Genomic DNA, 68,729 nt, shown 5'->3' with positions numbered 1-68,729 from the left:
GAATGCAATCCTTCTTTCTTAAATAACTTGAAACACGAGTTTGGGATAGATTAATACCTCTTCTTTGATGCTATGATCAGCTCCCACGTTGCACCAGGAATTTCTCAAGATTTGAGGATAAAAATCCTCACTTTGCTGCTTGGTAAGGGAGGAATTGGGGCTCTCTTGCTGTTGCTGCCGAGAAGGAGGATAGACCTCCTCTTTAGGCTCGGAAAAGGGGCAGGAAGCTCCTTTTCTTAGTAGGGATGATGGTGGATGAATTTGGGTGAAGATGGATGGCAATGGAGGGTGAATGATAGGTTGGATTTTTGGAGTAAACCCTAAACTCGGGATAAAGAGGTGATCCCAACCTATTTAGACTAGGTTATTCTAAAATCTCAAAGCTTACCTATTTCATTCATACCTATCCCTTAAATAGGGAGTTTTAGGGTTAGGGTTACAATAATTCCCCATAATGCCCTTACATAAAAAGTAATTAGAAATAACTCCTACTTAAAACAATATAAGAAATAAATCCTACTTAAAACAATATTAGAAATAAATCCTACTCAAAGAAATATAAGAATTAAATCCTATTGAGTGAGTTGTTGTTGTCTTCTTCGTTGTGTGACTCGGTGTGCTATTGAGTCCACAACAGTCAGGCATTCCTAAAATTGCTTCTGATACAACTCAATGGTCCCAGTCTGTTTTACATTGACCAGATCCCTCAAAGGGTTGCTACGTGCAGGAGGCCCAAACCTTAACATGAAATAATCTTTAAATAGATCCCAATCGTGAATATGATGCTCCGAATTAAACTTATGATACCATAGGAGCGCTTCATCAAGCATGCTTTCTTTGATTATAAAAGAACTGATCACAGTGGTGTAACCATATCAAAGGATTCGTAGGCCTGTCATAGGTAGGGAAATCTAACTTGGTATACTTGGGCATCATGTTGTGGCCTGGTGCACTAGTTCCCATGGCCGCTGGATGTGGTTAGCATAGATGTGGTGGAGGTGGGGGCGGTTGGGGAGGGTGGTGCTCAGCAAGGAGTGAAGAACTGCTAGGCGGCGTAGCAACCCCAGCAAAACCTTCATCTACTCACTAGAGTAATTGTTGAAGAGTATCATTGATGACGGAAATAGCAAATTGAAGGCCATCAATTCGATTTTGATTTTCTTCAACGAGATGACGCACATCGTCAGGGGAAGAGGAATCGCCAAGGGTGGTCCTGTTTGATACCACGATGTTAGGTTATGCCCTTGCCATGGATCTCGTCACCCTTCATTCTAATCTTTCCTCCAGGTTTGCTTTTGACGAAGAGAGGAATTTCCTATGCTTCAAACGCCTAATTGCTTGGGATGGACGAGCCTTGAAGGAGGTTCAACCTTGGACCTCAAAGAGGGAGAATCCGACCGTCTACACTAACTGGATTCAATGCTTAATTTTCATTCTAGCTCGTTCTCCTTCATAAAAAGGATTAGGGACGCAAACAAGCAAGCCCAAACCGAGGGGCACAAGTAATAAGAAAATTACAAATAACCCATCCTAACACATAAAAGGAATTACATAAATTAAATCATTCGCCTACTTATTACTCTGAATGTTATGGAGTCCATAATAGAAACCAAGGAAAAGATATGTGAATAATTCAAGACAAAATATCTTGGACTACCTAAATACTTTCTGGGTATTGAAGTACTATAGTCCACACATGGGATTATACTATCTCAAAGGAAGTATGTCTTTGATCTACTAGAGGAGACAAAAACCCCTATGGATTCCAACACAAAATTATCTATAGGCACTAGAGAAGATGTGGATATCGAAAAGTATCAAATACTTGTGGGGAAACTCATTTAACTCTATGTAACAAGGCCGGATATATCATATGCAGTAAGTGTGGTGAGTCAATACTTGCACAAACCACTACTTACTCACTAGAAAGCACTAGAAAAAATATTGTGATATTTGAAAGGAACTCCACGAAGAGGGCTTCTCTATAAGAACCATGATCACTTCAACATAGAAGGGTTCTTAGATGTAGACTGGGCCGGATCACCAGATGACAAAAAATCTACTTTGGGATATTGTACAATGGTTGGAGGGAACTTGGTTACATGGATAAGCAAGAAGCAGAATATAGTTACAAGGTCTACTGTAGATGCAAAATATAGGGCCATGGCACACACAATTAGTAAGCTTCAATGGATCAAATCCCTTCTCACTGAAAAAGGATTCTATAAATAAACCCATATGGATCTACATTGTGATAATCCGGCAACAATACATATCACCTCAAAACAGGTCTTCCATGAGAGAACAAAGCACATTGAGGTAGACTGCAATTTCATACAAGAGAAATTCCAAGCCAACATATTATCTATCAAACATATCTCCTCACATGGGCAGGTTGCGAGCATTCTCACCAAACTAGTCACTCATAAGATCTTGTCCACCATTTGCAACAAGTTGGGCATTTACGATAATTTTTCACCCCCAGGTTGAGGGGGAGTGTTACAAGGTGCAACCCACCATGATCACATGAGTTGGTGGGATCCACCATGATCACGTGAGGTGGCATAATGAGTCATCACATGAGTTGGAAGATTTATCAATCTTCCTTGATTAATGTAATCGATTTATCTTCCCTTGATTTATGTAGATTTGGATAATCATGATTGATATAATTAGAGATATTAGGGTCTTGGTTGAAGGGTTCAATCGTGCTCTCTACTTTTCCACTCATGAAGAATCTCTTTCTAGCCTAAACTCTTTTTCTCTCTTTTCTCTTCTCTCCTCTCTACTCAAGCTCTCTCTCTCTCTCTGCTCATTTTCTTCTCCCTCTCTCATCTTGCTCGAGGTTTCAATCATGGGGTCCTAAATTCAACACTCCCACATTGAGATTAATCCATCATCAATAGCTCCTCTACAACAGCAACAACTTCTCGTTCCTCAGAGAGAAGTCCAACTGATGTTGCACACAACTTCATTTTCTCAATCGTAACAGTCTTCATTAACATATCAGTCGAATACTGAGTCCCTTGAATCTTCTCAAGTGCTAAGACTCCATCCTCCATAGCCAATCTAATGAAGTGAGAATGCACCTGTATGTGCTTTGTTCTAGCATGATAAACAAAGTTCTTTGCTAAATGAATAGCACTCTGACTGTCACAATACAACACATTCTTCCCATGTTTGAGACCAAATTCTTCCAATAAGTGCGAGGAATTAGATACCCTAATTCCAAACTAACAAGAGCAATAATCATAATCGCTGAAGAAAAAAAAAGCAAGAAGGGAAATAGTTTACAAGAGAAATCGCACATACTCACAGGTGTTTTATCTCTAACCTCTCTTGGGCCGCAACTCAAGATGCTTCTCTGATGATAACCCCTAATAGTGGCGCTCCAAATATAAAGAGAAAACTAAGGCAAAAACAATAGAAAAATAAAATCCCCAAACTACCCTTAATGAAACAACAATCAATATATTTACCTTTTCAACTTATCTATTTCATTTTTTTAATCACCTGCTATCAATATGTCATCAACACATAGCAGTAGAATGATGTAGGAGTCATTAAGGTTCTTCACATAACAACAATGATCCGCCTGGCACCTCAAAAAACCAATACTACTCATGAAGATGTAAAACTTTTTATACCACCGTCTTTGCATTAAAAGGAAGAGGTATTTTATTCCATATGTTGTGGATAATTTTTATGTGACCAAAATATTCAAGAAAGGGGGATCACAAATGAAGCTTGTGCACCCAAGGAGAAATTTTTATATCGGATTATTACATGGGTTCTTTTACAAAGTTTATTATATGTGTTGGAAGATGGTTGTGTTATATTTAGTTGCAGTTATTATGTCTCTTTGGATGAAACATTATTATTGAAGAAGAGGTGGCCTCAGTATCCTTTCTCAAACCATAATTTACTTAATACCCCATCAAAAATGTCAAAAATATCAACGGTTTGGATTCCATGACGGAGGAACTTAATACCCTGTCAAAAATATCAACAGTTGGAATTCCATGATGGAGGAACTTAAAAATATAAACAGTTAGGACACCGTGACGGAGGAAGTTGATACCCTATCAAAAATATCTACCAGTGAGAGTCGGTGCCTAGATTGGGACACCATGATGGATGAGCTTATTATTACATCTATGTTATACCCCCCCTAAATATTTCAATAGGGCTTCATGGAAGAGAGCACCAGTGTGAGGGGGAGTGTTGGAAGATATGGAGGACTACCATTTTATACAAAAAGATCTTACACATTATTTGCAGCAAGTTGGGAGTTCATGATGTTCTCTCACCCCCCAGCTTGACGGGGAGTGTTGGAAGATGGGCTCCAACTCACACGACTAAGGAAGGCTCACATATCTAACAATGTTAGAAGATGGGCCCAAGCCCATAATAAGTATGACCCACCATGATTACCACGAGCTAACATCCTTATCACATAAGTTGGAAGATCAAGAAGGACTCACAAAAATAATCACAAGCTGGTTGGAAGATCAAGAAGGACTCGCAAATGCATCTTTTCTTATGGTCACGTTCTAGAAAAGTTCTAGTTTGAGTTATGTACGTCTTTTATCTATATTGAGTTATTTAATTATGCTAGGAGTTATCTTTAAGTGTTAGAGTTTGGGTGTAATTGGGACAAAGGTAGTTTTATTGTAATTGGACTCTACTACTTTCCTCTATTATAAATAGAGGTTCATGTACTCTGATTATAATAAGTCAATGAAGTATTTCTCTTTTCCATAAATTCAACATGGATAAAAATATAATATTATAATTATTCCCTTCACCCTAGTAAGAGTGCAGAAGAGACAAAAAACATAAACTAATTACATCAATGACACCCTATTACATCATATCTTCCAACAGAAAATATCAGCTGAGATAATCATTTTCTTCAAGGATGAAGAGTAACACACATAGCCTTTTCTATCTTTGGAATACCCCAAGTGTTGATTTTAAGATTCATGATTAGAACCTCAAGCAAAGTAAAAGAGGGAGAGGAGAAGAAAAAGAAGAAGAGAAGAGAAGAGAGGGAAAGAGAGAGCCTTTATGCAAAGAGGGAACTTGGATGAATTAAGAGAAGGGGAGAAAGCTTGAATGCTCTACCCCAAGCAAAGGGCCTCTATTTATAATTTTTAGTGGATGTTACGATGTCCATAATGCCCTTGGGGCTACATAAGAAAAGATAAAAGTAGACATGTTCCTCCTTGATTAATTACGTCCTTGTGCCACCTTTATGAGAAGTCTTCCTATTTACCATGATGCCACCTCTCTTGGACGTGCGAGCCTTCTCCTTGGATGTGTCTTCCTTTATCGTGTGGGCTTGATCCCATCTTCCAAAATCAAAAAATTGAACTTAACAACTCGGGGAAAGAATTTACCCTAGGGAGGCCCCTAGTAATGAACAAAAGATGTGCACCCAAATATCTTAGGTGCCAATGGAAAGGCAACTGAATTAGGAAATAGTTTGGAGAAGGGGGTGGCACCTTTGAGGACACTAGAGGGCATATGATTAATAAAAAAATAAGCAGTGAGGACTGCATAAGGCCAATTAAACTGGGGAACATTCATAAACAACAAAATAGTTCAACCAACTTCTACAAGATGGTAATGTTTTTTTTTTTGGATACACCATTCTATTAAGGTGTATAAACACAAGATGGTTGATGAATGACACCCTTTCCTTGCAAAACTTTCGAAAGGTAGAGGAAAAAATCTCTTTTGCGTTATTAGACCAAAAGATTTTGACCTTGGTTTTAAACTGATTTTTCACCATAACACAAAAGGAGGTAAAAATAGGAAATACCTCAGCCATGTCCTTCATCAAATATATCCATGTAACTCTCGAGTAGTCATCTACAAATACAAAAAAAAATACTTAGATTGAGATTATTTGGGACATTAACAAGTCCCCACACATCAAAATTAATTAAAGTAAAAGGACTAGAAACAATATTGTTTTTTCCTAGGTTGAAAAATCAATCTATGGGATGGAACTAAACTTTTTAAATTTTCTAATTAGGGATATCTAAGCCTTTTATACCATTTGGAAGACTCTTCTTTTGTGGTTGTTGCTACTGTTATCACTATAGTAGGGTCCATATAGTAAAGGTCCCTCTCTCATGGTCGCCACCAATCACTTGTGTTGTCTTGATGTCCAGAAACACACAATGAGATGGAAAAAAGGTAACTGAAAAATTTAGTCTTTTGGTCAAATGACTCACCAACATAAGACTCAATGGAAATTGAGGGACAAACAAGACATTAGAAAGTGGAAATAATGGTGAAATGGTAGATGAACTAGAACCCTGAATCCTAGTTTGTGATTCATCTACAATGGAGACAAAATGGTCTAAAGTGCATGGTGTCACAAAGGACAAATTTTTAGTTTTACCTATGAGGGTGCTCAAAGGCTCTGGAATCAATGATCTAAGGTAAATTGCTAGAGCATGAGAGAAATGAATAGTTACCAATAGTAGAAACTATGGTGGTTGTGTTTCTTTGGTAGAAGCCATCATACTCTTAAACTTTTAAAACAATTCATGATCCTCTTCTAATAGAGTTAATCTTCCTCTAGAGGACTTTGAAGGTGCTTCATTGTTGGTATATGTAGAGCTTGATGCTTGATTGACCTTGAAGTAAGGTGATTTGCCATGTAGGTTCCAATTATTTTCAACTAGATGGTTGTTGGGTCCACAAAAGGTACACTTCATTTTTTGACCACCAATATTTGAGATAGGAGCATTCCCACCTCTACCTCTTCCTCTGCCAGGTGTCGTTCCACTCTCCCTTGGGAGAACATAGTTGAGTTTTCCACTTGTTTTGGTTGATTGTTGGACTCTTTAACGGGAATCTGTAGCATGGTTGCACATACATCATTAAAAGAAGATTGTGCAACAGAGCTAAGTACCTATGACTTGGAAATATCTAAGTAGGGTGGTAGATTAGCAAGATATGTAGCTGAGACCAGGTCTTCCCTCTACTTTTCTTGTGTGGCGACATCAAGTGCATATGGTTGTGTAACCTTCCACTCTTGTATCTGCCCTCTAAATCTGGCAAAGTACTCTTGAAGATTATCTTTAAGCTTTGTATTACACATCTTCTAAAAATTGTCATAAATCTTTTGTAGACTGTCAGTGGAAGAATATAATTCAAAACATGCGTCCCAAATTGCATTGGGTATCTTTAGGTGCACCACATTGTTTGCCACACATTCCTCCATTCTAGTAATCAACCAATTAATAACTATTGTGTCTTCCTTCAACCACTTATTTTTGAATTTAGGACCCCTTTTCCATAATCACGAGCAAAAGAAAGAAGAAAGAAAAAGAGAGAAAAGGGACAAAAGCTCTCGGGTAGAGCAGAAAAAATTAAAAGGGGGTGAGTTGCACCAAGCAAGGAGAGGAAGAGAAAGAACAAACTCGGGATTGAATGTGTTGCTTGATTAATTCTGAATTACAACCTCTTTATTTACAGGAGAGGAGAAGGTAGAGTCCTCATACAAGTTGTTATTCAATCCTAATTACATTCTAACTCTAACTCTTCAATATAAGTAAGTCTATTCAAACTAGAATTCCTAGAAGACTAATTGGAGTAGAACTAGGAGTTCTTTATTATCCACGTGAATATAATGGATAAGCTAGCTCATGGCCTTATCCTAGTGGGCCCCACTTGATCTTCTTCTAAATCAACTCAGTTTGTGCTTCTTGATTCTTTTACTTGAGCTTGCTTTGGGAGAGGACTCTTCTTGGTGTCCCAAGTTCTCTAGGATTCTTTTTGATGACCTACGTCCTCATGGTGGGTCCCACCAAATCGAGCACCATGGTGGGCCCCACATTATAACACTCCCCCTCAAGCTCGGGGTGAGAAGACGTCATAAACACCCAGCTTGCTACAGATGGTAGACATGATCTTGTGAGTGACTGGTTTGGTGAGGATGTCTGTAACTTGATTTTGTGAGGAGATGTGCTTCAGGGATAAGAGACCAGCTTGGAATTTTTCTCGTATAAAGTGGCAATCAACTTCAATGTGCTTTGTCCTCTCATGGAAGACTGGATTTGATGCAATATGTATGGCTGCTTGGTTGTCATAATATAGATCCATTGGAGCTTCTTTATAAAATCCCAATTCAGTGAGAATATCCATAAAAGTTCATTTACAGTGTGTCCCATGACTTTGTATTCTGCTTCTGCACTGGACCGTGCTACCACATTCAATTTTTTGCTTTTCCATGTAACCAGATTTCCTCCAACCATCGTGCAAAACCCAGAAGTAGATTTTCTATCATCTAGGGATCCAGCCCAGTCTGCATCCGCGAATCCCTCAAAGTTGAAGTGTCCATGTTTTTTATAGAGGAGCCCCTTCCAGGAGCCCCTTTCAGATAATGTAGTATCCTCTCAAGTGTTTGCCAATGACTAAGTTGTGGTTTGTGCATGTACTGACTTACCACACTTACTGCATATGAAATATCTGGCCTCATTACACATAGGTAAATAAGACGCCCTACTAACATTTGATATTTGCCAATATCCACGTCTTCCCCAGTGCCTCCACATAACTTTGTATTTGCATCCATACGAGTGTCTACCGGTTTGCATCCCAACATACTTGTTTCTTCTAGTAGATCAAGGGCATATTTTCTTTGGGATAGAATAATCCAATGTCTGGATTGTAATACCTCAATACCCAAAAAGTATTTCAGTAATCCAAGATCCTTTGTCTTGAATTCAGCACATATTTTTTCTTTTATTTTTTGAATGCCCTTAGAGTCACTTCCAGCTAAAATGATATCATCAATGTAAATAGCTAGAATCACCTTACCTCTTGCTGTGTTCTCAATAAATACTGAGTGGTCTACAGAGCATCTGTAAAAACCTACCCGTCTGATGGCTTGACTAAATTTTTCAAACCATGCCCGTGGGAATTGCTTTAGCCCATATAGAGATTTTTTAAGGTGACATATGAACTCCCCCTCAACCACATATCCAAGTGGTTGTTGCATATAAATTTCTTCTTTTAAATCACCATTGAGAAAGGCATTTTTTACATCCAGTTGATATATTGGCCATGATGAATTAGCTACCAAGGATAATAATATAAGTACCGAGGTCATTTTTGCCACTGGAGAGAATTGTCTCATCATAATCAATGCCATAGTATTGAGTGTATCCGTTAGCAACTAGTCGAGATTTTAGTCGTGCAATAGTCCCATCCGGATTATGTTTAATTATATAAACCCACTTGCAACCAACCGGTTTTTGGTCTGTAGGTAGAGGAACCAGTGACCATGTATGATTCTCTTTGAGTGCCTTCATTTCTTCATCCACTGCTGCCTTCCACCCTGGATGTTGTAGAGCCTCCTTATATGACTGTGGAATAGATATGGAGGAAATAGAAGAAAGAAACTAACAACATAAAGGTGAGAGGCGATGATGAGACACAAAATTGGAGATAGGATGAGAAGTAGAAGGTTGAGTGCATGAACGAGGTTCTTTTCTAATAGCATAGGGCGAGTATCAAATTGAGGACCAAAAACAACTGGTGAGGAAGGACTTACCTCTGGTGGATCCGACAACTCAGCAGGTGTGGTATCGGCCATTGTCTCTGGGGGCTGATCAATCTCTGTATCATGTGACACAACTAGTCTAGGAGAATTTGGTACTGATGACATACCAGGTGGAGCGTTGTCAAAATAATATGATCAGTCTTCAAAGAATGTGACATCCCTACACACAAATAAACGTTGCAAAAAGGGACTCTAACAAACATAACCCTTTTGTGTTCGAGAGTATCCCAAAAAGATACACTTTATAGATTTAGGGTCAAGTTTGTTGTGTCTAGGTAAAGTATTATGAACAAAACATTGACAACCGAAGACTTTCAATGGTAATGCAAACAGATCATCATGTGGTAAAATTTTAGAGTAGGGGGATTTATTCCCAAGAACAGTAGACGGTAGACGATTTATAAGAAAATACACTGTAAGGACAGCATGGGGCCAATAAAAATATGAAACTTTCATGGCATATAATAGACCTTGAGCTACCTCAAGAATATGACGATTTTTTCGTTCGGCTACTCCGTTTTGTTGGGGAGTGTAGGCAGTTAAGTAAACATCAAAGGAGTACATACTCTTCTCGTCTAGAAGTCAAAAGTAACATTCCTTTTTCATTGATTCATATTGATGTTTGGGGGCCTTTGAGTGTCTTTAATATTTCTCAAGCCAAATATTTTATCACTTTTATTGATAATTTCACTCGAACAACTTGGTTGTTTATTTTTAAGGAGCATTCTGAGATAGCATCTATTTTTAAATCTTTTTATGCGATGGTACTCACACAATTTGGTCAGAAGATAAAAATCCTCCAGTCTGATAATGCCAAAGAGTATATTTCAAAAGACCGTAACTCCTTTTGTCAAGAGAATGACATTATCCATTAGACATCATTGCCTCCACCAATCACCTGCTTCGTTACAAGATCCTAAAAAACACATGAAGTAGGTGTGAAGGTAACCGAGCAATTAAAATATTTTGTAAACTGACTCACAGAGAGCAAGTTTAACGGAAATGAAGGAACAAAAAGAATATCATTGAGCGGAAGTGATGGGGTGATAGAAGTGGAACCTTTTCCATGGACTTTGGTTTGAGAACCGTCAGCTATGGTAACAAATTTGTGTGAAAGACTCAGAGATAAAGAATGTAATAAAGTTTTATTACCTTTAAGATGCTCGGAGGCTCCTGAATCAATTATCCAGGATGAAGAGGAGGTAGATAGCATACCTGAAGCAGTAGTGGTAGCAATAGTGCCAGAGGGGATAGGAGAAGACCCTAGCATGGTCTTTATTTTCTAAAATAATTCATACTCTTCATCAGTAATAATTTTCTGTACATCTAGTGTTGTGGGATGGTCTGCTTGCGCATCACTAATGAGGGCTTGATTAGCCCTTTTTGATTCTGACTTGTCATTAGCATTGTAGCATAATTATTTATAGTGGCCATATCTACCATAGTAAGTGTATGCCCTATAACAGCACTGGTCTATAGTGTGGCCCCAAAATTTACAATGAGTGCATTTAATATCATCTGTTCTACCAGCACTATAGGGTCTATGCAGTGTATCAGGGCTTGAATATAGTTTTAGTACATGCCTCCCAAATATGTTTATCAGTGTCAAGATGAATAAAATTACTAGAAACATGTGCTTCCACGCTATTTATCAGCCAACCAATTACCAATGTATCATTCTTCAGCCATTTCATATAAAAAATATCATCTTCATCAATAGGTGGTCCTCGGGTAGTGAGGTGACCAAGTAGGTCTTTGGTTATGAGAAACCTCCTAACCGAAGTGGACCAACTCATAAAATTTGATATCCCAAGTAAGGGTATGGTGGTGATCTTCAGTATGTTACCTTTGATATTCATATTCTCATAAGCCATGATGGGCTCTTTTTTTCAAAAAAAAAAAACTACAAATAATATCACCAAGTAGCACTTCTTCAATCAACTTGGTATATGTAAATATAGCATCAATGCGAATTATTATTTTTCCAGAAAACCACTCATAAGAGGCTCAATAGCAATCTTCAATATCAGGTAAATCTTATCCCATGGAAAAAAAATCAATAATCTGAGTATGAATTGGTCTCGGCAAACAGAATTTCTAAACCAATAAAAATGTTTTGATAGCTCCTTCTAGATTGAGGGGCATGCATAGTCATAATATAATCAGATGAAAGCACTCACATATTCATCCTTGAATCATCATCAAAAAAAGAGAACCAGTAGAATAAAATAAAAAAAATTGAACACTTACATGATGAATGAAATTCAAAAAACTCTGAACTCTGATGATATAAATTCTGACTTTGTCACTACATATTACTAGTGTTCCCTCACAGACATTTAAATTGGATCAAACAACTCTTTTGAACCTCACTGGAAGCCCTATGATAATTATGATGGCTATCCATTTGATTCGAGTTGTCCATAAGAAGAAGACTCCAAGAATATGTTCATCCAAAGGCCCGCTTTTAAATATGCAAGTTCAAAAGGAAAAAAAAAAGCTCAAGCTCAAATAGAAAAGTTTTCCTCTCCATGAAGAAAAGAAGTTTCTAAGGCATATTCCTTAGTTATGGAAAGTTTGACTAGCAAGATGTGCTCCACCACTTACTTCTAGTTTTACTCTATAGCCTTTATAGGTTTGCCTTAAGTATGTGGAGTGCATAAGTTTGCTTTGTAATAAAAGTCTTTGTATTGATGTAAACATTAATGTGAGCTAGTCTTTTTTTATTTTCAGGAGAGAAACCGATTGGGAGAAAACTGGAGGAAGAAGAGGTTATGGACTTGATGATCCTAACCCTCCCCCTGAAGCTCTATTTATAAATTAATGAAACTACTATATTACAATAATACCTCTGAACTTAGGGTTTAGGGTTTAAAACCTGGAACTTTAATCTAATTACATCAATGTCATCTCTATGAGATGGCTCTTTATTTACCATCCAACCATCATTGTATGTGGGCCTATGGGCCTTCTCTTTGATTTGTGGGCCATGAGCCCTTCTTCTATATCTCTTGGATGCATGGGTCTTCCTTGTCTTATGGGATTGGGCCCAACTTCTAATATACTTGGATATGTGGGTCTTCCTTGGTCGTGTGGACTTGGGCACTATCTTCCAACAGTCTTTAAGGTAGTTGACCCTAACTACTCAAAAGAGATGCCTTGGGTGTATACTAGAGGCATCAATCCATTAGGGATCAAGTTGATGGCCCAGGTTGTTTCCGAAGAAGGGGAGTGAATTCAAAATATGAATTGAAAATTAGGTGCTTAAAGTAAAAATTTGATGTAAAAGATTTAAGACAAATGCGTACACCACAAGAAGATCAAGATTTTTTGGTATTGATGTCCACAAATTGTAATCACCTCCTCGAAACCCTTATTTCAAAAAATTCCACTAATATACTCTATTAGCTTAAGTTTAAATGCAAAGAGATTCTTACTCTCTTTAAGCCAAGTATAATACCCAATGATGCAACCCAAATCTCTTCCAAGAGATTTTCTGACATTGACTTCAATAACTTGTTGTAATCAAAGTACATGAACCTCTATTTATAATAGAGGAAGGTAGTAGAGTCCGATTAAAATAAATCTACCTTTGTCCCAATTACACCCAAACTCTAACACTTAAGGTAAGTCCTAACATAATTAGGTAACTCAATATTGATAAAAGACAAATATAACTTAAACTAAAACTCTTCTTGGTTGTGACCCTAAGATAAAGATACTTTTGTGAGTCCTTCTTGATCTTTCAGCTGATGTGATAAGGATTCCAACTCTTGGTAATCATTTTGGGTCCTACTTTTTATGGGTTTGGGCCCATCTTGTGGGCCTTCCTAGGTCATGTGGCCCATCTTATAATAATCTTACATATGTGGGCCTTCCTTGGTCGTTTGGGCTTGATCTTATCTTCCAACACTTCCCCTCAAGCTGGAGGTGAGAGAACAACATGAGCTTCCAGCTTGTTGGAAATGATGTATAAAATATTTTTGTATAAAATGGCATGTCTTGCAATATGCTTTCATCTTCCAACATTCCCCCTCACGTTGTTGTGTCCTTCCATAACGCCTTGCGGCATGATAAGTGAGTAAAAATCACTCCTAGTAGCTAAGCCATTGCTTCATACTCCAGTCTTAATGCTGGATGTAGGGCGCACTCCACTGCTATCGGTAGTGTGTCTATCGGCATTGCTCTGAAGTGTCCACCACCGTGTCCCCAAAGAGACATAATAGCTACAGCTGAATATAACACGACCATCTTCCAACACATATAACACGAACCAAATAGTAAACTTTGTCAAAGAACCCATGAAATATTTCGATATAAAAATTTCTTCTTTGATGCACAAGCTTCATCTTCCCTCTTTCTTGAATATTTTGGTCAGATAAACTTATCCACAACATAAGGAATAAAATACCTCTTTCTTGTTCTTCTTCTACCTCTCCCCCTCAAGTTGGGAGGTAATGGCAGTGATCCCAGCTTAAACCAAATATCATAGAAGTAGCAATAATCCCAAATAACAGAGATTTTTAAATAAGCCCCTCAAACCAGGGAGAAGTGAGATATTTTCCTGATATATCAACTCAAACTAGTGACGTAAAACAATTGACATAAATTCGGATTTTTCAATACAACAGGATACCAGCATGACCTTTGATTCTTCCACTTCGAATATATCTTTCAATATAGATCAGATTGACATGAATTTTTTTCCATATGAAACTAAACTTAAATACCTTTCATCCAAGTATGATTTAACTTCATTAAATATAATTACCATAAGATAAATAATCTGATAGTTTTCGGTCTCTGTCATCTGATTGAACTAAGTTTTGTTTCTCCTATTTTTCTAGAACGACCATTGACTCTTCCAAGATCAATATCTCCTTATAAAAAAATCATACCGACAATTGGTTGAATAGGTGAGAAAATAAACTTACAGATATTTCTTTTGATATATATTTCTCCATATAAAGTCTCTTTCTTGATAGCATAAAATATCTCTGAATTTGAGGCTTTCTGCTGCCACTGGAACCTCTTTTTAAATCTGACCTTTGCTGCTTCAAATATTGATTTCTCTTTGTACATAACTCAAATAAAAAATTGGTTGAATAGGTAAAAGAATAGACTTACATATATTTCTTTTGATATATATTTATTCATATAAATTCTAGTTCTTGATAGCAAAAAATACCTCGGAATCTGAAGATTGCTCTTGTTGCTCGAACCTTTTTGCAAACTGCCCTTCGCTCATTGAAATATCGATATCTCTCTGTCGATAACTCCGATTGGAAAAAATCGTTCTTCTTTGTAAAGTAGACTCAAATATATTTCTGTAAATATATAACTTATGATATGAAAAGCTATGTATGGAGTTGAAAATCACAACGAAAACTACAGGTGTAGGGACTGAAAAAAATAACTACGAACCTAGACCTAGGGTTTAGGATTTAGGGAAAAGGATCACATTACATCCGTGGGTTGACTAAGGCAACTCACAGAACCTGCTCTGATACAATGTTGGATTTATGGAAAAGTGAAATACTTCATTGACTTCAATAACTTGTTGTAATCAGAGTACATGAACCTCTATTTATAATAGAGGAAGGTAGTAGAGTCCAATTACAATAAAACTACTCTTGTCCCAATTACACCCAAACTCTAACACTTAAAGTAAGTCCTAGCATAATTAGGTAACTCAATATTGATAAAAGACAAATATAACTTAAACTAAAACTCTTCTTGGTTGTGACCCTAAGATAAAGATACTTTTGTGAGTCCTTGATCTTTCAACTGATGTGATAAGGATGACAGCTCTTGGTAATCATTGTGGGTCCTACTTCTTATGGGCTTGGGCCCATCTTATAATAATCTGACATATGTGGGTCTTCCTTGATCGCTTGGGCTTGATCTTATCTTCCAACATAGCTCTAATGGACACTCCCCTTCTGATTATGGTCTCGAAAACATCTTTCACAAGAAAATGAGAATACAAAAGAGAAAAGAAAAACTTACACCTTCATATAGAAGAGACAACCCTCCCCTTGATATTCAAGTTTCCAATCATTTGAGCACTACAGTAGAGTATATGAAGATTTGATTTAGCTATGAATGTCAAGAGATTTGAGAGAAATAGAGGAATTTGGGTAGATTCAGCCTTTTTCTCTCTTTAAAAATACATTTGGAATTTCAAGTGAGAATACCTTTTGTAAATGTTTTGGTATGCTAATAAATGCTCAATTCTTGCTCCCCCAATGAGTTGGAAAGCCTATTAATAAGATTCTCAGCCAAAATAGCCACTTTTTGATCATTTACAAAAGGTGCTAAAAAATGTTGATCAATCAATGGAAAGGTGTAACTGATCAATCACGTATAATGGCTATATTTTTTTAGTTCCTTATCTATTGATTCGATCAAGATATCAATCAACAAGTATTCAACCCCTTAAAAAACCCATTGATCAATCATGCTCTAGAGAACTAGCCAGGCATTGTTCCATGTAACCAATCATGCTACAGTGGATGATCGATCAAGCTTTAAATGTTCTTCCTTGCATCATTTTGTATGATCGATCATGTATGTGTAGGTTGATTGATCATGTCTATTTTCAGTGTGCCAATTTGAAATCTAAACATGATATAGGCTATATTTAAGGGATTTAACCTTTTCAAATCATTTGTATGCATTGAAAAATATGGTTTGAAGAAATTTCATGCCCTAAAGCTCCAATGTTTTTAAATATCTTAGGATTGGAATTTGGTTGACTGTCCTCTTACGAAGCTAGAGTTTCTCAAGATTTTTCTACGCGAATTGACTCTTCAAGTCTTCAAGTGTCTTTCTAGGTGCTTCATCTAGATGACTTGACAATTCATTTTTGTACAAATCCTCATATTGATTTTTCCGATTCTTTGTTACGGACTCCATAGCATCTAGAGTCATTTCTAGACATAGGACTTAGTGGGTGTCATTTTCTTGTCACGTTATGGGTTGGGTCTAATGTAATTTTCAGTTTATGTGTGGGTCATGGTTAGGGAGGTTAGCGTCAGGTTTTGGGAAATGTGAAAGTCATAGTTTGGGAAAGTGTATGCTTTGGGGAAGAGTAGGAGTCATGGTGGGAAATGAGTGGACGTCATGGGAAATGTATGGACGTCTTGAGAAATGTGGGGACATCATGGGAAAGGGATTGGTTTGAAAATTGTATGGACGTCATGGTCCTTCTTGTTATAAAAAGGAAGGAAGTAAGAAGGAAAGAAAGCTTTGATCAATTAAATTAGTGCTAGGTCGGATTCTCCCTTTGAGGTCCAGAGTGAGCTTTCCTTCACAAGCTTAGTTATTCCTCCTTTCGTTAATTTTGTATTCTCACTATTGCTCGATCAAAGAACTCCAAATATCCTTCAACGTCGTACGTCAACCTGGAAGGAAGGAGTAATCGTCGGGTGACACGATCTATGGCGAAGGAACCTAACACCGTGGTATCAGAGCCCTGGGCGGAGGGGCGACCAGAATGTGTTCCCGCACCATGGGCCATCGCCATAAGTAGAAGGGGTGACCTGAGTGTGGTCCCACACTTTAGGGTCGTCGCTAGAGTGGGCCGTCGTCAGAAGTGGGCCGTTTCCAGTGTAGGTCGTCGTGGGCGTCGGCCTCGCGACGGTGGGTGCGATGTTATGGTCCTAGGTTAAGTATTTATGTCTTCCGCTCCTGACAGACCAGTCTTTTAGGTAATATTGGCTAGGTGCTTAACATTCTTCTTCATAGACCTTGATTTTGTATCTCTTTAACGAAATTTATATGAAATGTTTGAATTACAGATATTAGATCAAGTAGTTTAAGATGTTTTATCATAAAAAATTCGGATGTGGCTCAACCTAGGTCAACACAAGTCCTTTGTGTGAGTCTCAAGAGTATTTACTCTCTCTTGAGACTCTTATAAAGGACTTGATCTCTAAATGAGACCAATTGGATAAGAGTTGCCCATCTGCTAGTCTACTTGTATGGTTGACTAAAAGGGTAGGCTATTTGTCTGAAGAATAGTGGCCCGAAATGATTTATTTAATTACACTAATTATTTTAAAATCCAAGCCATAAATTTAGCATGAAAATACAAAGTCCTCTTAAGGATTTGAAAACAAGAGTCATATGAGACATGGGTTTCTATAAAGCAGCTCAATCAAATAGAGATAGGAAATTCAAGGGTCAATAATAGTTGTTGGACGATTAGTCAATTATGTCTCTCCTAGAAGTTGGTTAGCTACCTCTCATTTTGTTCTAGGATTCTTTCTATTCGTGGAGCATTTGTGGGAAGCAGGAAGGGCTCGTGCGGCTATAGCGGGATTTGAAAAAGGATTCGATCGCGATTTTGAACCTGTTCTTTCCATGAGCCCTCTTAATTGAGACAGGAGATCAAATGCTTGAAGTAGGAATCCATTTGATTCCGTTATACATATTAGGATATTGCAAATGATTTTATATTCCATGAACATCAATTCCAACATATATTAAAAGTTGAAGCAACTAATGATATAAAATAAGAGTTTGATGTTGCTTAGTATATAAAAATAAGGTCAATCAACATATGATTTGAATATCAAACCTCAAATAAACTTGCTAAAAAATAGAATATGATTTGACAATAACTAGGATCAATTCTAGTAAGAATCTAGGCTAATAAGACATATCAAAGACTCGAAAACTAAAAGCTCTTACAAAAGTTGGCTCTTTGGAAAACTAATAGATTGAGCATTTAATCCCCAAATTGACCTCCCAAGACGATTTCAAAGTATGAAATATTTTGGAAAAGGGTCGTAGTCGAAAGATTCCAACATATATTAAGTTTTAATAGAGACTTTTTGTCTTCTAATATAGTTACGCAAATTCTTGATTAAAAATCATAAAAAATCTTCTTGAGTTGTTGATCAAAACTTTAGGTCACTTAAAAATTTTGGAAACCTATCACGGCCAAAACTAAGTTAGAAGGTCAGCTCTATACATGCTAGCCAACACCGTTTGAAGGGTGCTTTTGGCAAAGTTTCTGGGTTTCAAATATGTTTTCAAAGATTTTGAACTAATCCTTCCACCTGGTTTGTGCTACAGAAGCTTAAATTAGTTTTGAAATCATGTCCAAAACTATCTCAAAACAAATGTTGAATGCCAAACGTTTGTTATTATTAAAACTTGGTGGAAATAGAATTATGATTATCATCCTAAGAGCGCCTAATTCTTTTAATTGACCCATCTGTGGAAAAAAATAGAGCAACGCTGGATGGGACGAGACAACAAACCCTATTAGTCCACTTCCAATGGGTTTGACTGTAGTTACCGAAAATAAACATAACCAACCACCACAAACAGCCTTTTTTTTTTTTAAAAATTATGACTATGATTTAACGTGCTACGTTTGTGCATGCAAGACCGTAGATGCCAAATGGAAAACACTATAAGATGAAGAATAGAACCTTCCAACCTTTATCCATCAGGGTTAAAACCAATTCTGGTCTTTTTTTACGAAACGGAGGGAAGCCAACTCAACAAAAAGAAGCCAAACTTGGAACACACCTGACAGAGTAAGAGACCAATTCAACGATCTTAAAAACACCATTAATACGAAAAGTTATGTACAATGAAACGAGCTCTTCTACAGATATATCTGGATTTGCTGGGTAATGAGTGGGCTCCTCATTGGGACTATAAAAATACTGCAGATGAATCTGATTTTGATTTTTGAAACCTGTAGAAACTTTACAATGTGGGCAATAAAGCAAATCATGCTCCAGAGATAAGAGAATGATGCTTACAAAAACAGTCCAAACAAGAGGCGCTAAAAAATAACATTAACACTATTAATGCTTCACAATAATACTTTTGAGGTTTAGTTAATGTTTCAAGACAAATCCACCAAAAAATATTACAATAAGAAATAAAATAAAATAAAAAAGCACAAACCTAAAAAAGGAAAAAAAATAATTACATCTCGGACAAATCAAATATACAAAAAAACTAAAGATGCACCAAAAAGACCCCACATTTACAGAACCGTGTTAATATGTAGTGCTTTTAGCAGAGCTGTAGCCATCTGTTTCACTAATACTTGGCCGCCAGACCTCTGTCCATCTCTACGCTCCTCTAACAGATTTTGAAGCTTCTGAGGAAGGTCATTCTCCACTATGAGTTGCTTTGGGCGAGGATGGTGCTCGTAGACCGCCTGCAAAAGCAAAATGTAGCATTTACGATAATCAACATGTGTTACGAACAAAATAGACAATCAAGTATGTAGATTTACAAGAAAACCATATAGTGCTTTCTGTAATAGTTTGTTTTTCTTTCCAAGCTACATCATGCTCATATAGTAACACTATTGTACCCTATCAATTTCAACGAGTGCTGACTAACTGGATTGCCATTTAAAGAGGGAAGTACAGGATTGCTGTTTTTTAAGTTTGAAAGAGAATTCTGATAACCCACCTTAATTAGTTTGAGCAGACTGAGCCGAGCAATAGCATCTTGATGATCAAGTCTCGCAACAAGCAATGGTGTCAAACCATTAACAGCCAACGTTTGATTGATTCGAGAAGATTTTCTGCATTGGAAGATTAATAAGTGGAGCATAAAATAAGATGGGCAAATATGATGCCAAGTCCACTGAAATAAGGAATACATACGTTATGATTTTCAAGAAGGGCTCCAAGATGTTCACAAAATACTGCTCTGGACAGCACTGGAAGAAATTCACCAGTTTTTGCACAGCTTCTTTCTTCAAAAGTACTTGTTCCACCTTTTTGTGATCATTATCATGTGCTAAGCACACCGCAAGAGAATCCAGGGCTGTCACTGACCACACCTCATCATCCAAAAGGCTCAAATACACATCCAAGCCACCATGAACCCTTAGTTGCTCTCGAGAGTTACGGGATGCATGGGCCATGTCACACAGAAGAGGTAAAGCACACAGTTTAAGTGGTGAATCTGACATAATAAAATGCATCAAGTGAGGAATAATTCCGTTTTCAGCAGCCTGCTCTTGTCTTCTCTTGTTTATCTTGCAGAGATTGAACAGCGTCTTCAGGACCTTCAGAAGCACAGAAGAAAACACGAGTCAGTTACTGAAATGTGAACCATATGCATTGCTTAATTCCTTCAAAAAGGAAAATCCAAAAAAAATTAAAATATATGAACCAAATATATACAATACTTGTCTTCTGTCTGCTATACTTAGTATGAAAAGCCTTCTCAAAAAAAAAAAAAAAAAAACTTTAGTATGAAAAGCCTAGCACTCAGAAAACTCACTTCATTATGTATTTGAGAGATAAGAGGCTCGTTCCGAAGTTCAAGATTTGGAATCAGATGTTTGATTGCATCAGCACGCTGAAGACTGTCTAAACAGTTTGGATCCATTGACAGATGATTGATACACTTGAGAATCTAGATAAGCCAACAGCAAACATCAGCCATCAGAATAAGAATTACAGGAAGAGAATACCCTTATTTTACTGTGAAGGTCAGATAACCTTTAGAAGAATAGGAGGCTCTATCTTGTTGAACATCTGGAAAAGACGGCTAAGCAAGCTTTGGCTACACATATAACATTTCACTGATGCTTCTGCACAGGCAAACTCCAACAGAAGGTCTGCCACCTTTTCAAGATATTCCCTTGCCACATCAGCACTCAATGTTGCTACCATCTGTGAAAGTAACCCAGATGATGTGGTGCTTCCAGGTCTTGCATTTAGAACACCTGAACCAGATAATACACCTGATGCTGTCTGAGATGGAACTCCAGATGTTGAAGCAGTTCCTTCACCAAAAGTCATTGTACCACCACCAGCAGGTGCAATCTTCTTACTTGGTGCTTTGTACGAGTGTGAAATCCTTGGGTTGCTATCAAGATTGCCATTTTCTCTTCCATGCTTAGAGGCCTCTGTAATCCCACACAAAGATTTAGGTCAGAGAAGTAAATGAACATTCATATGTTTTGAACAAGATTACAAGATGCATAAATACATGAAGCATATTACCTGTAAACTCTGCCATAAGAAAATCGAGTTCGCCGTTTGTTTTCTTCTCAGTCGAAGCATGTATAAGTGGTAAGATGCTTTCATGTCTCTCCAATCCAGAAAGGTGACGTACATACTCAAGCTGGCCAGAAACATGCCTAGAGGGTGGTTCTTTCTCCAACAAGCTAAGAAGTGGTCGAACTTGCTCACCCAGGGTCCCATTTGATGCAAGCTCCACCTGTTTATGAGGCTTATCCATGGAAGCTCTACTAGGAACAGCAGTTGCACGTGGCTGTCTCACGGGATCTACATCTGCTCCCCAGTCTTTTGAAGTCATATTAACACTTCCTTTTGATGTTGAGCTTCCAGCATTTTCCAATTTAGTGGGCTCTGGCGACCTTGATGTGGTTGATGCCTCCATAAAATCTGACAGTAGAGCAGGAGTAGCTGAAACCCGAGATGGTTCTTGAATACCTGCAGGAAGTGTGTGATCACCAACGCCAAATCTAAACTTTATTGGATCAAGTTGACCAGAGCCAGCACGTGGAGTCTGAGTGGGATCCAGAGGGCCAGATCGTGATCGGGGCCCAGGAACATCAGCTGCCACACCACCACCACCAGACTGAGAGGCTAGTCGAGTTGCCTCATTCAAGCTGTGAAGGGTGTTTACAAGTCTAATGAGTATTCCATTCTTTGCTGCGATACGGCAAAAATCATTTCTGGGTGTTGAAGTCTGGAGCTTAAAGACCTGCCACATGCCATCTATCGCCAGATGTACCATTTCCCTGGAGATGCAAATGAAGATTGAATGCATTCTTGAAGGGTAAAAATGTCCATCTGCAGCAAGTATGGCTCAAATACAAACCTGTATCTGGCGTAATCAGCCTCAAGGAAGCCCACCAATACTGGTATTCCACGGCATGCTATAAACATTTGCAGTGTTAAAGAGCTGGACCAAGGACAGAAATATGATCACTGTCTGTAAAAGTGGACTCAGCCAAATAGGTATAAAACCAAATAGCAGAGTATTGATGATGGCAAAGATGCTGAAAGAATCTGGAATGGCAAACTTATTTCAAGCATACCTCAAATGGCAAAGTTGTTGTAAGAAGTAAGCAGCCTGCATACGAACTTCTCGAGGACCAGAAACTGCAAAGATCATTACAACTGGAACCTGTTTGGTTGAAATTTTCAATCATTACAAGTATCTAAGTGACAAATGCAAGTATGAAAACCATGCATCTGATAGCTAACCATTTATACTTACAAGACCAATGAGGCAAGCATTTTCTAGGAAATCTGTGTTGTCTTTTACAATCTGATTGATGATTTGGAGGACAGAACATATAACCTGAAAACATTCACATCTATATCACAGTGCATGATTGCCCAAAACTTAGTCACAAAAAATAAAAAGGCAAACCACTCACATGAATTATTGGAAAATGCAATGCAATTCTTAAAACATCAAATAATTTCATCAACAAAGATCAACAGGAATTACTTACACGGTTTTTAGGAACTTCAAGCAGTTCCATGAGAGGGAGCAAACCATACTGTGTGAAAAATACTAATTTCTGTTCAGGTCGTTCCTGAAAGAAAGCAATAAGCTTCTGACAGGCTGACACAATCACATCTTCTGATTCATCTGGCTTCAGTGACCCAACCAACTTGCCAAACTCAACAGCCTAGAGATGCCAAACCAGAAAAGAAAAAACCAAATAACAGTCAATGTTGTAATGAAAATATCAAGAAGATACACAATAAACATTAAAAAAAAAAAAAAAAAACTAAGGCACAGGAAGGGGTGAGAGAGAAAGAGAGGTAAGACAGGAGCAGTAGTTCAAGAATTGGAAAATTAATAACAGCCACCTGAACCGAATATAGATTTTCTCCTGGTAATTTTTCATCAAAACCCTGGCAAAAGATGACCTCAAAAGAAAAACAGATATCAGTGATAGAAATGAATCAAAAGTATAAGTAAAAATAGATGGGAATGAAAAGGTCCAAAAACAGAAACCTCTTTACGTACCAAACCATCAATATCAATATCCTCCGAGAGGATTCCCATCATAAGACGCAGCAAATCACTTCCATTTCTTTGCCCCGGCTGATCTTTCTCCATTGTTTTCTGAACCATTCTTGCTTTCAGTTTTGTAGCCAGGTCAGTCTTTCCAGCTTCAAGTTGAGATGCATTACCATGGCCCATGCTTGAGAAAGAAGTTGAAGCTTCAGCACCTGGATCTTCTTGTATTCGGTCCAATGGCTGAAATAAATCATCTAGTGAAGCATCCCCAGGTGGATCACTAAATTTACTGAGCTCATGACATCCAGAGACACCCAAAGGCATTGTAGCCTTCAAAGAAGCAATTCACCAAAATCATTAGACTCTGCCAAACAAAATAAAAAATAATAAAACCATGCTGTGTATAAATGGAGTTCCATATACAGGCATAAATATCACCTTTTGAAGACCAGGATCTGGCGTCCTGGTTGGAGGAAACCTCTCCTTACGGTCATGATCTCCAGCTTTAGAAATTTTATTTCTCGAGTCTTGAGAGTCAACCTCCCCATTAGACGTCCCTTCACATGAAGCAAGTTTGTGGGACTGAGCGGAACTCCAAACAGCCTCTTCTCTTGCAAAAGACAATCTCCCAGAGACAGTGTTTATGGATAATTTATCATGGATGGATGTGGGAGCATATTGATCATGTATCACATTATCATTAACAATATCTGAATTAGGTTTTGGAATGCTACCCTCACTAAGACTAGGTTTTACATCATTGTCTTTGTCAGAGCTGCCTAGATCTAAAGCCTCTGCAGGGGATTCTTTCCGAGAAATATCCAGTTCCTGAACCATCCAACATAAAAAATAATGTGGTTTAATTGAGTTTTAAGTTAGTGAAGATTCAAAAGAAACGCCACAGTTACTAAGGCTCTCACCTGTTCAAAATCACAGGCTTCTCTCTTTGCTTTCTCTCCTGATGAGCTTTCAGCACTGCTTTGATCTTCTCCAGTCAAGCTTTCTAAAGGATCTTGCTGTATGTTCCTGAAAAAAGAAATACTAAAATTTTATAAAATGATCTACTGAACCACATCCAAAGCATAGTTTTGCTGTGATTCCATGAGTTGTATGAAGAAAAAAAATTGTCTGAAGACATGTTAAAGTAAATGCATCCCCTAGAATACAACAACACAAAAAAGAAATCTTCTGAAGATAATCATAATTTTACTACCTCCGAAGAGAGGAGTGCAAAGCACGTCTAGAATTTTGTATCCAAGGATGCTGAAGTAAGGTCTTTGCATCTGGTCTCTTCATGGCATCCTGAAAATATGCTTTTAAGTGTTAACAAAACAATTTGAACTATTAATTGTGATTGGTTTCTCAAAGATGTGGCACATAGTATAAGAGCTGGATAGCTGACAAGTATGGGTTTTCTTGTTACACATATAAGCTGGAAATGATGAAGGCAAGATTATACATAACAGTTTTCAAATCAGCCATGTTTAGAGAGAACATCAATGGTGATGAAGCACCACCCCAAGGAACTGGAAACGGCAGAGATACGTGTATAGTGAATGTGTGGCCAAACTAGGAAGGTCGATGAAAGTATCAATGATAACAACTAGGACTTAGCATAAATCCTAGGAAAAGGAAAAACCATTTGAGATATTATGGGAATGTTAGAAAGAGACCCAGCTCAGCAGTTAGAGGGATCTTGTTACTAAATGTTTTTTAAGAGGAAAGACTTGACGCAGACAACCTATCAATGGAACTAATAAATGATAGAGCAAGTATAGTTGCTTAATGACTAAAGATAATAATGACAACGGCTGACTGGATCATGCATTTGGCAATGAAAATGCTCCGAGACTAGCAAATGTATGCATTGAAGAAGCTCAGCGACACTTAATGATTTCATGATACAATGGAAATAAACCTTAGCATAGCTTACCTTCTTAAAGCATTGACACAGAAAGTCAGTGATGTCAGAAGATAGACCATCTGGAATAGGAGGATTTTTATCCTGTAAACCTCATAACTATAAGCACATAATTTTCAAAATAAAAGAGAAGAATGAAAGAATACAAGAAGTAAAACTTTAGATAAAATATAGAATTCCCTGTAAAATGAATTTTGATAATTCCTAAAATTAGATTTTAATGCCAGAAAACTAGCCATACAAACTTTGTTCTCAATTTCCAGTACATGAAAGAGATAAAATACCCTTGTAATAGCTGTCTTATCTACAACATTGCACAATGAGCCGATTATTTCATGTTAGGCACACTCATCCAACCTGGGAGCACTGCTCCAAAGCACACCCATTATTTTTTTATGGGCTTTTGAGCAGGTTGCTTATCAGTACAGACCTGCACTTGAAATAACAGACCAATAGGACAAGTAAACATTTAGAAAAATGGGAGGAGAAGTTACTGAGGTCATCTCTTCTGTTTTTAAGTCCTCAGTTAAGCTCAGTAACAGGGATATAGCACAGAGGTCTGTGTAATTTCATGATTCTTCAAAACAAATAGGATGTCCATGTCAAAAGCTAGTTTGGTAAGATTGTCTGGCAAATAGGGGTGGCATCGAATCGAGCTGGTACTCGAGCGGCTCAGTTCCGACTCGATTTGATTCGGTTTATCTGGATTTCGAACCGAGTTCGAGATCCAAATCAGGCTCGTTTAAGTTTACGAGTCGATCTCAACCGAACCATGGTTCGGTTCGAAAGCTCGCGAGCCGGCTCGTTAACTTAATAAGGGCCCAAGCGCGAAGCGGTCTTCATCCTTCATTCTTCTGAACCAGGGAATAGGGAAAGTCGGATTTCGACAGGCAGCAGCAATTCGCGATTGAGGGAAAATGGAGATTTGGGGGGGGAAGATCAGAAGAAAATCGACTACAATCTGCTCCTTTAGGTAAGTTTGGGTTTTTTATTCGATTTTATCTTCTTATTCTTCGATTCTTCCTCTTCGATTTCTTCCTTTCCGATCTTCCTCCTCTTCAATTTCTTCCTTCGAACTTCTTCCTTGCCGACGGAAGTGATGGGACAGAGGTAAGTTCTTTTATTCTTTATCTTCTAGGTTTTTTTTTGTCACCGACATTACTGTGATTTTTTTTTTTCATTTTGATCTTCTGTATTCCATTATTTATCTTCGATCTTGCATTAAAACTGCTATGGACGATCGCTTCATGCAGTTTTAGGAGCTTCTTCCTACTCATTTCTCGGAGGTAATGGCTCTCACCCTACTGTTAATTTTTCTATTTTTCAGCTCTTACCGTTGTGTTTATTTTTCTGTTTTTCCATTGTATTATTTTGTTGGGCGTTTTAACTGTTTGGTATGAATGTTAGACTGAAATATTTGTCATGCACTTCTTACTTCTTCTTACCCACCCATTTGAAGTGACATGAATCGAACAACCATACTCTCAAATTCAAAAGTTCGTAATTTTAATTCTTGGTAGGTCCCTTAAAAATTTTTAAATGTGAAATATTAGATAGGATCTGTTTCAGGAACGTGGAATGTTGGAGAAATTCAAATAAAATAGGGATTCAGCCACAAGCGATTTTTTTTCCTTTTGTCTTCGATGGCTACCCGAATGAAGAAATCAAGGACGAATACCAAGAAGTACAGAAAAGTGGATTTGTTTAGATGACCCTTCCCTGTGGATCTAAGGATTCCGACCAATTTAATTTGTTATGCTGGTTGTTCAATTTTAGGTATTTCAAAACCTAGCTCTTATACAATTACATGAACTCAAAGTCATCTCTCCACATTGTTGGGCTCCCATCGTCTTCTTTCTGAACAAACTATACCTCCAGCAGGACCACTGAACACTTCCCTTTTGTCGTTTCAGTTGGGTTTTCTGTACTTGTATAATCATAGCTTCACATGCACACATGCATGAATCTACTGTTAGTGTAATCTCATGGCTGGTGTTGTTTTTGTTGTTCGATACTAAGATGGGAACAGTTTCCTGTTTTAGCTTTTGGTAGTATTACTTATACTAGTAAAGAAATTCACTTGAAGACGACAAGGCTATAAACAAGTAGTTATTCCCAAAGTCCATTTCTTGGGTGTACTTGCACTTGAGAGTATCATTGTTCATAATTTTAATTCTTGGGTGTGTGCTAGTACTGATCGGTTTTTTTGTATCTATCCGGTTCAGTTGGGGTTTAAACCCAGTTTGCATGGAACTACTAATGTTGTTTGGGTTTATCTTTGTTGTTTGGATTGCTTCTTTTTTCTTTATGTTTTTAATTTATAATTTTTTTTTATAGAAGTAAGAATGTCAACACCTCCTGCTCAATTGACATCAATAGTTAACAGTAGTTCTACTGTGGCCATAGATAGTGACTCAACTCCACCAGAGTAATATCCCTCTAGAACTACTAATGTAACAGAAGTGAACCTAGATAAAGGTACCCTAAATGAGGAAGAAGGTGACTCTATCCATAGTTTAAAAAAACAAAAAAGGTCTCATGTGTGGTTGGAATTCAAAGAAGTCTCACCTATAGATGGTACAAAAAAAGGCTCAATGTGTTCATTATAAAACCAAATTGAGTGTTATTAGTAGTGGAGTGACCACACATATGAGTCGACATTTGAAATGTTGTCCTAGTAGAAAAGTGGCAATGAGAAAATAAAAAAACATAAACTTTCAGCCAATGGAGTCTAATGTTGATCAGAGTCTATCTGGACTTCCTTTTATGGATTTTGGAGAGAAATATGATCAAGCTAAAATGAGAGTACTCATTGCTCATTAAATTCTTATGCATGAGCATCCATTCGTGATAGTAGAAGAGGAGGGATTTTATTTTATAATGAAGATGGCAAATGTGAATTATGAAAAAATATCTCGTAAGACCATTAAGGAGTGTATGGAGGTGTACAAGGCAGAGAAAAGGAAATTGAAATTTGTATTAAAAGAGAATAACAAGATTAGTTTTACCACGGATCTTTAGAAGTCCCAAAATCAAAAGATTGAATACATGGTTATTACTGGGCATTTTATTGACAGTAATTGGAAGCTACAAAAACGACCCTTGAGTTTTGCGCATGTTCCTCCTCTTCGTGGTGTTGACATATCAGATGTTATTTACAAGTGTTTTAAAGATTGGGAAATTGAAAATAAAGTATTTAGTATCTCAGTTGATAATGCTGTATATAATGATGTTTATCTAAGAGTTTTGAAAGAAGATTTTTCAAGAAAAAAAGAAATTGGTTTGTGGTGGGAAGTTATTTCATGTGCGTTGTGGTGCTCATATTCTAAACTTATTAGTCCAAGATAGTCTTGTTCAGATTAAGGATATCATTGAGAATGTGCGTGAGAGTGTCAAATTCATAAATCTGTCTAAGGCTAGATTGCGCACTTTTTCTGAAATTGTACAGCAACTACAACTAGGTGAAAAGAGGTTAGTTATTGATTATCTAACTCGTTGGAACTCCACTTATGACATGTTGTCTTCTACATTAAAATTCAAATATGCATTCCCTAGATTTCAAGATAGAGAACCTACTTATGATTGTTTACCAAATCTTGATGAATGGAAAAAGGTTGAAATGGTGTGTGGGATTCTAGAAGTTTTTAATGTACTCACTAATATAATTTTTGGGAGTGACTACCCTATTTCTAGTTTGTAACTTAGTGAGGTATATAGGGTAAAAGAAGTTTTGAATTTTCATTCTACAAATGAAAATGTTTTCATTAGGACAATGGTTAGTAGAATGAAAAAGAAATTTGAGAAATTTGTTGATGATTGTTGCTTCAATTTTGGATCCAAGGGTCAAATTAAGGTTGATCGAAATGTGTTTTCTAGAGATATATCCTGAGGAGGAAGCTACGATGAATATAAATTTAGTTTGACGGACCTTATATGAGATTTATGATGAATATGTATTCATATATAACGTGGAGATTAGTAATGAAGGGATTGCTTCAAGTATTAGCTTTATGGGTGTTTCCACAAGTCGTAGGTCACATTCTTCATCAAGTTCAGGTTGGTTAAAGTTAATGACTTATGTGAAACAAGTGGAAGTAGTGAATTCACCAAGGTCAGAATTGGAAAATTATCTTGAAGGTGTGTATATTAGCGAGGAAACTTCACAATATGATTTTGATGTTTTAGAATGGTGGAAAGTGAATAATATGAAATTTCGGGTATTATCAAAGATGGCAGCAGACATCCTTATAATTCTCATATCCACAGTAGCTTCAGAATCTACCTTTAGTGTTGGTGTTAGAGTAATAAACCCATATCGTTCTTCCTAGGCACCAAATACAGTTCAAGCTTTGATTTGTGGCAATGATTGGGTTCGGGCTCTTCATGGTATCAAGAAAATCAAAAAGTGAACTACTTTTGAATAATTATTTATTATGATAGTTTTTATTATATTTTTTAGTTTTATTTATTAAAAAAAAAATTTATGATTACAGTCTGAGAAGAAGACTGTGGAGATAACGCTACCAGTTACTTGATTTTTCATCTTTTTCTCATCTTGGTAATTTAATATTTTTCACTACATTAAGCAATTAGTAGTGGAAGAGTATTTTTTTATCAAACAATAATAAGTTTTATTCTTTTGCTTTTGTCATAGGTGGAGATTTTGCTCATGCGAATGGAACTTCGTATATTGTTTCCTTAGTACAAAGAGAAAGAGCTAGAGTTTATAAATTTATACTGGATGTATAGTTTTTATTTGGATGATTGCAAATTGATATTGGTATTTTAATGATGTTTTTGTGTTTGATTATTGAATAAAGTTTATGCATAATGATGCAGCTTTTATGAATAATTTTATGCAGTGTATAGATAATTTTATATACAATTTATTTGACATATATTTTATGCAAAGTTTTAAATGTAGGTTGAAGCTCGAACTGGGTTAAAATTATTGGGCTTGAGCTCGATTACAATTTCAGGCTCGAGCTCGAGTTCGAAATATTTAAATCAAGCCCGGCTCGAACATAGGTAGCTTCGGGCTCGGCTCAATTCGATGCCACACCTACTGGCAAAGATATTTGCCAAAGTATGCATATCAATAACCCTTTCCTGGTGGTTATTCAAGAGGGTGAGCTACTTGAATTTAATAACATGGTATTTTTTTAAAGCAATAAGAAATTCATTAAGAAAGCTTAAATGTGAGCATCTGGAACATGACGAAGTAAAAAAGGGGGAAAGTACAAAACATAAAAATAATTACAAGGTCAATAAGAATAAAAGAAATTCTCAGTCAAAGAGGAAATGAGCAGCTGATGGCAATAACAAGGTATAGTAATTCGAACAAGATTATTAGACTGAAATAACAGGAACTTAACAACAAGAATAAGGGGAAGAACCATCCCTAGAAAGGACAAAGCCATAAAAATGACCATGGGTCACCTACAAACATACACTACTCTGGATTAAGTCAAAGCCATAGGAAAAGAAAATGAAAACACTCTATCAAAGATTTGTTAAAAACCTGAACAATTCGAAACAAGGCTGGCATAGGCTGAAGGTCGTAGTATGGAGGCACACATGTAAGAAGCTCAATCACAGTACATCCAACACTCCAAATATCTGATGCCGCACAAACTCCAGACATTTCAATCACCTGCACAAATTAAACCAGCCCAATAGTGAACCTTTATCACATTAAACTCCCAAATCATGAATTTGCAACAAATGAAATAACATGCAGTGCACCAACTGATTTCCAAATACTAAAAAAAGATATCCATATTTGAATGCACTTATTTAGACAGAATAAATTTTTTGAAAAAATTATCTCAAAATGATAATTTTAAGCAGCATACTTCAGGTGCCATCCAATAAGGAGTTCCAACAACAGAATGTGTATTCACGTCTGCTTCAGTCAGCTTGGTTGCAACACCGAAGTCAGCAAGTTTAACAAGACCCTGAAAATAAAATTTGCAGATGCCTGTTATCTAATTGACAAGTAAAACAGAAAAGAGCTGCTTTTGAGCCAAATCAACATACTTGTAGTGGAAGAACAAAGGCCTATGAAACCAGACTCAGCCATGAAAGTATGGGTGAATGACAACTCAACATTAATATTAACTACTGAAAGCATCATATATTCTAAACTACCTCTTTCGTAGTCAATATATTCGCACCCTTGATATCTCGGTGAATGACACCCTGTTCATGCAGATATACAAGGCCTTCCAAAACCTGTAAAAAACAAACTTGTAAAAATATCAAGACAGCCAAAGATTGCTAGACGTCACCAATTATAAAAGGGTAACTACTACATATGGTCCTCTTAGACATTGTATTTACAATCAGATGTTGATTTTCAAAAAAGGCCAGATGTCAAATACAACCTCTTTACCCTAAAAAACTGTTAAAAGAGGAATATATTTATATTTAGCTATTTAATCTTAATTATTGTTTTTATTTTGTAAAAGGCCAGATCTCAAATACAGCCCTCTTTACCCTAAAAAAACAGTTAAAAGAGGAATATATTTATATTTAGCTATTTAATCTTAATTACTGTTTTTAACATACAAAATAATAAAATAATAAAATAAACAAAAATGGAGAAACGGAAGGGTATTGCAGTACATCATAATGTGAATGATCTAGCTAAAGAATATCTAAGGGCAAGAGATCACCCCAAAGTCACTCATATTTATGAAATAAGGAAGAAATAGACTCAATTTAAATATTTAGGTCAAGTTCCAAAAATAGAAAGAGTCTAATTGGAAAGTCCAAGAGTTATAATTTCCAATTCCAGCCTTGTTTGAAATAGAAAGTGAAAATAAAGGCTTGTTGCAGGAGTTACAAGTTTTGAACTAAAGGGTATCTAGTTGTTCGGTGGGGAGTGTCCCTTAAATAGCAACTTCTTGTTTTAGTTAGTGATGCGTATCAGATTCCCAATACATATTGGACCTCAAAATCCTATACGTATAGGCGATACGCCCACCCATGCTTTTTAGTTAATAGCCTCAATTAGAAAGCTTTTTTTTATAGAAGTAGTTTCCTGTTTTAAATTTGGGTTTGTTTCCAAACTAGGGAAATCTAAAGTTAGCAATTCTATATATTAGAAATTGTTTCCTGTTTTTACTTCCATGTCCACAAAAAAATATAATTAATAACTAAAATAAATGAATCCATTCCAACAAGTACAGTTAGAATTAGTTAAGTCTAATGTAGTAGATTCCCTAGAATGGAACAAAACAGAAGTTTCTTGTTTTGTTAATTTTTATGCCTATAAAAGGGCTTAATATGTACACAGATATCCTCTTTTGCCAATTGAATGAAATTATAGTTTCTGTTCAATGTTGGAAAAAATCATCTTCTAGTTTACTATTTTTCTTAATAGCTACAAAAACTCTACTTTTCACCCTTCAAGTTTACCAATCAAACTTAAATCCTACTTCTCCAAGTTGTTGTTGGAAACAAGGTTAGCCATACTGTAGAGAAAGCTTTCAATTTTATTATTTCCTGAATTTAAACCGGTAGCATCAATTGGTACCAAAGTGTTGGGATCTTCCCGGGCCATGGATCTCGTCACCCTTCTTCCCTCTCTTCCCTCCAGATTGACTGTTGACACTGGAAGAGAACTCCTGTTCTTTGAACGTGTAATGGTGGAATCGGAATGGAATGGATTGAGCTTTGAAGGAAGCTCGACCTAGACCTCTGAGGGAGAATCCGACCTAGACCTCTGATGGAGAATCCGACCTAGCTAAAATTACTTTACTCAATGCTTGCCTTCATTCAGACTTCCGTCCCAATAAATATGTTTGGGGACGAAAATACAACTTAGACCCATGGGTCAATTGGTTCACGCCAAATTACATCCAAACCAAACCAAACCAAATTTAACATACATGGAAAGGGAAACAATTTAATTCCTACATCTGTTGATAACTCGGGATGCTATGGAGTCCATAACATCACCCCCCTCCTGGAGAAAGAGTTTGTCCCGAAGCTCCAAAGAGGGGTAGAAAGCCCTGAAAGCGGCTAAGGGCTCCCATGTAGTGTCACTGGGGTCAGCATCAGCCCACTGCACTAGAACCTCTCAATCGCCCTAAATGCGGCGAGCCTGCAACACCTGCGCTGGAGTAGAAAGGACCCGACCTTCATGTAGTGGTGGCAGAGGGGTGTGTAGCAATGGGGAGTCTCCCTGGAAGGCCTTCAATTGGGAGACGTGAAACACATTGTGGATCTTGGCCTCTGGTGGAAGCTGCAAGCGGCAGGCGACTGTGCCAATGTGGTCCAGCACCTGAAAGGGACCATAATATTTAGGGGAGAGTTTGTGACGTTTGGAGGCAGTCAGTGAAAGCTGCCTGTAATGTTGGAGACGTAGCCACACATAATCCCCGGGAGAGAAGAACACTTCCCGGTGCTTCTTATCATAAGATAGTTTCATAGCAGGTTGGGCCTCCTGGAGATGAGTGCGCACCTCACTGAGCATGGCGTCCCTTTCTGCTAAAGCCTGGTCCAAGATGGCTACCTTGGATGTACCTGGTTCATACGACAAAAGCCGAGACGGATCTCTGCCATATACTACCTTGAACGGAGTAGTGCCGAGGGCGCTGTGGTATGATGTATTATAACAGAACTCTGCCCATGCCAACCACTTAACCCACCTTTTAGGTGAGTCCCTCACAAAACAACGGAGATACATCTCAATCGTCATGTTAACTACCTCAGTCTGTCCATCAGTCTGCGATGGTAGGCGGAAGAGAACGCCAATTTCGTGTCTTGCAACTTGAATAGTTCTTTCCAGAACGTACTGGTAAATATGGCATCCCTGTCACTGGTAATGGACGCAGGCATCCCATGTAACCGGACAATGTTATCCATGAAGATCTGAGCCACGTGAGCTGCTGTGTAGGGATGCGCCAAAGGAAGGAACTGGTCATACTTGGAGAAGCGGTCAACCACAACAAATATAACGGATTTAGCGGAAGAGGGGGGAAGGCCATCAATGAAGTCCATGGAAATATCTGACCATACCTATGACGGTAGCTGAAGTGCTTGGATCAACCCCGCTGGACTTAAGGATTCGGCTTTGTTCCGTTGACAAGTCTGACAAGCCGCCACATAATCTGTTTCGCTGCTTTTCATACCCTTCCAATAAAAATCTCTATTGAGGCAGAAATATGTTTTCTGTTTGCCCTCATGTGTACTGTCATGGAAAGAGGCTAAGATACTAGGAATAAGTGGCGAGGTGTGGTGCAGAAAAATCCTGTTCCTGAACAAGATAAGACGATCTTGGATCGTCCAATGGATATCCGATGTCCCCTACTGAATATCATGATATAAGGCAATGAGTTCCGAATGCTGCTGTGTCTCCTCCCGTATAGAAGCCAACAAAAGAACTCTGGGCTGACTGATAGCATGTAAGTGTGGCTCTGAAACGTCCTGGCAAGACAAGGCATCGGCCCCCACATTCAAACTGCCAGGTTTATACTCAACTGTAAAGTCAAACCCCATCAGCTTACTCAACCAGTGCTATTGAGGGGAGGTGGTGAGACGCTGCTCAAGAAGATACTTCAGGCAGCAATGATCGGTTCGAATAAGAAATGGGCGCCCCCAGAGATAAGGCCGCCAATGCTGGATTGCTTTAGCTAAACCGATTAATTCCTTTTCATAAGCCACTAGTTTGTGATGGTGTGGGCCAAGCTGTTGGCTGAAATAAGCGATCGGGTGGCCTTGTTGTTGTAACACTGCACCTATACCTCCGCTCGAAGCATCACATTCCACTACAAACAACTCATCAAAATCCGGGAGCTGCAAAATCGGCGCTGAAGATGATGCTTCCTTCAACTGCTGAAAGGAATCATCTGCTGTCTCGGACCAAGTGAAAGCATTTTCCTTGAGGAGATTGTGGAGCGGCGCTGCAATCTGGACATAGCTGCGGATAAATTTTCTGTAATACCCAGCGAGGCCCAAAAATCCCCTGAACGTTGTGATGGAAGTGGGAGGAGGCCAGTCTGTGACGGCCTAAATCTTGCTCTGGTCAACCTTCACCCCAACTGCTGAAATAACGTGGCCCAAGTGTACCACCTCGGAGGTACCCATAGAACATTTGGACTTGTTTAAAACCAAATGATGGGAGCGGAGAAGAGTAAATACCTGGTGAAGGTGCTGAAGTGCTCGTCCCAGTGTTTGCTATACACCAATATATCATAAAAAAAAACAATAACATATTTCTGCAAGATAGAGCTAAATACCTCATTCATGAAGGCCTAGAATGTGGATGGCGCATTGGAGGGACCAAAGGGCGTGACGAGGAACTCGAAATGACCATGGTGCGTGCGGAACGTGGTCTTCTCCACATCTGAAGGATGAACTCGAACCTGATGAAAACCGGACTTCAAGTCTAGCTTGGTAAATATAGTGGCACCATGTAACTCATCTAATAGCTCGTCCACCACTGGAATAGAAAATTTGTCTTTAATTGTGAGAGCATTGAGCTGCCTGTAGTCCACACAAAACCTCCACGACTTGTCATGTTTTTTGACCAGTAACACCGGGGATGAGCAAGGAGACCTGCTGGGCTGAATAATTCCCTGGACGAGCATATTTTGGCACTGGCGCTCAATTTCATCCTTCTGTAAGTGGGGGTAACTGTAAGGCCAAACCACCACAGGTTCAATCCCCATTTGCAATCTAATGCGGTGATCGCAGTGGCGAATAGGCGGAAGACCAGAAGGTGCATGAAATAAATCTTCAAAGTCTGTAAGTAATTGAGATAACTTACAAAGCTCGGTGCTCTAGACCTGAACTGCCTGAAGTATGCAGGGGCACAGTAGCATGTGTGCCATGCAAGGTTATCTAACGCTGGGACTCTGTGAAGGTCATGGTCAAGGCCTGAAAATCCCATAAAATAGGCCCCAACATTTGGAGCCATTTAACTCCGAGTACCAAATCAAATCCTGCTAGAGGAATCACCAAGAAATCGGCAATAAAGGAGTGGCCCTCAATAGAAAAGGGGGTGGCTGTAGAGATACCCACACTGGCGATTTTGGCCCCATTGGCCACTGAGACTGAGAGGCCTGTGTTCTGCTGGATTACTAACCAAAGTTGTTCTGCCGCTGGCTGATTGATGAAGTTATGCTTGCTGCCCGAGTCAACTAAGGCTAGTAACTGTAGAAGGTGCAACTGTGCCCGAACTTGCATTGTGTTGGAACTGCCCAGGCCAGTCATGGCATGGAGTGAAATAGTTGGGCCCTCCTGGTCTATCTCAACAATGTCTTCCTCGGGTAGTATGTCCTCAGAATCCTCATAGAGCATTACACTGAACAATTTTTTGCATATGTGACCCTGGACATACTGGTCATCACAATTAAAACAAAGACCCTTGGCCCTCCTCTGTTCCATCTCTTGTCTATTTAATTTTTTTATGTAAGGGGCTGGTGGCGTGGAGGAAGAACTCTCTGCACGCTGGGCTGCAGTAGGATCTGTACGTGGAGGCCCTGAATAGGGTGATGGCGCAGTGGTATTTGTCCTGCTTGGCTAAGCTGGTTTTCTGATCAGTGATTCCTTTAGAACACGTTGTTTAATATCAATTATCCTGGCCAGATTCATAGCGTGGTCCAAATCGCTAGGGCCATGTAATTCAACCTCCAGACACAAGGCCTCAGTCAATCCAGCAGTAAAGATTTGAACATACTGGGAGGGTTTGACAAAATTACTAGCTCTAGCCAAACGTTCCTGGAAGGTCTTTTGGTACACATCAAGTGGGCCTGTCTGTTTAAAATTTATCAATTCGCCCAACGGATTGCTACTGGCTGGAGGACCAAACCTCATCATGCAAGATTGTCTAAATGTCTCCCAATCCTGAACCAAATGTTCATTTCGGAATTGGTGGAACCATAGGAGCGCTTCATCAAACATATGGTATGCGGCCAACTGGACCCGGTCATCCGCCGGTGTTTTTTTATGGTAAAAGAACTGTTCACATTTGTGTAACCAGATCAAGGGGTCCTTAGACCCATCAAATGTCGGAAAGTCCAATTTCACATACCTGGGAACCGAATTTGGTCCCTGGGCGTGAGGTGCCATAGGTGGATGGGGGTGGCGCAGCGGTGGTGGAGGAGGTGGTGGTGGCGCAGCGGTGCTCGGCCGGGGGAGAATAGGCTGCTGGCTGCGGTGGTCCTCGACCCCCACCTTCATCAAGTCGTCGGAGAATGAACTCTAGTGTCGTATTCATGGTCTCCATTGAAGTGCGAAGATCATCAATACCTGCATCTGATCTTTGACAATTGGCATCAATAAGCTGACGCAAATCCTCTGGGGCAGAGGAATCCCCAAGGGTGGACATGTCTGATACCAAGATGTTGGGATCTTCCCGGGCCATGGATCTCGTCACCCTTCTTCCCTCTCTTCCCTCCAGATTGACTGTTGACACTGGAAGAGAACTCTTGTTCTTTGAACGTGTAATGGTGGAATCGGAATGGAATGGATTGAGCTTTGAAGGAAGCTCGACCTAGACCTCTGAGGGAGAATCCGACCTGGCTAAAATTACTTTACTCAATGTTTGCCTTCATTCAGCCTTCCATCCCAATAAATATGTTTGGGGACGAAAATACAACTTAGACCCATGGGTCAATTGGTTCACGCCAAATTACATCCAAACCAAACCAAACCAAATTTAACATACATGGAAAGGGAAATAATTTAATTCCTACGCCTGTTGATAACTCGGGATGCTATGGAGTCCATAACACAAAGTCAAGGTTCACATTGTGTGCCAAAATCAAGGCATCCTTCATACAAATCAAGGTAATTTTTTATCCCACTCCTACATGGAAAATATGGAGACAAGTTAAAGCACAATCACTCTTGAAAAGTTCCAGAAAGGCTAAAGAGGAACTAATAGTGGAAATTGTCAACAAGTTCGACTTGATACTTCCAACAATTTTTAGACCTTCACGGTGCTAGAAGTTCTCAAGTAGGAGATCAATTAGTGGAACTAGTAACTCGTCACCCGCTTGATCCAAGCCACCCATCACTAATGACAGGATCAGATCCAAGTTATTTTAGGAGCAAAATCATAATGAGGATTTTTCTGAAAAAGTTTAACAATCTCACTCAAGGTAATTGTTTTGCTTATGAATATATTGAAGAATTATAGGTTTATTGCTAGACTTAGAGTTTGAGAAAGTCGAGAGCACTTAGTGGCAAGACTATGTTAGGGGCCAAAAACCTCACATGTACAAAGAATGTATCCAGACAATCATGAATGTCAATGATGCTATCCAAAAGGCCAAGTTTCTTAAGAAGAAGTATATCCAACACTCTTCTACCTTCAATCACTCAAAACTGTACCTAAACTTTTAATACACACACTACCCCATGCAAACCCCAAAATCCAGCAAAAAAACACTCAATATTTAACACACCTATCCTACAGAATAATTCCACATCAAAACCGACCCAAATTAGGTCAGACATTACCTGCCACCAATGAGGGAAATCTGGTCATTATATACCTCAATGTCTTCAAAAAAAAAAAAAAAAAGCAATCGTATTAAGCCACAACAGCAAAGCAAAAAAATAGAGGCTACGGGAGGTAGATCATTACAATGAAATATTGGTAATTAACACCACCTTTTGGGAAGCGGAGACATCCAGATCGTGATCAAGGGTCGATGGAGAGGAGGGATCGCACGCAGCGATTTCAGCAGGAACGCGAGGGGGCAAACTCGGTGCCTGTGGCTGGGTCCCCCCAAACATCCTGATCAGGTACAAGAACTCAGGATGAAAACGCATCCCGACCTCCCCAACCTGAAGACGGTGACGATGGGGAGGCTCCAGACGTACGAACCCACCAACGACGCACCGACAGTGGAAGAATGGCGGCAACAGAGGAAGAAGGGTCCTGGAGCACGGCGAAAGGAAGATCTTCGGCAAGAAAGGAGACTCCAAAAGCCTGGAAATCTTTGTTGACGAGCGGAGAATCGGAGATCTCGCTGGAGCTTAAGCAAAGGCGAAAGAAAATGGTAATACGAATAACCATCCGAAACAGAAGAAGAAGTTCTTTCATCTCGATCCATATGCCTTCTATCTCGGATTTTGCGCGAAGTTTCGAAGATGGAGATACGGGGAGAGAGCTAAGACTTCGTGAAATCAGAATCGGCGAGGTCTCTTTCTCTCTCTCTGTGTTTCGCAAGAAGGGGATTAGAGAGCTTAAGATCATCCAGCGAAGGGGGACAACTATCATGGTGCGAGTTTACTTAACGGAATTTTTCGGGTCCTCTCACTGCTGGAAAAAAAAATGAGAAGCTCGATCATTGCCATAGGGGAGAAGTTCGCAAAGGTGCCTCAGGCGAGAAATAAAAAAAGTAAGATCCCTCCCAGAAATGACCTCTGTAATTTCCCTCTCCTTTCAACTCTCAATCAGGAAAACCCAGCTCCGAATACACTAAGTCCATCCATCACCTTCCTCCCACCCACCCAGAAAACTCCTTACCTCACGACTCAAAACCCCTCCATAAACTTACCCTCAGACAGCTTCGACATCGGAAGAATGAAGCTCAAAAATGGCGTAATCGTAGAGGTTGTGTCTGAGTACTGGAACAGCACTAATCTCGCGCAATGGTTCCGTGACTCCCTCCAGCTTGAACCCAAAGTAGCCTAGATGGAGCCTCAGAAATGGCTGGTTATTCTCGAATCAAGGGAGGCGGTAGAAGTTGTTCTAGATAAAGGGAAATGGCTGAAGGAGGATGGCATTTCGGTGTCGGAGTGGGAAGAATCCCCAATATGCCAACCTCTCGGCCAATGGGTCTCGATCCGAGGCCTACCCATCGAACTATGGACGTACGAGGTGCTAAATCGAATTTTTAACTCGTTCGGGAAGCTGATACAGTGGTCAAAGACCACGTTGGAGAAATTAAAGCTCGATGTCGCAAAGGCTTTCATTCAAACAAACTCGCGCTAGATCGATTTAGTGTTCACAAAACTTATTTTCGACGAGAAGTTCGTTTGGATTGAGGTTTCTTTCGGGGAAATCTGTGTTTCGAGGTCGTCGGAATGTCATCGGACGTGAAGGAGAAGCACGTCCTCTGAGTTCCCCTAGGCTCATCGCCCCGACGAGTCAACTCAGTGGAGATTTAACAGGACCCCTCCTGTTCAGGTGAGTCCACGTCACTCCCAAGTTCAGATTCAAATTCAAACTCGGGACTGATTTCTTCAGCAGGTTCCTCGAAATTTGCCCCTCTGTCAGAAGGGACTAAATCAATCCCAAATTCCCAAAAGGAAGAATGGAGATATGCGTCAGAATCCCCATTATTACTCTGTCCCGACACCCAAAGCTCCTCGGGCCTCGATCCCAACGATTCAAAATTCAAATTCAAAGTCTCAGATGCGCTCCCCGAGAGATATCCCCTCAAATCTAGCCTCGTTTAATGAATCCTCTTTATCTGAGCCAACTTTAATGTTGGGCTCCAAAAAAAGAGAGTGCGTCAGAGTACTTACCCCCTTTCCTGAACCCCAACACAGTTTCTTTTCGTAGTTTGTCCCCAAGTTGTCAAATTTCGTCAGGTCTCTCAACACCTCTGTCAGAACTGTCTTCCTCATCTCTCTCCCCCATATCCACTTCGTTTTTATCATCTTTCCCGAGCCCACTTAACCTTCTTTCCAACCCTCTCTTCCAAAAAAGCCCTTCCATATCTGATCCCTTGAGCCACGAAACATCCATACAAAATATGGCATTATATGATGGTCATAATCAGCTGGATAACCTCGGACAGCCAAAAAGTCAAAAAGAGCCTTTCAATTTGAACCTTGAACAAAGTCCCTCATTTACTCCTCATCTCGAAGGTCACATATCGGGACTTGCCTCCCCGAGCGCTGTGATTACAGAGACCTCTCTCGTGGACAGCACTCTACCCACTTCAAACTTTGTCTCTCTCGGGGAGCGGAATAACCAGCCCCCTCTCACAAAATCCAGCCTCCTCCTGACTAATGTTGAGCAAGACTCCCCTCTCTGAGAGCTGAAAGGTCGTCGGCCCTTGCCTCACCCCCTAAGACTCACATGGCACCCAAACATCCTGAAGAAAACCCACCTCCTTCAAACCCAACATCTCCCCCAATTCTGGCGACATATCAAAGAAGAAGAAGGCGCATAGAAATCAATGTTCCTTGGGGTGAATCTTTTCGTCTCCCTGAGAAAACACATTTCGCCCAATCTCCTTCTATCCTTAATGACAGATCAGATCGTCTTGTGGAGGAACTCCAAGTGGAACGTCATAGATATGACGATGAGAAATGGAATCAGATGATGCACTTGGCATGCCTTATGGGCGTCGTCTATAAAGGTCAGTTATATGGTGATAACCCAGTGACGGGAGTCGAATGTCAGAGAGATTGGTGCTTTCCGGAAGCGTAGCATGATATCCAGCTTTCTCTCCCAATTCAAGCCTTCTATAATCATCTTCCAATAAACAAAATGCCAAGAGATGACAGATGCCATTGCCAAGGAGCTTTGGTCGTGCCCCTCTATTAAGTGGGTGGCGGTAAATGGTATTGGTCATTCTGGAGGGATCTTTGTAGCTTGGGACTCGGCGAAATTCGATTCTCTAAATGTCATCGAGGGTCGTTTCTCCTTGGGTATTCAATTTAAAGATCTCTCCTCTGGCAGAATCTGGTGTGTAGGCGCGGTGTATGATCTGACCAGGTATAGGGAACGAAGCCTACTTTGGGATGAGCTCAGTGCGCTTCAATAGAATTGGACCCTCCCATGGATATTTGTGGGGGATTTCAATGCAATTAGATACTGTCATGAGAAAAAGCCTCCAGCAACCAGAATTTCTGCCTCAATGCGAGGCTTCTCGGACTTCATTGGCGGGTATGGTTTGGAAGAGATTCCTCTCTCTAGTAAGAACTACACTTGGACAAATGGCCAACAGCAACCTATCTTATCAAAATTGGACCGTTTCTTGGCATGTCATGATTGAATGCAGCTATTTGGGAATGTTTCTGGGCAAGTTCTCAATAAGATAGGGTCTGATCATTGGCCTATCATGTTGACCACAGTATTTGAAAAATGGGGACCCTCTCCTTTTCGTTTTGAAAACTCATGGTTGATGGAGGATAGTTTTGAAACTCTTATTGAGAGTTGGTGGGCTGAAGGATCTAGCTTTGGTAGAAGGGAGTGGGCCTTCCCCCAAAGGCTGAGATTTATAAAAAGGAAAATAAAGGAGTGGGCTTCCAGTCCTCATGCTTCTTTGGGCAACGAGAAGGCCTCCCTTCTCTCTCAGATCACGGCCATGGACCTGGTGGAGGAGAGAGCAGCCCAAAACTTCAAATAAATCAAAATATACAAATGCACGAGAGCAACCCAAAACTTCAAATAAATTAACCAATGTCAATCAGATATGTATATCTTTCAACCGGGTGAGTAAGAGAGGCACAATCCTAGCAAAATTATCAGCCAAACCATTAGCACTTAGCACCACATGCTTCTACTCAATAGAAAGAACAGAATCCATGAGTTAACATCATGCGTTCATCATGAAAACGCCAGAATCTTCTAAGAGGCTTGATATCTGCTGAAAACCATCTATAACCATTGCCGAATCTACTTCAATGACCAAAGGCAAGTGAAATGATGCCTACAAACCTTCAACCAAAAAGCAACACCCAGAACTCCACTCCTAAAGAATCAAACGCACCAAAAGGAGTAGAATATGCCTTTACAACCTAACCAGAACAGTTCTGGAGGATATCCCCACCCCCCTACAAGGCCCGGATTCCCTCTCAAACTGCCATCTAATTTCACTTTTAACCACCACTCTTGGGGACCTGCAAAGGGCATATTGTGCTTCCCCTACAATCAACAAAAGTAGCTACCTCATGCTAGTGAGATCACAAAACAACGGAGAACATTGTTGCAAAGCAGGCTGCTTACCCAAAATTGTGTATAATGCATCATGCCCAATAACACCTCCAATAAAACGAGCCCGATTCTGAAATGTTGTAGAGTTCAGCTTCTCTCAAGGGGCCAAAATAACCGTAAAAAAAAAAAAAAAAAACTGTTAACCATATATCCTTCCCAGAATCAGACAAGGACCTAGTAAAACTTGCACTAACAAGTCTAGAAAGAAACTAGGGATACAACAGAAGTGGTTGAAGTTCTGCAACATGGCAGGCGTAACATCATAAGCATAGGGGCAAGGCACGAAAATAGAATCCACACACTCACAATGAAAGATTGGAGATCAACACCCTCTTTGACCAATTTCATCTAAACTATTGGCAGTTCTTTTTACATGCAACCCGCTACAAACACTAATACTAGCCAATTGACAAATTCCAAAAAAGGAATTTGAGCACCTCCATGGAGGCTTTTGGGAACTGTTGCACCAACTCTCCTTCAATCACAAGGAGCTCGATGAATGATTTTAGTACAACTCCAGGCTCTAGAAGATCACCTTAATCACAGCATGGGCAGAGTTTGTAACACCAAGAGGTCGGGAGAAGGTGAGGGCAACTGATCTGTCATGCGTCCTAAAAGCTCCACGCATTCCAGCAGTTACCTTTTGAGCAACCATCAAAGTGAGCTTAATTTTCCCACAAGCCAGAGAAATCCACATAATATCGTATTGCTTGGGGGTGTAGTCAAAGTGTTGACAGCAGCTGAGAGAGGAAATCTGGCCCACAATCCAGTGTGCAGAAATGAAGCTCAAAACAGCTGAGGAAACGAGACCAAACAAACCAGGCAAAAGGACAGTGGACCAGAATGTGGTTAACTGATTCATCTTCACAGCCATAAAGACTGAAGTAATACTTGGGAGGGCAGTGCCATGCTTGCAGAGGTTGTCCATTGTCATAATTTTTCTCTTGAGGGCACTCCAGACGAAAATTTTGAGTTTTTCGGGGTCAGACAAGGACCAGGCAACAGAGGCCACAGGTGAATTAAGAGGGAGGCCCGCCATTAAGATAGTTGAAACAGCTTTTCACAAAGAAATCTCCATTTGCTCCAGGGCCCAAAGAGGGAGGCCGTCCAAGTGTCTAGGGAGGTCGGTGCTACCAAGAACTTTCAGGAGGCAGAGTACTTCATCAGCTTCATGTCACTGAGACCTCTTCTTAGGCTAAGGTTCCAGTCAGCACTGTGAGAGCTGGCAGTGCAGCCTTGGCTACAGCCATATTCGGCTGCAAGGCGAGGCAGAAAGCATTGGGAAATCAATCTTTGAGTGGATGATGACCCACCCACATGTCTAGCCAGAATCTAACTCTATCTCCTCGACCAGCTTGGAATCTCCACACTCCACGGAGGCGAGCAAAGGCTCTGCAAATGAGGGAAAGTCGGGCTAAGTTACCATCACCAAACCACCAGGCAAGCTGACAAACTCGGATCTTATGGCAAACAATAGGATCCCAGTTGGAATCGGAGCAAAGATTGACTTTCCAACACCATTTCAGCAACATGGCTTGGTTCATAATCTTGATAGGTCTAATGCTGAGGCCACCCCGGTCTTTTGGTTGGAGGATATCTCCCCATTTAATGAGATGGTGTTTGAAACCCGAATCAGCATCTCTCCAAAGAAAGAGTCTCATTAATTTTTCGATTATTTGAGCAATACTGGCCGGACAATGGAGGAAGGACAAATAGTATGAAGGGATCCCGCTGAGAGAAGATTTTATGAGAGTCAATCAGCAAGCCCTGGAGAGGAGCCTCCCTTTCTACGTAAGAAGCTCTTGTCCAATCTCTCAATGACGGGGTTCAAAGAGCCTTATCAGGTCTCCAGGAGAACAAAGAGAGACCCAAGTAGATGGCAGGAAGCGAGCTCGTCTAGCAGTCAAGAGTAGAGGCCATAGTATCAACGGTTTCTTACTCCAGGTTGAAGCCAATAATGCCTGATTTCCTCCAGTTAACTTTCTGGTTAGAAATGAGTTCAAAGATGGATACAATTGCTTTAAGGTTGAACACTTGGTCACGCAATTCATTAATAAATAGGATCATATCATCAGCAAACTGAATGATAGGAATGTCCAAGACTGGGATATTGGAGACACTTTGAAGCCAACCAAGGTCCCTAGCTTTGAGTAGCAGCCCCTCAAGACATTCGTCCACGATGTTGAACTAAGAGGAACTTTATGAACAGTTTTGCAGCCCCACAAGACTTTCACCCATGATGTTGAACTAAGAGGAACTTTATGAACAGTTTCTGACTTTTTAGACTCACTAATGCTCCTAGCACTTTCATGAGGGTCATGAATGAAATCTTAAAGCTACTCATAGACAGAAAAGTTTTGAAGACCTTAAGGATTGCACAACTATATGCCAAAGTCAAAAAAGTGCAGCCTAGCCACACCAAGTCTCATATTTTAGGGTAAGGAAGTTTCTGAAGTATCCAGCCAAAATCCAAGCAATCCATGAGTGGCCATCACATTCCAATGTGCAGGAGGAAGGGTCATGGTTTAGCAAATTTTTATTGAAGATTTGTAAAAAATTCTGAGACCATCATGGCTCCTCTTTCTGATTTGATGAAGAAGGCTTCTATTGAATGGACTCCACAAGTTCAAGAAGCCTTTGATGCTAGCAAGGTATGCTTACTAGTGCACCTTCCTTGGCCCTACTAGATTTTATCTGTTATGTGGATTGGATTGTGATGTATCTGATTTAGGAATGCGGGCCATTCTCAGACAAAAGTCAAGACATACTGGCCTTTTCAATGCTAAGCAACAGGGAGGTATACATGAACTATTCTTCCTATGATCTTGAGTTTTATGCTATTGTGAAAGCTAGATCGTGTTATATCCTGACCATGAAGCAATAAAAGCACATGGCCAACAAAAGCTTCAATCAAGACATGCCAAGAGGGTGAATTATCTTAAAAGTTCACCTTCTCCTTAAACAGAAACCAGGCACACAAAACAAGGTGCAGATGCATTGAGTTGAGGGTACACACTTTTATATCCTGAGAGAACTGATGTACTTTGATTTGAGAAGATCAGAAAGCAAGTTACAAAAGATGATCATTTTAAAATGATCCTAGATGAAGTAAATGACATTAAAAATACAGATTATCTAATCTCGGATGGAAATTTATACAAAAGGAATTGTCTTCATATTCCATACACTTATTTCAACAACTTATCATGCAAGGAGCCTAAAAAGCAAGTCACTATAGTAAAGTTAAGAACATACAGATTTTCGCGAAAGGCTTTTTTGGCCTAATCTAGATCAGGGTGTTGCTGTGTGAAAAGTGTTGTGTGTGTCAAACAGCAAAAGACTCTTCTACAACGATAGGATTATACACACCTTCTCCTATCCCTACTTACCCTTGATTTGCAACCGCCACAAGAAGGTTGGCTGAAGCTCAATTTTGATGGGAGCTATAAAGGGGAGCAAAGCCACAGGAGGTGGAAGTATCTTCAGGACTATTTAGGGCAGGTTGTTAAAAGCATATTTTGCACCCTTTGGAGAAAATGACTCCAATGGTGCAGAACTTTGGGCCTTGTTATGTCGGATTAAAATTTTTAAGCAGAATTTTGATTCTTCTCTATCGATAGAGGGAGATTCCACAGTCATAATTGGTTTCATCAGGTCTTAAGCCACCATGGAAGTTTATATGTATGATGAGATTCACAATTTATGTCAGGGTCTCAATTCACAAAGGTCACATCATGTCAGGAGTGTTAATGGTTTCACTGATGGCTTAGCAAGATGATTGTTTCTCTCACTCATCTTGTTGTGGGGAATACTTACACATTAGATGCAGATGAATCTTCATTGTAATATTTTTGCTCTTTTGTTTGGGTTTTGGGTGCTTCCCCTTTGTTGGGTTGTTGAGCTGGTCTTTGTGAAACCTTTTGTAATTTGATGTAGATTCTTGTCCTTGCTCTTCTATCTATTTCAAAACAAAAAGTTTTTATGAATTTCATGGTTAGCTAGCCTCAGATGAAAAAAGGATGGGATAGTATTTTTTGTTGTGGATAGATTCTCTAAAATGACCAAGTTCATGTTATTGCCTTCAAAGTGGATGGTTTCGTCTTGCTACCCTTAAAAATATGAGGTATTCTACTGTTGTTCTTCAATGGGTTTTCAAGTGTCATTCTTAAGGGACAGGTTTTCTACTGCTGTTAGGTGGGTTTTCAGTCTATCCAAGTTCTAACTGACACAATCTGGGTTGCCTATACTAGAAAAACTAAATGTGGCTGAAATTGTTTCCGCACAATCAAATTCAAGTTCTTCCACCAGTTTGACAACTACCACTACTTTGTGTTTGAAATCATATAATGTGTTGATTTCAATTTTCCATATTTGTGCCGCCCACATATTTTTCTTATTTTCTTGTGAGAGTCATTCTCTTCTTTGTTTTTCCATCATATATGTTTTGTCCAATTGGATTTCATGAGGTAGTATGCTATTCAAGGGAAAATGGGCAAAGTTGACCCTTTTTTATATTTATGCCCAAGACAAGGATTATTGGCATGTAATCCCCAGGTTGAAAGGAAAAATAATTATAAGTTTGAATTGATCAAATCCAAGAACTATCCTACAAGCACAAGCTCAAGAGTTGAAACCTCAGAGTCATGAGATACCACAAATTTTGAAGACCAATTTGGTGTATTTTTTTCTTATACTTAGAATGGTGAACAGTGTGAGACATATTTAAGGGAGAGTATTAGAAATTATAATTTTGAGTTTATTTAGTTGTCTTTGTTTTTTACAGTGGTGTTTTTATGTAGAAACTAGTCCCAAGGAGCAGGGACATTATTGTAATTTCAAAAATAGGTTAAATTGTAGATAGGGTGGAAGGGTCTCTAAACCCAATCTCTCCAACACCTTATTTTTGCAAATTTCCCAAAGGAAATGACACATTTGTCATCATTTCTAATGCTTCCATAAATCCTTGCTAATGACAAGCCATACTAGATCTTCAGATTTGGCAATATGACATATAAGTGACCATATTTACAGCACTATTTAAAAAAAAAAAAAAAAGAGTCCATATTTAGAAACGTTTCTATAACAAAAGCAAAAGAAAAAAAAAAAAAAAGCCCCTCCCCCCTCCCCTCCCATTTGAATACTGAAGAAAAGAAAAGAAAACCTTGATACATATTTTTTGCCCCCCTTAAATTTAAGAAATTTTGTTTCACATGCACAAGTGCATGGCTCTATCTCACAGGCATACCTGAGCAATATAAACTGCAACCAGTGACTCAGGAAAAGGTCCAAATTTGTTGGGCTTGATTATGTTTGCAAGTGAGCCATTTTCCACGTATCTGCATTAGTTCAAAGGACCATATTACAAGAGTTTTTCTCCCTAGAGTATGACTTGCTTGCACTCCTCTTCAGAACAAATCAACTAAGTGGACATCACATGACAGGAAATGCAAAGTCACTCACTCGAGAATTATGTGCAGGTGAGTCTTTGTCTTCAAAGATCCAAGATATTTGACAATGTTTTTATGGTTCAAGTTCTGCAAAAGTAAACAAATAATAAAATGTTGTCAATAGTAAGGAAAAAGTTTATCTGTTTCCCACGGCCTGATGCCATAAATATTTGAGAATCTGCCACTAATTCCTTTCTTCCCTTTCATAAAAAAAAAAAAATCCTTTCTTCCCCCCTTAAAATTTTCCCTAACATCTATAAAAAGTTACATTGGCCTACAATCTGATCATTTATAGTCAACTGTTTTTGCCCATCAATGCAAGAGAAAATTTTCCATCAGAATGAGCAACATGGTTATATGTATGCAGGGTGGTGTAGCAATAGCTGGAAAAGAGGTACATAGCTTCCAACCATAAAGAGATATTGCCTGTTTATTGCTTCATCTGCAAGGTGGGCATGTCAGCGATACATCTCACATATTGTCTCATATGTCTCAGATTTTAGAGGTGCTGTAATGATGCAAAATACATAACATCTCGTATATTCTACATTTTTAGTAATGATTTTAGCTCGAGACAATATGTTACTCCAATGCAGGATACATGTCAGATTTTAAGAGTTCTCAATATCATACCCAATACCAAGAGACCCTGTTCATCTGGTTTTTTGTAAATGAATTTGACGATCCAAAAAAACCCATTGCTGGGATAGGGTAAAAAAATTAGTACTTAAAATATCCAATAGGTTAAATTTAAGCTAAGACAGTTTTCCAAAAAGAAAAAGATGTATTAAGGGAAAAATAAGAACTTTTCAACATTATATAAATGAATGGCCTAATCTTTTGATAAGTTTCAAAAGGAACTTTGAAACATTTACTCCCCAGTAAGTTAACTCTCTTAAAAAAATTTGGATCAATATACTTACGTCCCAGTTAGTGATCCCAGTAAGTGATCTTCTGATTATGGACAAAAACAATAAAAAAGAAATTTTGTGACATGAAGAAAACTTTTTCTTAAGAAGAAATCTTTATCTTAAGAATGAAGAAATTCATTATCCATGGTGTTATATAAATAATATCAAATCATCTAAATTAAAAAAATAACATAACATCGAAATACAGAATGAAAACTGCAGTCTATTGAAGGATTTAGGTAAGTACGAAGTAATTATCTTTCTGCAACATGATAAATTAGAAACAAGAGCAGCTCAATAAGAAGAGTATAGTGATCATAAGGGACAGTTTAAACAGTAAAACCATACCTTGAGAAGATCAATTTCTTGCTGATATACAAAATATCCACCAACAATAAGGAAAGGCATGTTTCAAAAATAATAAAAGAAGACAGTTTTAGTCATCAGATACAGTATCAAAAGTTATAGTATACAATACTCCCATGCTTTACAATACTAGCTAAATAGAAACATTAATAAATAACTAAATATTATATTGAAGTGCCACAATTAACATCATATTCATGAAAGAGACATATTATTTTTAGTCTAACATGTTTATACGTATATTGAATCCCTACAAAATCTTTCAGAAAATAGTAACCCATTTTCACATAAATAAGATATTTTCTTTAGTTATCCAAATGTTAAATTCCTTAGTCCATTTTTTGTATTCTAACTTCAGAAACCATATGCCAAGGTTTTACAAATTGCAATATAGCTTTACATATCACTCCATGATTCTTCATCAGGACCAGCAGGCACAACAATGGATTTGAAATATAAGCCAAAATAGCAATTCATATCAGTCAATATGCATCAGTTTTCCATTCCGGATACTGATTCTAGGCCTAGGCATACAACATAGCATCCATATCATTTTTTTAACACAAACAGAGAAAAATTACTAAGAAAGAGGGGAACAAACACCCTCCCAGGGCAGCAGCAAGTACACTCAAAAACATAGCATCTATACCATCATCATTATCACCAGCATAGCTTTACCCGACAGTGTTGAAGTCTTCTCCTTAGTATCATCATCTAAACCTATTACTAACTTGCCCCTCTTCACATCAAATAATTACAATAAGAACATTACATTAACAATACAAAGAAAACATTCTTCAATTATTTCCCCATTGCCTCCACCCGTGCCATTCTTGGCCTTCCTCTACTCTTCATGCTTCCATCAACTGATAACAATCTTCATGTGCAACCCCAAACATGCCCAAACCATTTCAAAGGAGCCTCACTTGAATTTTTTTCACTATCTGAGCTACTGTTAAGTGGTCTTTAATATGTTCAGTTCTACACATCCATATGACATTCTCATCCACCACCTTCCATTGTGTAAATATTGCTTCTTCAGTGCCCAATTTTCTGCATCACAAAACATAGCTGACCTAATAATTGTCTAGTATACTTGCAACTTTAGTGGTTCCAACATGCTTATCTAATCACATAATGCACTATATGCCAATCTCCATTTAAGCCATGCTGTGTTTGTTCCATGAGTTGCACCAGTACTGTCTAATAGACCTGAAGGTGAAACTGTACCACTCATGTTTTGGGTAGGTGTTGTTCTTAGAGAGTCTCAAGGAAAGATGATTTCCACCTATTCTGGCCCTCTTGGGATAGTTACCGCCATTGACTCTGAAGCGTACGTGATTCTTCACGATGTCATGACTGCTGTGAGTAAAATCATGGATCAACTGCTGGTTGAGAGGGACTCTTAAGGCAGTCATTAGCTGGGATTCCAGATCTTCAGACCCTGGAGACTTTTGCAAACCTCTGAGGAGATTTCAGATTTAAAGCAGCTCTCAATATTTCTTGGAATCATATTCAATGTGCAGCAAACTTGGTTGCTGATTCCCTTGCAAAAAATGGAGTTTACAAACCAGAAATGTCCATTGTAAATTATAGATTTTTTTCCTTTTCTTTCTCATGTTTTTTATTTCCTTGTGCCTCTTTGTCTCTTGTGTGTTGCCAGTAGCATCTGTAATCTCTCCTCTTAATAACACTTGTCAAAAAAACCATTAAAGCTCATGTTTGCAGTTTAGAACTCATTACAATGTTAGTTTTACAAGATCCAAACAAATTCTTAGCAGTTTAACTACAGTATTACCTAGAAAATATTTGTACTTCCTACTTTCTGTCAGCATGGAATTCAAAAATATGAAGCTATACTTGTAGTGTCATGTGAAAAACTGTTCTCAAAACAAATTTTCTTTTTCAATTCTCAAAAGAAAAAATGTCATGTGAAAAACAGAAGTATACTTATAGTGAAATGTGAAAAATGGAAGTGCTTTATAGTATTGTGGGGAACTGGAAGTTAAGTTACACTGTCAAGCATAAAATGGATGTATACAGAAATAGAGGGGTCCTTGAAGAAGTGTTTAAGCCATCACATGATAACTTCGTATGGAGTAAATGTACTTAGATATCACCAAAGATTTCCATCCCAATACTAAACAAGATATTGAAAGCAAATGACAAGTCAATCAATTTTCATGCATGGGAAGCCACTTCTAGATAGCATTTCTCAAATATGATCATGTAACATAAAGGTGTTCTTTCGGGCTCAGTCTGACAAAAGGATAGGAAAAAAAGAGGAAAAAATGTAAAAAATCAATGAAGAGAATAGTAACTAGCACAAAAAAATGTTTATCCAAAATTCAAACTTTAACCTGGGATTCTAAGCATAATTCTTTTTGAACAATTATAAACATTATAATTGAGCACAAGTGCAGACATTGAATGAGTTTCAACTGCCACTGCATTGCTAACTTATTATTCCCAATTGAATGCCAATTGCATGGTCTTAAGAGTCCTTATGCTTGGTCAGAAAATGGAAAAAGCAAAAAGCAAGATTTTTTTAACAGACAAACCAAGGGTTCAATTTTATTCTGTTTTTCTTTTTTTAAGAATGAGAATTCAGAATTCTTTCAAGCAGAAAAGAAGGATTCAGTAAATGGCTCACCATTATAATGTTGAGATCCTCCTGAGGCATATTTTCCAAGGAAACTTGTTTAATTGCCACAAAGTCTGCATTCTCCAGGTCCAAACCTTTATATACTCGACCATATGCTCCTTTTCCAATTTCATCCCCAAGAATCTACATCAAAAACACCACCAAAATGGGTCCACTTCCAAATTTTAGCACAACTACATGAAACACGAAAAAAGCAAACAAGATCCTTACATATTTGTTGTCAAGTGTCTTTGATTTGTGGAAATGAGCTGCTGTAGCAGCATGTCGAGACATCCCGGAAAACTGCTCTGTTCTCCACCTCAAAATCAACTAAAACCACCTCTTCATGCTCCTGAAATAGTCCCACAAGAAAAAGACCAAACATTGTAAATTCAGCAGGTACTAGAAAAGGAAAAAAAGAAATGTAAGTTATACAAAATTAGGAACGCACAGGCATTGCAGCTGCTTTATTCTTTTCCCCATATCCTGGTATTTTTTATGCCCCAATGATATCAATGCCTGGAATGACAAGGAAATTGCTTCATGATTTTTTATTTTTTCTGCACAGAAACAAGTCTAAAGGTGAATAGTAAAGAATTTGTACCTCCTAGAAAACAAGAAAAAAGGCAGGATAATGATAGAGACCACAGACAGAGGAGAACATTTCGGAACAAAACAAGAGGACTCAGACCAAAAAGCTCTATTAGTGACCCAGTGAGACGAGGGGCAACCAGCCGAGTCCAGACGGCACGCCCACCACACAGCTTCAGCACAAGGAAAGGCAACACGCATACAGCAGAGGAAGCGCGTATGGCAGCTATTCAAGTTTGGGATGCAACGACGGCAAGCCAGGACTCCAAGCAGGCGAAGTGGGGTTACGCATGCCCCGGACTCCAGGAGGGGCGCCCGCGCGCGGGACTCCAGGCAAGGTGCCCGCGCGAAAGACTCCAGGCAAAGCCCCCGCGCGCAAGACTCCAGGCAGGGCGCCCGCGTACAGGAGTCCAGGCGAGGCGAGGCGCCCGCACCCAGGGACTCCAGGAGCCCGCGCGCAAGACTCCAAGCGGGTCGCCCGCGCGCAGGAGTCCAGGCGAGGCGCCTGCGCCCAGGGACTCCAGGCGCCCGCGCGCAGGAGTCCAGGCGAGGCGCCCGCGCCCAGGGACTCCAGGCGGGGCGCACGCAGCCAGGCCCCAAAAGGCACCAGAAGGCGCCAGAAGCGGAAATCTCCAGATCTGACGGGTTTTCTGGGCCTCTCTAGAAACTTCCAAAGGCTAGGGACAGCTGGCACGATTCTGAGAGTTTCTAGAGCCTTCCAAGGGCAGGGAGGAGGCTTATAAATAGGAGGGGTCTCTCCCATTGTAAAGCATTCTTGAGCATTCTTTGCATTCATTGCTCTCCAAGTGTATAGAGAGTTTTAGCCTTCAATAGAGTTGAGCTTTTCTCTTCCATCTCTTTGGTCTTTCTATTGTCTCTTTGTCTTGCAACATCGAGTGTGGGAGGTTGGGAAGAAGATCCGAGGTACGAGGAGGCTGACTAGTTCTTGGGAAGAGCTAGGCCGCACGGGGTAAATATTCCGCTTGGCTAGACGGACTTAGCCAAAATCTAACCGCGTGACAACTGGTATCAGAGCAGCATCTCCAACCATGGCATCCACAAGTGGCGATGTAGCAGCAAGAGGTACGGAGTCACCCTCTAAAAACAATGTACGTTTTTGCGATTTCGAGTCCAAACTTGCAAGCATGGAGGATCAATTTTCAAGACTGGAGGAGTACGTGAACAACATTGCCCATGCACGGTTACCTGTCCCGGAATGGTTCCAAGGGTACGAGGACGACGTGCACAGTGCTATGGCCGTGATGCGAGCCGAAATTAGGAGGGTCGACGAAGAGGTCAAGACCATTGGGGGAGAAGTTCGGGCGAGGCTCACCCTATGCGAAAGAGCCCTTGCGAATGGAGGAGGTTCGCAAGGGGGTGCAAAGATCAAGATACCGGAGCTGAAAGCCTTCACCGGAAAACGCGACCCAAAGGTAATAGACAATTTCCTTTGGCAAGTGGAACAATATTTCAACACTTCAAAGTTAACCAGTGAAGAAGCCAAAGTCAGCACTGCATCTATGTTCCTTGCGGAAGATGCTGTACTTTGGTGGAGAAGAAGGACTTCGGGCGAGCAAGGAGATGAAGCGCCGGTGGAAACATGGGAGGACTTCAAGAGAGAACTCCGACGCCATTTCTTTCCGGAGGACGTAGACTACCAAGCTCAGAAAGAGTTGCGTGCCCTCTGACAAAAAGGTACGATCCGAGAATACATCCAAGCTTTCACTTCTCTTATGCTCTGCATTCCTCGTATGTCCGAAGAGGATAGGCTCTTTTCCTTTCTGGCCGGGCTAAAGCCTTGGGCTGAGACCGAACTTCGTAGAAGGGAGGTAAAGTCCTTGGCTGTAGCCATAGCCACGGCTGAAAAGTTGATCGAGTACGAGCGAAAGTCGGAGGACAATGCTACTCGGCCAAGCAAGGACAACAGCTACAACGGCCAGAAAAAGAAGAAGAAGCCAGAGAAAGAAAGGGAAAGGACCGAACCCAGTGACACCCGCCACACCAACAGCAAGAAGAAGGATGACAAAGGTAAGTCCTTCAAACGCCCTTTTAAATATTTCATTTGCGAAGGGGAGCACATGGCAAGAGATTGCCCCAAGAAGAAATTGTTAAATGCTGCCCAATTCGAGAGCGAAAAAGAGGAACCGCGGATGGGGGCGCTATCCTTGCTCAATGTTGTTCGTTCGAAGGAGCCAAAAGCGAGGGTCAAAGAGGCAAGGCCGAACCGCAATCTTCTCTACTTGGATGTCATCATCAATGGATTCCAAGTTAAGGCCATGGTAGACACAGGGGCTACTCACAATTTCATCTCGGAAGAGGAAGCGAGGCATCTGAAGCTCAAGGCTACAAGAGATAGCAACAGAATGAAAACCATGAATTTTGCAGCCAGGGAAGTCTCAGGGGTAGCCAAGGCCGTGTCTGCCAACGTTGGAGAATGGGGTGGGAAGTTGGACTTCACCATCGTACCCATGGATGACTTCAAGGTCATTCTCGGCATGGACTTCCTCACAACTTGTAAGGCTTTCATTTTACCATCATTAGGCGTAGTAGGAATTCTCGATGAAGGAGGGGCTTGTATGATCAATGGTTTCAAAACCAATGTAACCGAAAATATTGAATCAATTAGTGCCCTCCAGCTTAAGCGGGGTCTTAAGCAGGGCTATTCCACCTACGTAACAGCCTTCTGTGAGGTGAAAGAAGACGTGGCCCAAATGATTCCCAAGGAGATGACGGGAGTCCTGAACGAGTTCAGGGATGTCGTGCCAAAAGAGCTACCCCCTTGTCTGCCACCAAGAAGGGGAGTGGATCATAAGATTGAGCTGGAACCTGGAGTGAAACCGCCCTCAAAAGCCCCTTACCGCATGGCGCCTAAGGAGTTGGAGGAGTTGAGGAAGCAACTAGGCGAGCTGCTTGAAGCGAGGTTCATCCAGCCATCCAAGGCTCCTTACGGGGCACCGGTCTTATTCTAGAGCAAGAAGGATGGTTCTATGCGCCTGTGCATCGACTACAGAGCTTTCAACAAGATCACCATAAAAAACAAGTACCTCATACTGTTGATTGCCGATCTGTTCGACCAGCTCAGAGATGCCCGAGTCTTCACAAAACTCGACTTGAGGAGCGGCTACTATCAAGTCAGGATTGCGGAAGGAGATGAACCGAAGACAGCATGCGTCACCAGGTACGGATCATATGAGTTCCTTGTGATGTCATTCGGTTTAACTAACGCACCAGCCACATTTTGTACGCTTATGAATGAGGTCTTCAAAGCGTTCTTGGACAAGTTCGTGGTGGTGTACTTGGATGACATTGTCATCTATAACCGCACAATGGAGGAGCACTTATAACACTTGTGTGAAGTGTTTCGAGTCCTGCTGGAGAACTCCTTGTTCGTGAAGAAGGAGAAGTGCTCCTTTGGCCTAAAGGAGTCCTTGGCCATTGGATTGGAGGAGGTCGCATTTGGATGGACGAAGCGAAACTGCAAGCCATCAGAGAATGGACTGAGCCAACCAAGGTAAGAGAACTCCGTAGTTTTCTTGGTTTGGCTAACTACTATCGCAGGTTCATCAAGGGGTTCTTAGCCTTAGCGGCTCCCTTAACGGACCTCCCGAAGAAGGCGCAAAAGTGGCACTGGACGGACAAGTGCCAACGTGCTTTCGAGTCACTCAAGCAAGCCATGATGGAGGGACCCGTCTTGCAGCTTGCGGATTTCAGCAAAGCGTTCGAGGTGCATACGGACGCATCCGACTTCGCGATTGGAGGTGTCTTGGAGCAGGATGGCCATCCCATTGCCTACGAGAGTCAGAAGCTGAACGAGACAGAGCAGCGGTATACAGTCCAAGAGAGGGAGATGACCGTTGTAATGCACTGCTTGCGCACATGGCGCCACTACTTGCTCGGGTCTAGGTTCGTCGTTCGAACGGACAATGTGGCATCAAGCTACTTCCTCACGCAGAAGAAGCTATCCCCTAAGCAAGCAAGATGGCAAGATTTCTTGGCTGAATTCGACTTCGAGATGTTGTATAAGTCAAGAAAGACGAACGCGGTGGTGGACGCCTTGAGCCGGAGGGCAGACCATACAACCCCTATGGAGGCAGGCATAATACTTGGTGATGACTCCAACACTACTGCTCGTTTGCAAGGTGTTGCAGCTATCAGCCAAGTAAGTATCCCTATCCTTGATCGAATTCGAGCTGGCCTACGGACGGACACGCAGGCCTACAATCTTGTGCAGTCAGCAGCACTTGGCGAAACTCGGCGGTTTTGGTTGGAGGATGGTCTACTCAAAACCAAAGGGGGCAGGCTATATGTTCCAAAGCATGACAACCTGCAGAGGGACCTATTGCGGGAGTGCCACGATACCCTTTGGGCTGGCCATCCGGGTCAAAAACGAACCCTAACATTGGTGTCTAGACAGTACTTCTGGCCAGACATGAAGCAGGACGTGGAAAAGTTCGTTCACACTTGCTTGGTGTGCCAACAAGACAAGGTGGAGCAGAGAAGACCCGGAGGACTTCTGGACCCATTACCGATACCCGAAAGACCATGGGAATCCGTCTCCATGGACTTCATTTCTGGCCTTCGCAAGAGAAATGGCTTAGGCTCGATTCTCGTCGTGGTCGATCGGTTCAGCAAGTACGGGACGTTCATTCCAGTCACCAACAATTGCACCGCCGAATAAGCTACTCGGGCCTTCATGGCTCATGTGGTCAAGCATTGGGGAGTGCCGACCATGATTATCAGTGACCGAGATCCACGGTTCACAGGTAAATTCTGGACTGAATTATTCAAGTTGTTGGGCACAACTTTGAATTTTTCTACTAGCTTCCACCCTCAGACCGACGGACAGACTGAGCATGTGAATGCTTTGTTGGAGCAATATTTGCGTCATTTTGTTGATGCGAATCAAAAAAACTGGCCAGAGCTGCTAGATGTGGCCCAGTTTTCTTACAATCTGCAGCAAAGCGAGTCAACCGGACATAGTCCATTTGAACTCGCAACCGGGCGCCAACCATCTGTGCCAATGAGCATCATTCCAAATGTATCTAGAAAGAGCCCAGCAGCACACCAATTTGCCAAACGCTGGAAGGAGAAGCAAGAGATGGCCAGGGTCTTTCTTCACCGTGCAGCACGGAAGATGAAGAAGTATGCGGACTTGAAAAGGCGAGCAGTAGAGTTCAAGGTAGGTGACCTTGTCTTGATCAAGATGCGGACAGAACAATTCTGATCCCTACGCACCAAGAACAAGGGTCTCATCAAAAGGTATGAAGGACCTTTTCCTATCACCAAACGCATTGGGAAGCTTGCATACCCAAGTCCAACTACCAAACAGGCTTAGGATACACAATGTCTTTCATGTGAACAACCTTAAGCCCTACAACAAAGACCCTGACCCGGGACGTGTTATTCCTCCCCGACCACCCATTGATGTAACTATAACCTTTGAGCGGCACGTAGATTACATCATAGCCAACCGACAGTTAAGCCAGAGGGGGAGACCACGGCTGACAGAATACCTCGTCAAGTGGAGGGGCCTTCCAGAAAGCGAAGCAACATGGCACGAGGCAGCGGAACTATGGCAATTCGAACCAGCGGTGTTGGCATACCGTGATGGCACGCAGACGAGGACGTCTGCATTATGGCGGTGGGAGTATAAGACGAGGGGTAACCAGCCGAGTCCAGACGGCACGCCCACACGCCCACCACACAGCTTCAGCACAAGGAAAGGCAACGCGCATACGGCAGAGGAAGTGCGTATGGCAGCCATTCAAGTTTGGGATGCAACGACGGCAAGCCAGGACTCCAAGCAGGCGAAGTGGGGTTACGCACGCCCCGAACTCCAGGAGGGGCGCCCGCACGCGGGACTCCAGGCGGGGTGCCCACGCACACAGAGACTCCAGGCAAGGCGCCCGCGCGCAAGACTCCAGGCAGGGCGCCCGCCCGCAAGACTCCAGGCGGGGCGCGCGCGGCCAGGCACCAAAAGGCGCCAGAAGCGGAAATCTCCAAATCTGACGGGTTTTCTGGGCGCCTCTAGAAACTTCCAAAGGCTAGGGACAGCTGGCACGATTCTGAGAGTTTCTAGAGCCTTCCAAGGGCAGGGAGGAGGCTTATAAATAGGAGGGGCCTCTCCCATTGTAAAGCATTCTTGAGCATTCATTGCTCTCCAAGTGTATAGAGAGTTTTAGCCTTCAATAGAGTTGAGCTTTTCTCTTCCATCTCTTTGGTCTTTCCATTGTCCCTTTGTCTTGCAACATCGAGTGTGGGAGGTTGGGAAGAAGATCCGAGGTACGAGGAGGCTGACTAGTTCTTGGGAAGAGCTAGGCCGCACGGGGTAGATATTCCGCTTGGCTAGACGGACTTAGCCAAAATCTAACCGCGTGACAGGCTGGAAATATTCAGCCAGGGTGAAGTTGGAAACAGATTTTCAGGTTACATGTCTCCAGGAAATCTAGTAGACAGTAACAATTGCTTGGAAAATACTCCGACTTCTCTCAGTTATTGTTTTTTAAATTTTATCAAAATTTTCTGGAAATAAACTGTCATTGAAGACCTCACACAAACACACAAACTCATACTAGAAAATTTTCTTGCTATAACTACTGTTTTTGTTGATACTTATGGCAGTAAAAAAATTTGGAACAACATCCTTGTCGTCTTTTCAACTTTTAAATACTTTATCAACTAAAAATTTCAAACGATTACCATCATTTTTGGAAACAATCCATGGTAAAAATGCACGGTTGAAGCAAATATTAAAATCATGAGCTTCATAAGACAAGCTCTACCGTAAACAAATAACTTAATGTCAAAATCAAGTATCCCACTCTTTATAAAAAAAATCAAGTATCAGACTCAATTTTCTAGGGACATTTCTGTACAGTCCTGTGATATAAAACCATCATTAAAGATTTTCACTCAAGCCTTCCACCCCTGGAAGAATCCAGTTGTAATTTCTCTACCTCTAAAGTAAATCCAATTTTCTCCCTTTTGATCATGTTTCTGACATCTGATTTTTTTCAAAATCATGCATGGACCAAGGTCACATAACCAATAAATTATTATGAACCTCAGCGTAATCCAACAAGTTCCTAAAGATTGAATGTACCTAAAAGGCAAAACTGTTTTTTCACTCCAGATATGTCAAAGAAAGAAGCATATAATTGAAACGTCAAAACCCAGAAAGGGTAGCATCAACGACTGAAATCAGTACTTCCAAAAGTAACTGGAGCTCATCTTAGTGCACTGGACAGCAAGTTAAAAAAAAAAAAAAAAAAGTGTTCGGTTGTAGAGGCATGAAAAAAAACGGAACTTGTTGATTGTTCTGATAGAACGAGTATTTCAATTTCACAAAGCAGTGGAAGCGTTCATGTTTGGCTGTTCCCCGCAGTTTCACAAGGATTTTGGGATTCATTTTATTTGAATGAACATCTGGATATAATTCCGACTGTGGAGAAGGGTGTTGGAGGAACACTTCAGCAACAGAAGATCACTTAAATTAAAGCCTCAATAATGTTCCAACAATTCTCAGATTATAGATAATGAAGACAAATTATGGTTAGTTATGGATAACTCCCAATGATTGTAATGGATAATTCACGCCATTTTGCATTCATCTTTGCACAATGAAGACAAATTATGGATAGTTTATTACATCATTCCATGATAATGGACAAGAACAAGGAATCATTAACTCAATGCCTTCAAATTGGATTCAATGAAATTGAGACCAGAGTTGATTCAAACCCAGAAGAGAATGCAAAAAGAGAGGAGCGGCGAAGACTCCAATCCAAGGCCACCACTCGCGGATTAACGGAATGGTGCTAGACGACGGAGCAAGAAGGGAGAGAGATTCTTACCAGTTCGACGCTAGAGGTACGACGACGACAACGAAGCCAATGCAAGAGGCAATGTTGCGAGACCCAAGTTTGAGGAGAGAGAAGGCGGTTCTTAGGATATTAGAAAGGGCACTAACAGGGCCCTAATTTAGAAAAAAACGGAGAGAAGTAAAACCCTAGATTTGTTGAAGCAGATTAGCCAGACAGAGCGACGTCATTCCTTCTCCCATCAGCGGATCGGAAAAGTGCAGAAGCGTTTCTCTTCTGGGATCACGACTCATGGAGACAACGAGGACTTGGTCGCGGGATTACTTTACCTGTGACTGCCTCTTAGTTGAAAATGTTTCAGGAACATTCACTGTGACCTTTCATTCTCGATTTACAGCAACCCTTTAGATTGATGATCTGATTTGGCTGTTAGTTCGTGTGACAGTGTCAACCGTTGTTGGATGTTGACCGCTAGTTCATGACAGGCTTGGGCGTGTCCATTATGCATCCGGATACTCTTAAATTTTAATAGGTTTTAGATGTATAACTAGAAAGTTGGAACAGGTTTAATTTTATCGATGTCCTGTATAAAATAGCACTAGAACCCAGTTGCAAAATAACTTATATCCCCTGAATCTCTCATATCTCTAAGTATCTATTATTTCTTCAACTAATCAAGAAGCAAAGCATTTCATATTTCAAATTCTTCTCCAACTAAATTTAGATTTTGTATCTAAGAGACTATATACCTACCAAATTCTATTTATCAATTGAAGGAACAACTAGAAAGTGGGTCCATTTCTTTTTATCACAATTAAAAATAAATTAAAACTTAACATTTTTAAATTAAATTATAGGTTTAATATTTAATTTAGAGTATTATTTTTGTTCAGTGGCAATAATAATTTGAAAATTGAATGTTTTATGAAGGAATTTTTTTAATTAATAAAAATATTTTATTTTTTTTTGTCATTTAAAAGATACAAATGCACTCCATTCTGAATATCATAAATTTAGCATCATAACATTTATTTTATATTTAAAATTTGATTGAATAATATGATATAATCCATAATACTTAGTATTATATTTAAAATAATTATTTTTACTATAAATTAATATAAAACTTTATTATAAGTAAATTTATTAATATTAAATATTTAAATGCTTTTAATAATTATGATTCAGATTTAATGTTTACTAGTAACAAGTAAATATAATCTGTGATATTTAATGTTTAATATAATATAAATATATAATATGCAATATTAATTTCATACTATTATATATATAATAATTTAATATCTATCTAAAAATATTCATTTGATTTTAATAATTTAATATTTAATATTTTAATATTTTCTATTTAGCATAATTTGACTTAACATGATATTTTCTATTATAATAATTTATTTTAATTTTTTACTAATTTAAAAGATAGAAATATAGTCCATTTTAAATATAAATTTAGCAGGATAATATTATTATATTTAATAATCAATTAATAGAATAAAATGTAATTGGTAATTTTTATAATATATAAAAAATTATCATGATAATTATTAGGTTTGGTGAAGAACAAAGCTATAGAGGGTAAGTAGGTTTGTTAATTTTATTATAATTTTTTACTCATTTTTAATTTATTTTGTTTAGTTTGTCCAAGCAGTGTCTCAAGAGGGGTTGAATTGAAATAAAAATATAAGTTTATATGTTTGTACTACAACTCAAAATTAAGTAAATATAAAAATTTGAAATCACATGCATACAACCACAAAGAGGCAAATATTTTTCATTTTTTATTTTTCCCTATTGGTAATCACTACCCAAGAACCCTTTCTAGGGAAAATTCACTATTTTTCTCTACTTAGCAAAATTATAAAAAAGATTAATTAACCTTCCTTAAGCCAAGTGTAATAGCCAATTACACTTATCTCAATCTCTCCCTAAGAGATAACCTTACAACTAGATTTTGGCTTTAGTGGGAACTTCCCCTTTTCAAAAGAAAGTAAAACTACGAAAGAGAAAAATGAAACTCGAACCTTCTTTTTAGAAAGATAGACTTCTCCTAATTATATACAAACTTTCAAATTTAAGCATGTGAAATGAAGTATATATATCTTGATAAAATTATGAATGTTAAAGATATGGGTAGAGAATTTGGAAATTTTAGCAAGTTTGAGTTTTTTTTTCATGAAAAAGGTAAAATCAGAAGTTTAGGCATGAAATCTTTCTTCAAAGCTTTTGTATGCAAATATTTGCCCATTGCTTTCTTAGGGACAAGTTTGGGTCCCTATTTATAAGTTTTTTGGATAAACTAACCGTTTTATATAGTTGTTCAAAAAGCTACAAAGGAGGTTGATCAATCACATATTTTCATTGATTGGTCAATTGACTCTAACAACTATTTTTTTGAGTTCCCATGGTCTTATGATCGATTATGGGATCAATCAAATGGCTCAGGTGGCTTCTCAAGAGGCAAGTCCATTGAGATTATAAGTTACAATTTGTTGCTTAAATGTAAAAATTAAACCAAAGCAAGTAATAAAAGCACACACTACAAATAAGACAGATTTTGTATTTTTAATTTTTCCGTATTATGGCCCAAGAACCCTTGCTCGGGAAAATTTTAGTAATAAGCTCTATTAGCTAAAAGTTTACACTTGAAAGAGATTCTAACTCTCTTTAAGTCTAATGTAATGCCCAATTAATTAATACAATCTATCTCGGAGATTATACAACTAATTATAGCTATAGTAAGATTTTCCCTTTTAGTTTCTAGGTTCTATAACACCTTTCAAATAATAAATAAAAAACACAAAAGAAATAAAAACTTGTTGGCAGGAAGGGGTGAATTGAGTTTTTCAAAATATAAAGCTAGGTATGCAATAATTAAAACAAAATAATAATATGCAATTAAAGCAAATAATTCACACACCACAACAAAAACCAAAATTTTATTATCGATGTTCCCCTATTGGTATTCAACACTCAAGAACATGTGCTTCAAAAACTATAGTAGTATAAGCTCTAATAGATTAAAATTTTATGAGAAAGAGATTTTGGCTCTCCTTCAAGTCCTTGAATCTACAAGCAAACAATCTCCCTTGATATTGAGCTAGATTCTAACTCCAACAAACTATTCTATCTAGATTCAAGGTTCTACATGAACCTATAAAAAAAATTAAAAGATTACAACAAAATAAAAAACTTGCAACCATTGGAAGATTGGAGAGACAACCTTCTCCTTCGAAAAATCCAAGCTTCCAATTTTGATGTTCACTTTGAAATGATTTGGAGGTTCTCAAGGATGAAACTAAGGAGTGAAATTGAAAGGATATGTGGAATTAAGGAAAATTAGTTTTTTCTCTCTAAAAAATGAACTCAATATGAAATTTCAAGATAGATAGCTTGGAATTGAAAATGATTGCAATTAAATACTCATTAACTTCTCAAGTGAACTTTTGGTGGGGTATTTATATGTTCTCCAAGTCAAACTGGACATTTTTTCCCATTTACAAAAAAACTGACTTGACAATGATTGATCAGTGTAAAGTGATTGATCGATCAATTGTGCATAACAGCTATATTTTTTTTTGTCAAAAATGGTCTGATTGAGATTGACCAGTATTTGATTGTTGGCTGACAAAAATAAGTCGATCAATTAGTGCAATAATGACTGATTGATCGTGCTTTGTAATTTCTAGTTGTGCAATACAAGGATGAATTAACAATGTACTAAGGATCATGCTTTATGTCCCCAAAATTGATCATGCTTTTATAACACAATTTGGTAAAATTCAGGTTGATCGATCAATCCTTCATGGATTGATCAATCATGTTTTGTAATTCTTACCAGTGCACAATCTGGTTGATCAATCATTGGCAAGTACTGGTCAATCAATCCAATGCCAATTTTCAAAATTGACATTCCATGCATGTGGGAAGTGATTCCTAATTGATTCTAACAAGTTTTAAAGATGGATATGCATACATGAAACATGTTGATGATTCAAATAACCTGAGGCTCCAAAAATTTCAAGTTGTACCTCTATTTTAGAGTATTGGGGTTGTTCTCATTACATGTATAAAGTCTTGAGATTTTCTAAGTGACTTGGACTCTAATCTTTAGTTCTTCATTTTTTGTTGTCTTGTGGGTGTTTCTTCAAGATGACTTGACACATGATTAGAGTTTGTAATATTGATTTGACTATGCCGGTTCTTTTACATAGACCTTGGTTTTTGTGTCTCTTGAAGGATATGCATTTGAAATGCTCAATTTTCAATTTGTTAGAGCTATTGAGTTTTGTATCATCAAAATATAGATGGGAGTCAACACTCAATCCACAATCTCTTTTTTTTTATGATGACAAAACCTAATATGTAAAAACTAAAAAAAATAAAAACCCCAATGATGAAGTTAGAAGATTTTATATACTTTGAGAATTATCTCCCCCTACATTTATGGATTATCAATTAGATGTTCAAATTTAGTTTTTAAATGTAAAATCAAATTTCTCTCCCCCTTTTTGTAGTAAGCAAAAAAATTAGTCAAATAGATCTAAAAAAAGGTTCAAAGGCCTATCATATATAAAGTCAGGGCTGATTACAAAGTGTGAGTGGATATGAAATATACAAAAGTTCCACTCGGCCATACTATAGGCAATGAGCCTAGCTATCTGGAGGTGGAAGAGGAGCAAGATGGTTGAGGATCACCTAAAGGGTCGATTGTATTTCAAGATGACCCTGCCAGAGCTCACGAATCTACCCTCTCACATCCTCATGTGAGGCCTTTAGTTCCTCTATTGCATCCTTGAGTCATTGTAGGTGGTCGATCAATGAGGATGTTTCATCAGTCCTCTTCCTTTTGTTACGATATGTTAAAATGTATATTCAATGTAATTTATATTCATAATTGCTGTATAATTTGGGATATGTATATAGGGTTATTTGATTAGGCTTAATGGGATGAGGAGGTATTGTCTTGGGCCCATGGGCCATTTTGTAACAGGAAAACCTAAAGGATATATACTTAATGAAAGGGGGAAAATCTCCAACGGACAGAATTTTGGATTTCATCATGTGTTTCGTTTCGCTGTGAAACCAGAGAGCTACGCTCTCTCTTGTGGATGTTTGGACTGTTCCGTCAGTCCCTTGATCTTGTTTTGTCATGGTATCAGAGCTCTGAAGAGTAACCCCGACGTACTTCTCGTCCGATGACCTGTGTTGTCCGACCAATTTTTTTCTCTTCACTTTCGGCATTGATTTCGGGCGCTGTTAGAAATACTTGTGGGGTGGTTTCGTTGCCGGATGAGTTACGGGGGTTCCGTTACCGGAAAGGGGGTTCTCGCCGGAAGGGGAAACGACCCGTAGAGGCTCTCGCCGGAAGGGGAAGCAAAAGGGGTTGTCGGAAAGTATTTTCCGAGCTCGGAAATGTTGTGGTTCCGTCGTCGGAAAAGCTCTATCGGTGGTTTCGTTGCTGGAGAAGCTACAACGGGACGGAGGTTCTAGGCATAAACTCGCCGGAAGGGGGAATGAAGGTAAAAATTTTTTTTCTCCCGCGCGTTCGTTTCGGGTGATTAATTGGCATATGGTCATTTTGCAATTTAAAAATCTTTGGGGGCCGCTTTGCAATTTTTGAAAGATTGGGGGCCGCTATGAAATATATGCACGTTTGGGGGCCGCTTTGAAATTTATGAAAGCTTGGGGCCGCTTTGCAATTTCTGAAAGCTTGGTGGGCCATTCTGGCATTTCTGAAAGTACGAGGGTGCTTTTCGAATTTCTGAAAGTTTGGGTGTCTAATTCGAATTTCTGTTAACCTGGGGGGCAACTCTTGGATTTTTGTAAGTGTAGGGGTCTATTTGCAATTTCTGAAAAGTGAGGGTTTATTTGGAATTTCTTATCTTGCCGGGGTGCATCAGGAATTTTGCTAGATTCAATTTTATCATGTCAGCAAATAAGTCCGATTTCGTTCCTATTCGGTACACGGGCAAGAACTACGATACTTGGGAATTTCAGTTCCAGTTATTTGTTCAGGGAAGAGGTTTATGGGGTCATATTGATGGGCGTGATCCGGCCCCTGGCGATGCTGACGCATTGTCAAAATGGATCATCATGGATGCTAGAGTCATGACTTGGATACTTGGATCTCTTGAGCCTCACCTAGTCCCAAATCTGAGGCCCTACAAAACTGCCGCCGATATGTGGAATTACCTCCACAAAGTTTATCGACAAACCAGCACGACCCGTCGATTTCAAGTTGAATATGAACTTGCAAATTTCACCCAAGGCAGTCGTTCGATTGAAGAATATTTCTCGGGCTTCCAAAATCTATGGGCTGACTACACTGACATTGTTTACGAGGATGTCCCTGCTGTTGCTCTCTCTGTTGTGCAAGCTGTCCATGACACCAGTAAACGGGATCAATTCTTGATGAAGCTTCGTCCCAAGTTTGAGATTGCTCGATCACATTTGATGAATCGTCATCCGGTGCCGTCCCTAGATGCCTGTTTGAGTGAACTTCTCCGGGAGGAGCAGCTCCTTACTACTCAGGCTAGCATGACACCTCGCGTTCAGGATGATCTCTCGGCTCCTGTAGCTTATGTAGCACAAGGAAGGCCTCAGGGTCTGGACACCAGTTCTGTTCAGTGCTTCCACTGCAAGGCTTATGGTCACTTTGTTCGGGACTGCCCCAAGAAGTCGGTTCTATTCTGTAACTACTGTAAGAAGCCGGGTCATCACATCACCGTTTGCCCTACACGACTTCCACGGAAGAAGCCTACAGCTTATCATGCATCCATTGGTACATCTAGTTCTACCACATTGCCACCTGCTGTTTCAGTCCCTATCATTCCTGTTCCACCAGCACCTGCCAGTTCCACCACTCTCACTCCTGAAATGGTACAACAAATGATCATTTATGCCTTTTCTACTTTTGGTATCTCAGGTAAACAGAACTTTTCTACTCACCCATGGTATTTTGATTCTGGTGCCTCTAACCACATGACCAACAATGTGGTATCTCTTTCGAATGTCCGAAAGTATGATGGCAATCTGCACATCAACACTGCTGATGGCAGCACTCTGCCTATCAGTGCTGTTGGTGATCTCTCTCCATCTTTAGCTGATGTCTTTGTGTCTCCTGATTTGTCGACAAACCTTTTGTCTGTTGGTCAATTGGTTGATAAAAACTGTAATGTTCAGTTTTCTCGCTTTGGCTGTGTTGTGCAGGATCAAGCGTCGGGGAAGGTGATCGCGAAGGGGCCTAAAGTGGGCAGGCTATTTCCACTTAAAGTCTTTCTATCCACTGTTATTCTACATTCTCCTATACTTTCTTTTGCTTGTAATGTTGTTGGATCTGGCCCTAAGTTGTGGCATAGACGTCTAGGCCACCCAAACTCAGCTGTACTTCGTACATTATTTAAATCAGGTTTATTAGGCAATCAAGATTGTATGTCTCGTGACATACATGTAAACTTAGCAAAAGTAAAACTCTATCATTTTCGCATCATGCCTCGCATGC

At 39.5% G+C, this 68,729-nt stretch overlaps 1 protein-coding gene across 6 annotated transcripts; it reads right to left on the bottom strand.

The window, feature by feature from the left end:
- Positions 1-19,378: 19,378 nt before the first annotated feature.
- On the bottom strand, positions 19,379-61,625 carry LOC137948033 (MAP3K epsilon protein kinase 1-like). 6 transcript variants are annotated; one of them, XM_068793950.1, is made up of 27 exons: positions 61,540-61,625; positions 53,251-53,359; positions 53,031-53,151; positions 52,809-52,943; positions 50,138-50,158; positions 48,892-48,965; positions 48,677-48,767; positions 31,665-31,748; positions 31,370-31,471; positions 31,036-31,167; positions 25,527-25,598; positions 24,807-24,895; positions 24,514-24,619; positions 24,328-24,421; positions 24,032-24,150; positions 23,600-23,923; positions 23,440-23,484; positions 23,076-23,255; positions 22,835-22,918; positions 22,653-22,741; positions 22,433-22,516; positions 21,589-22,352; positions 21,082-21,491; positions 20,861-20,995; positions 20,236-20,642; positions 20,039-20,153; positions 19,379-19,778 (listed from the first exon to the last, which is right to left on the bottom strand). In XM_068793950.1, exons 3-27 carry the CDS (start codon positions 53,091-53,093, stop codon positions 19,602-19,604), a joined length of 3,996 nt encoding a protein of 1,331 aa, XP_068650051.1. In that variant the 5' UTR covers positions 53,094-53,151; positions 53,251-53,359; positions 61,540-61,625; the 3' UTR covers positions 19,379-19,601. The 6 variants fall into 6 exon arrangements, with proteins under 6 accessions (XP_068650051.1, XP_068650046.1, XP_068650049.1 ...); XM_068793945.1 differs by having other exon boundaries at positions 24,032-24,421; XM_068793948.1 differs by having other exon boundaries at positions 24,032-24,421; positions 53,251-53,318; positions 61,540-61,572.
- Positions 61,626-68,729: the final 7,104 nt, after the last annotated feature.

The sequence above is a fragment of the Aristolochia californica genome, unplaced genomic scaffold (assembly GCF_029961685.1).
Source record: "Aristolochia californica isolate CCGP_79_NKW_82.1479 unplaced genomic scaffold, dmAriCali1.0.hap1 SCAF_13, whole genome shotgun sequence".
Taxonomy (NCBI): domain Eukaryota; kingdom Viridiplantae; phylum Streptophyta; class Magnoliopsida; order Piperales; family Aristolochiaceae; genus Aristolochia; species Aristolochia californica.
Note: the sequence above shows the minus strand (reverse complement) of the source record. Positions and strands in the feature narration are given on the sequence as shown.

Coding starts and splice junctions, on each gene's coding strand:
- LOC137948033 (XM_068793945.1), bottom strand. CDS start 53,093: ATGTCTCGACATGCTGCTACAGCAGCTCATTTCCACAAATCAAAGACA. Junction 24,896..25,526: donor TGTGTCAATGCTTTAAGAAG/GTAAGCTATGCT, acceptor GCATATTTTCAG/GATGCCATGAAGAGACCAGA. Junction 22,353..22,432: donor GCTGATTACGCCAGATACAG/GTTTGTATTTGA, acceptor TTGCATCTCCAG/GGAAATGGTACATCTGGCGA.